Source organism: Vicia villosa, linkage group LG7 (assembly GCF_029867415.1).
Source record: "Vicia villosa cultivar HV-30 ecotype Madison, WI linkage group LG7, Vvil1.0, whole genome shotgun sequence".
NCBI classification, from domain to species: Eukaryota; Viridiplantae; Streptophyta; class Magnoliopsida; order Fabales; family Fabaceae; genus Vicia; species Vicia villosa.
Genome location: NC_081186.1, coordinates 1,236,339 through 1,308,427, shown reverse-complemented (window position 1 = coordinate 1,308,427; position 72,089 = coordinate 1,236,339). Strand labels below are relative to the sequence as shown.

At 35.4% G+C, this 72,089-nt stretch overlaps 2 protein-coding genes and 1 long non-coding RNA gene across 3 annotated transcripts; all 3 read right to left on the bottom strand.

Moving 5' to 3' along the window:
* Positions 1 to 27,173: 27,173 nt before the first annotated feature.
* Positions 27,174 to 37,366, bottom strand: LOC131616859 (uncharacterized). The gene is made up of 4 exons (XM_058888315.1): positions 37,150 to 37,366; positions 36,780 to 37,051; positions 28,577 to 28,705; positions 27,174 to 27,215 (listed from the first exon to the last, which is right to left on the bottom strand). The coding sequence occupies exons 1-4, from the start codon at positions 37,364 to 37,366 to the stop codon at positions 27,174 to 27,176; spliced, it is 660 nt and encodes a 219-aa protein (XP_058744298.1).
* Positions 37,367 to 50,441: 13,075 nt separating this feature from the next.
* On the bottom strand, positions 50,442 to 51,796 carry LOC131616858 (uncharacterized). The gene is made up of 6 exons (XM_058888314.1): positions 51,520 to 51,796; positions 51,256 to 51,399; positions 51,016 to 51,106; positions 50,793 to 50,931; positions 50,539 to 50,696; positions 50,442 to 50,448 (listed from the first exon to the last, which is right to left on the bottom strand). Exons 1-6 carry the CDS (start codon positions 51,794 to 51,796, stop codon positions 50,442 to 50,444), a joined length of 816 nt encoding a protein of 271 aa, XP_058744297.1.
* A 7,583-nt stretch (positions 51,797 to 59,379) lies between these two features.
* Positions 59,380 to 60,845, bottom strand: LOC131616878 (uncharacterized). The gene is made up of 3 exons (XR_009288292.1): positions 60,498 to 60,845; positions 60,351 to 60,419; positions 59,380 to 59,576 (listed from the first exon to the last, which is right to left on the bottom strand). It is a non-coding gene; the product is annotated as an uncharacterized LOC131616878 (long non-coding RNA).
* Between the last annotated feature and the right edge of the window lie 11,244 nt (positions 60,846 to 72,089).

Genomic DNA, 72,089 nt, shown 5'->3' with positions numbered 1-72,089 from the left:
ACCAGTGAAAGGTAATTGATTTCGAACAGGCAATCCAATTAGTTCAGAGAACTCTTCCAAAGTGGGTACTAACTGGTAATCAGGAAAGGTAAAGCAATGATGTTCAGGGTCAAAGAACTGGAACAGGACCCGTATCATGTCTTCTTCAAATTTTGAGGTAACCAAATGGAGTAGGTGACCATGCCTTTCGGTGAATTGAACATTCCTGGGGAATTCTGACACTAAGTCTTTTAGTTCAGATGGTACCGTTGAGATGTTGATTCGGATGTAATCTCGGGTGGCGGGAGCCATTACCTGCAAAAACAAAGGTAAACTCTTTGATCCTTGAAGTGTTTGGTGCAGAAATGATATGCTTATGATGCAAACATGTGGCACACAAAGATAAATCAAACAATAGCCTTAGGTTTAAAGGCTTGCATGGAGCTGATAGGTGATACCCTCCCCACTGAAGTTCAGTTGGTTAAAACCTGTCTTAGAATAGTATTCGGGTTCTATGATCCTTGGAAGTAACATCTCAATACGGCGCTCGAGCGGCCGATCAAAATATTCCTCGAGGATAACTAACTTCGATCAATTTCAAAGCTAGCCACTTAATAGGCCACAAGTCAAGTTCAACTAAAAAGGTTCTAAGAAAAATTAGTGTTTAATGACATTTCGGAAGCCTAATATACTCCTTGATCGTTTTCAAGGGACATCAGTATAAACCAAAGTATCGCACTAACGATGACTACCAGATCAACCGTATCGGTACATGCCGTACAGTTTCCTTGGTCTATTGTCATATACTTAAGGTATCTCGAGATTCGGATTAGAATCTTTCACACAAGCAAAATACCCAAACAAACCTTTGAAAAATAGAGCAATCAAGTCAAACAATTGAAAACATCGAAGTGATCTATTCTCTTAAGGTAACCCCTTTTGAAAACATTTTGTTTTTGAAAGTATCTCCCCAGCAGAGTCGCCAGTTCTGTGGACCTCCGTTTTTTCTCGGGCCATACCTCTGAGCGGGAGAGATACGTGAACTGACTCTTTTTTATCGCTTATTGCTTTCGCATTTTGAAAATTCCCAGAGTCGCCACCGACCTTTTATTTTATCCAATTAAGGAAAGGTTTATAAAAGAAACAGAAAAAAGACCTTTAAGAAATTCTGGGTAAGGGGGTAGGTTATACAAAGGGAAGGTGTTAGCACCCTTTGTATCCATGGTTATCCATGGGCTCTTAAGTTTGCTTAGCTTACTTGTTTTTCTATGACTTTTCAATTGCTTTAGAATGCTCATATGTGGTTTCAAATGCTTTTGTAAATTGAATTTTGTAATGATCCGTGTGTGGATGTATAAAAAATGCTTGTTTATCTTTCGAAAGATGTTTTGAAAAGAACGTTAACTTTGTAATAATCCGTGTTTGGATGTATACAAAATATTGTCTTTTTGGAAAGTTTTGTTTTGAAAAACAGCAGTGTATGAGAATTTTGTTTGTTTTGATTGGAGCAAGCAAACTAGGAGGTCTACCCTGAGTTGTAAGGTCTTTATCCTATTTCCTTTAAAAATCTATCCTTTCACCGGATATAAACAAAAGGTTCGATTTTGTATTCGAAACAGTAGAATTTTGACTTTGATTTTGAAAAGAATGAGAAGGGATTTACCTTAAGAGGTGCAAGTGTGATTGTGATTGGATTCAAATATTTTATCTTTGAGGTTAGTGATCTAACGGTTCAATTTTATCTTTGACATACACGCAGTTTATATTTGCTGGAAATTAAAATGCGGAAATGTAAAGTGCGGAAAGTAAATCTACGCTATTACATCGATTGTGCAGGAAATGTAAACTAGCCTATTTACATGAATTTGACATCCTATACATTTATCTAGGAATTTAAATTGCAAGAAAAATAAAAGGCATGTTTCTTTGATTTTTTTATGATTGATTTTAATTATAATTAATGCATGATGAATTAAATTAAAATGAAGAGAAAAGATGAAAATAGATTTAAACCTAGAAATTAAGTTTAAATTATGTACAAAATATTTGTCACTTAATTTTAAAACAAAACTAATTTTTTTTGGAATTTTTGAAATTGATTTGAAATTGATTTAAGCTAATTAAAACATAATTATGCAAATAATTATACAAATAATTAAAACTTAAAAAGAAAATTATTCAAAATATGTACAAAATTAGCTTATAATATATAAACAATATTTAACATAAAGAACAATTTTTTTTATGATTTTTTGATTGGTTAGAATAATTAAAAAGCAAATATATAAATATATACTAATTAATTATGCAAAATATTGAAATTTTGAAGAAAAATAAAATATTTTTATTTCAAAAAATAATATATTATTTTAGAAGTCTAAAAATATTTTTTTGTGTATTTTTTGATTTTTAAAACTATTTTTAATTAATTTTGTAAAGAAATTAAAATAGAAATACAATTTAAAAGGATACGATCAGGTGTGGTGGATAAGTGTGGTCTATGGTGTGGTTGCATGATCTGGTGCGTTTGATGGAGTGACTGGATTGATCGTGTGGTCACTGAAACGAGGCATATGGCAAAAGCGTGGACAGCGTAGCACAGGATCCAAAAAATTTGAAAAAGCTGGCGCGCGCGTTCTGACCAACCAGAGCTTGCCACGCTTCATCTTCTTCATTTGAAATTTCTGCAACCGTAGGTAAAGCCTTTACCAACGGTTTTTCCGTCACTAAAGCTCCTGCAAATTGAAAATCACAAGATATGCAATATAAATACCATATGAGACCATGGATCGACTGTAAATGATCCACTGAACACAACCATGGCCTTATTTTCTTTTGATTTTGCCTTAAAAGAAAAACCCCGTTTCGAGGTCATAAAACCCTAAAATGGCACATGTCTCAATCGTCCATGAAAACCCAATTCCAGCTCCAGAAACGACTAGAGCATCAAACCAAACACAAATATGCAATTACATCTTGTTATACATGCATGTATGATTATATTTTGGTGGGTTTCGATTTGAACAAACCGTGGGTTCTAGGCGTGTGTTCTTGAGGTTTCAATGCTTGCAATTGATCTGGACAGGTTCAGTGAAGTTCAAGGAACGTGTTTGAATACTTCGTTTGTGTTAAAACAAGCTGGAATTTAAAATTCGAATTTTAAATTTCCTTCAAAATTTCAAATTGATACAAGTGTGTTTACAAGCATAGAATGGTTCTCAATTTGTGTCTCCTTTGTTACTGAAGCTCTATAGCTCTTATATAGACATTGTAGTGCTTAAGAACTAAGCTAAAAGCATTAAGTGCTTTTGTTGAATTCTTGACTTTTTCAACACTTATGGCTTTGCATTCAAGCTACCATGGCTTGACTTTCAACCCTCCTTCTGCTGTACTTTGGCTTGGGGCAGAGTTTAATTGATTCCCTTGATGAGTCATGCTTAGAAATTAAGCCATCCATTATCCTTCCATTTTTACTTTTTATTTAATCTTAAAATAAGATAAAATCAAGCAAAAAATGAATAAAAATGGTGTGGGCCTTGTCTTGGTCGTGGGAGGCCCATAATATCATGGAAATGATGTTTGAACCATGAAAACTTGGCCCCATTTGGAAAAAATACATTTTTGAGCAATGTTGATTTCATGCATTTTCCCAAAATTCAGCCAACTTCAACAAGGTGTAAATCCCTCAATTTTTGTCATATGAAGGAGATCTTGCACTTTTTGGAAACCTAAAAGAGTCCTCTAACCAATGCCTTTGGTCTCATGTCAAAATGATTTTTGATGCTCCTTGTGTGTCCTTTTGAAAAAAGTGTCTTTTTGTTGACTTTGAAAATGACCTGTAATGTCTTTGATCATATTTTTCAAATGGTGAATGCAATGACCATGGGATCAATTGCATTTGAAATATAATTGAATTTCCTTCAAAATGAGCTTTGGTTTGAATTTTTTGGATGAAGGATGAGAGAGTTATGATCAGTCAAAGTTGAGTTGACTTTTCAGGCAAAAACCCTAATTTTGAATCTTAGGGTTTTGTTGATTTTTGATCTTTCCTTGATGAATTATGATCATCCAATGATCAAATGATGAATCCTTTGACAAAATATGGACTTTGACAAAAATTTTCATTTTTGACTGTCTGTTGACTTTTTTGGTCAAACGGGTCGTCTGTTGACTGTTTGAGCTGCTGACGGTGCGTCTGAGTGAATTGAAGTTTGAAAATTTGTATGATGGTACTTTGAGATATATGGATGTGCATGAAATCCATTTGAGCTCTCAAAAACTTGTTTCTCCTGTAAATACAAGAAAACCCTAGTCAGGGACTGTTTATGTAGGAGACAGTTAAGCGTACCTGATTTTTGTGCAGTGTTGAGTCTCTGCTAATCGCGTGATATTCAGAAGACTTCTAGAACAAAAATCTTGGAATTTTGAATTGTCAAAGATTGATTTGATTGATGGTACAAAACACTGAGAATTGTACTGCCAGCAGTTTGGCTGTCAAGTGACTGTCCAGGTATTGGTGTAGCAGTTAGAGTGAAAAATCAACAGTCAAAGTTAATTTTCTTTTTTTGTTGTTTTTGCTTTTGTTTTTTTTGTGAAAAATAAAAGTTTATTTACATGACTTGTTAGAAAAACACAGACATAATAAATAACTAATATTTACTGTATGCGGGCAAAATTACCGATAATAACCCTGAAAATCATTTAATGCACAGAAAAATGAATATTTGACTGGCAGAAAACACACAAAATATTATCCGAGTAATTAAGCAATATTATGACAAATAGTACAACATTTAATACTGACAGTACAAATATTACATACTATATTGAACAGTACGAATAAACGGTACATTTAAGAAATAAGAAATACGGCAAATTTTAAGAATGACGATTGATAACCCATGCTACAAATAGTAACATGTAGATGATTGGGAGCATAAGCATCCCAGGTCCACAGTGTTCCGGGCTATGTAGACAGAAGAAAGACATGATCACCGTAGCAATGGTGATGACCATAAGAAAACACGTTTCCCACCGCTTTGCCATTTTGTCGGGGAAGAAGAAAGGATGGATTATGAAGTGGAAATTTGAGAGATGAATTAGAATTTGATGTGAGATTTTATGGAAGAAAATGAGAGGTATTTATAGAATGGAAAGAAGGATAGAGACGTTGGGGAATGATGTGATTCCGTACAAAAGGAAAATTTGAGTGGAAGTAAGATTTGAAAGAAAGTGTATGATAGTGTTGGGAAAAAGAGAGATGTGGAGAATAAAGTTAGGATTTGATTTTTGAAAAAGAGATTTGAAAAGATTTTTGAAAATAATGGAATATAGTACTAAATTAGTGGGAAACAAAAGATAATAATAATCTACTTGTTACCAGTACAGTCTGAGTTTCCTGATTCTGCGCCTGCAAAAAGATTTAACTCTGTACCAATTGTGTCAGTACTATTTATCTGTAAATAAATAAATAGCATGTGTGAAGTAATAAACAGTATTTGGCGTTTGCGTAAGAATAAATTCAACTGCAAGCCAAAATACTGTAAGAAAAATTCTGAAAACTAAGTATTTCATATATCAGGATATTTGTTGAAATAAAAATCCATGATTATATGAGACTTTTAATTTTCAGATTGGAGTTTTCTTGAAAAAAGATGCGGGCAAATTTTGGGGTATAACAATAACGTTCCCCAGCGTTACATCTATCAGAGCATGACACCTGACGCTAACTAAATGAAGACTCGTGAGCTAATCCTCACCAAGTTGAAGCTGCTATCCTCAATCTGAAAAATATAATGTAAGAGTGAGTCTCATCGCAATTAACAAGTATTATTGCATCATAAATAATAACACATCATAGTATATTAATCACCCAATTGCATTATATTTAAAAAAATTCCACAAATACACGCAACCAACACATCATCAGTTCATAATACTGAAACACATTCAATCATGTTATGAAATCATGCATATGAATGAATTGACACTATGCATGTGGTACCAAACATCATCAAGGGGAATAACCCACCGACCGATCCAACATCATCAAGATACGACCCTGCCAGCATAAATTCCACACAATAGGAATTATGCCCTTCACTGAATCCACAACATCATTTGGATTCAACCCTCAACATATGATTATGAACGAATGCAACATACATAACATACTTATACCATCATCATCATCATCAAGTACGTTTAAATATATATTATCATCATTCAAATATCATCCAATCATCATCATCATACAATTCATAAATCATCACATGATTATTACTATAAACATAGCATGTAATTAACATATCTCATCACATATATGTATAATACATCATTCATCAAGAAATAAAATCATGTTTCAAAATAATTTGAATTACACCTCATTTCATCATTTATACTCATATTTTATCTCGTGAGGTTCATCGTACTCGAAACGGCACTAAAAACAGGCCAACGGTTCAAAAGATACGTCATTTTCAAGTTTGGACAATTTTCTACACAGCAAGGTCCGCTCAGCGGAACACTAGCGACGTTAGACAGAAGCAAACTTCCTTCATACCTCCTCTCACCAGATCACTAGCAACCTCGGACAGAAAATAACTAGGTTGGGTCCTCCGCTTAGCGGACCTGCGATTTTATCAATTCTCAAGTCTGCGACAGACCTTGCGATCTCACACATACTAGGTCCAAAATCGATTATAAACATCATTTACAGACAGTTATCTTAGAATAAGAAATGTTCTGATCAATATTCTTAGTTTTGATGATAACATTATGTATGAATTTTGTATAAGACAATGTGGTACTCTAATCATTTACATTTTCCATTTCAGGAAAAGTATAAAAGCGTATGCACAAATCAGCATTCAAAAGCATTGACCCAGAAGTTCTGGATGGTTTCATCAGAACATGGTCTGGAAGACATCAGAAGATGGACCTGCAGATTCAGAACATGATCTGGAAAGTGTGGTGGTCGTTTTCTTTACCTCCCCGTTTCACTTGGGAGGACGGCACGCTAAACCCTTCACGCGAAATTTGGAAGGAGAATGCGCCCGTGGTGGGATGAATTTTGTTTGAGTTCTTCCTACGATATCACACGAACTTTCTTATTTGTCCTACGAGTAGGAAAGGGGAAAAAAAGATCTCAACTAAACCCTAGGAGTTTGCTAAGTGTGGGGATTTACACCTAGACTAGAAATTCTGGAGTCCGGGAGGTCGGTTATACATAGGGAAGTGTTTAAACACCCTACATATCTGTAGTACTCTACAGGAACCTTCTCTGTGTCATTGTGTTTGTGTTTATTGCTAATGATTGGGAAAGTTTCTCCTTTGTATTAGGAGAGAGAATTGAATTGATTTTAAAAGACAGACAGACAGACAAACTGACTATTTTTGGTATTTTATTAGCTCGCTGAGATTCCTTGTGAACCTCATGCCTACATATCCCTAGTGGAAGTCAGAGCTTAATGTAGTTCGGGGAACTAACTAGGGAAATTAAATATTTTTGGTGCCTTGCTTGAAGCTCAAGGTTGAAGCTTGGAATTAAATCTCTGTTTACAGTAAAGAGACATGAAATTATCTCTACAGAGAGGTATTTGTACTATTCTACCACAAACATTTAAAGGAGTGACAGAATAACTGAATTCATTTCATTCAAGAGGGGGACCTTACTTGTGTATGTGCAAGTATACCAGTCAAATGCCTCTTAAATGAAAGAAAGATGCTCATCCAAATTAGGGAAAGTTACCACATGTCTGGGTTTTACTGCCAGCTCATGCCTTTCAAAATCCTAAATGGGAGACTTGATTAAAATTGAAATTGAATGTTTGTTTGTTTGAATGTGGTAGAGTAGTAAAAATATCTCTCTATAGAGATAAGCTATGTCTATCTACTGTATAAAAGATTTGACTTTAGCTGGCTTGTATGAGGCCCAAGCTTGAGGCTTTTTGATTGATTAATTAATTATTGACTCTGGGAGATAACTCCATTGGGGATTAATTACAGGGTATTTTTGTGTTCTGTACAAAGCCCAGAATTGAGGCTGACTCTACTTAGGGAGACTCTATTTATGTGCCTTGTACAAAGCCCAAGGTTGTGGCTAACTTTAGCTAGGGAAAAACACTATTTTCTGCCTTGTACAAAGCCCAAGGTTGTGGCGGACTCTTAAATGAATTAAGTATGGATAACTATATGGGGAAAGACCCTAAGTGTTAGGAATCTTTGACACATGAAAGATATGGTTTATCTGCCTTGTACAAAGCCCAAGGTTGTGGCTACTGAGTGATGAAGAATTCACTGGGGAGACTCTATTATCTGCGTTGTACAATGCCCAAGGTTGAGGCTGACTCTTAACAGGGGAGTTTTATTGTTTGGGTGCCTTGTATGAAGCCCAAGGTTGAGGCTAACTGTTTTTTTGTTGATTTTGACTCTACTGGAGAAAAAAAAGACTATTTTTCTTTGGAAACTAACCCTTTCCAGGGATTTTGACTCAGCTGGTGAATTTGTCTGTTAAAAGACTGATTTTATCATGTTTTTTGGAGGCTGACCCTTTCCAGGGGTTTTGACTCTTTTGGGGAAATTATCTCCTAAGAGAATGAAATTATTTATTAATTAATTTTGGAGGCTAACCCTTTCCAGGGGTTTTTGAAAGAATGATTTGGGTAGCACTCCATTAAAGGATGAAAAGATTGGCAGAAAGATTATCTAGTGAGACTTCTTGTTTAAAGCCCAAGATGAAGGCTGACTCAATGCTGAGGATGACCAAAACATAGATCCTAGACTCTACTAAGGAGGATTGATGAAGATAAGGGTGACAGAGACTGTCCATGTCTCTCATTCCAAAAATGTACTCAATGTGAAATTGAGACAAACTTAGCTTGTTTTAAGTCTGGTTTAAATTGGAAGAAACTCACCAGGGTAGGCTAAAAGGTGACTAAAGACCTGTTCCTATGTTTATAAGAAACCTGATGGGTCCTTGTATACAAGCTCAAGAGGAAGCTGGAAATGCTTTTAAGAAGCCTGTGGGTCCTTGTACAAAGCCCAAGAGGAGGCTAATCGAGGGTCCTTGTTATAGCACAAGAGAAAGCTATGTAGTTTTGAACTTATTTTGGCTCTAAGCAAATGGGTAAGAGGTTTCACCGGGAATAATTCCTCTTTGGGTGGATGTGTCCTATTATTTGGATTCTAAGGTTTTTGCCAAGATGTTTCACCGGGAATAATTCATCTTGGGGGTTTGAACTACAGATCTCTAATTAGGAAAGAGCCTTCACCGGGAATACATTCTCAATCCTAGGTCATATTCCTATAATATTTATATATAGTTTAACTGTCCTAGGGTTTACACTCAAACGCAGTTCTAAACTAATATATGTACAGTTTATATTTGACAGTAATTTAAATAAAGACTGTAAATTGAAAGCTTGTAAAGCCTAACCTGGATGGAGTGGAGGCCATTGAAGAAGTATGTACAGAGCCTCAACAGTAATTTTGTTGTTTTGATGATAACAGTTGAATATATATGATAAACAGTTAATGGTTTTTTTGAAAACAGAAGAAGTGAAGATGGACAAAGGTCACATAGGTATCTGAAGAGTTTCACCGGGAATAATGCCCTTCAAATACCAGAAGAATGTTTTGAAAACAGAAAGAAGATTTTGAAAATACAGTTTTGAAAACAAGCTAAGAAGAGAAGGTTTTTGGGACTTACACTCTATTAGAGGCCCAGTACTTTACAGTACTGGTGATGACAAAGATTTGAAAATGATTTAGAATGATATGAGGTTTTGTTGTTTGAAAACCTTAATCATCTGGTTTAATCTGAGATTTTAAAACAGTTTTGAAAATTGACAAAAGTCAACTTAATTAAAGTAAAAACAAAGATTTTTACTTAATTAAGACCTAAACAATTAGGGTTTTATCATAAGATTTATTTACAAAATGATTAGGTTAAAACAAAGTGAATATATGTATTTAAAGTATTTTAGAAAACACTTAAAGATACTATTTTAAACCTAATAAAAATACATGAAATAAATAATATTTTTATGATTTTTTTTATTATTCATAAAATAGGTATATTAAATAACAAGTGTGTGAAAAATGAAGTGAAAATGATTTAATTTGATAGGTTAAATAATTGTGTGAAGTTGTGAAGAAAATAAGTGTGAAAAGTGATAAAAAATATGGTTTTGTCTTCACCAAGACTTGAACTCACGCCCTTTAGATCACACACCCAAAACCAAACCACTGGGCCAGCGCGCGCATGGTGTTAGAGACATGACTCCAATGCAACATATATGTTATTCAAGTGTATAGAACAAAAAAAGAAATAAAATCAAAAGGTCTGGGGCGAGGGGGATTCGAACCCCAGACCTTGGGCACGCGCAACACACAAACACTCTTTACCACTGGGCTATCACATTTTAGTCGTTAATGAGACAAGTATCATTCAAAATAAAATAAACTTTGGCCCCAGATTCAAATTTTGCGCGCCATGGCCATAGTCATCTTCTTCCTCGAGCTCAAGGATTTTCAAAATCCTAACTCTCTCATTTCTCAACTAAATGATATGATGTAAACATCAATCTTGCTTGTTTTTGGATGGGGAACATGATCATGGGTTCAGAATTCATTTATTCTAAGTGTAGCTAACTAATTTCAGTAAAAACACGAAGAACACATAAACCCTAAATTTAAAATTAAATGACAAACAAGATGAATAAATGCAAGATGATAGAGGGTTTTTAATCCTCTGATGATGCTGAACAAGATAGAATCGAGCTATTTCACAAAGAGTACTTAAATTAAAGAGAGGGAATTCAGGAACTTACCTCTGAAAATGGAGGTCGTGAGGATGATTGAGAGCACCTGGGCTTGAATGGATGATCCCAATAGCTTCCCTGAGACTCAATGATGCTAACTGGATACTTATTGGAGCCTGAATCCTTCTGAATTGTTCTATGGACCTCCCTCGATTTCAGCTTCAAGTGAACATGGAGGGTGTTGATTCCTGAGTTACAGATGAGCTGCAGCCATCTGGTTAGCTTCACTACCTCCTGTGGAACGTGTATGGATGCTTAGATTGATTGGAAACCTTCTGAATTGCACTATGGACCTCCAACTGCAACTGCTCCAAAGTGAGAGCAACAATGATGTTTCTCCACTTACAGAAGTGATCCAGGTGCTTGGATCACCTCAAATGACCTCCCTTGAGATGTTAGAATGCTCACTTCTCAAAGATAAGCTCTGGTTTGAAGAAAACGATTCTTCTTGCCAAAGAACTTTGAAAAACAATGAACAAGAGGAGAGAAAGAGAAAGCAAGAAATATGGTTGCTTTGGTGTGTTTTCTGAATGAGAATGAGGCCTCTATTTATAGGCAATTGGTTCAGAGCAATTGATCATAGTAAGCTTGCTTAGTGTAGTGAGTTTGGTTTCTTAGCCATGAAGAAATTCAAAGAATCTCCAAAATGCAATGATGCATTTTCGAGCCAGCTCTCCCAACCATTGATCTTGCAGGATCTTAGGGAACATTTCTGATATGTAGCAAGTTCTTATTGGCTTAGGAGAAGATTCCAATTGGTGAATCATTGCTTATCATAAATTCTCAAAAGTAATGATTACATAATCACATGTTCTTGCTTTTGGGAATCTTCTTCAATCTTCATGCCATGGTGAAAATGAATGCATGGTATTGTTTCAGACATGTTATGGGTCGTGTAGCATCCATCCATGAAGCAAAATGCACAAAATTGCAAAGTTCCAATTTGCACATGACCTATAATTTTACTTCATGAGGCCAACTTTGAACAAGCATAACTCCTAGCTCAAATTGAATTTTGAGAAGGTTGAACACAATTTGGAAAGCCCTAAACATCTACTTCAAATCATTAGTTTATGTCTTCCTCAGAATCATTTGGGAAATTTGTGAAAAATGAGCCCAAAGTTGGATGAAAACTAGGTTAAAATACTTAGAAAAATTTCTAAGTGTTCATGACCTAAACTTCAAAATTTCCAAAACTTCATAAATGGTTGATCTTTTGAAAAAAGTTCCTTTGTAAGATGTTGTTTTATTTTGCAAGATCTACAACTTTCATGTTGGAAGTTTTTTGAGTTGTGTAGGTGAAATTTTGAGATCTCACCATGCCTTCAAAAACCCTAATTCCCGACTTTTCGCTCCTTGATGAATTTCTTTGAATTTCTTTGGCCAAATGACTTTGACATCCATATATTGATGATATTGATCTTTGAAAGTCATTTTTTGACCAAAAACCTTAAAAGTCAAAGATGGTCCTTCACAGTTGACTTTTTCCTGACAAAGTGAATTTTTGGGCTTTTGTGTAGAAATAAGATCTTCTCCTCAAATGGATGATATAAATGGATTATATGGAGGTAGTAGAGATCCTTGAATCATGTCTTGAGTTTTGGATTCATGCCCTGATTAAAAGTCAACCATCTTGGTGAATTAGGTCAAAACCCTAATTTGTCGACCATGTGAAAATAATGACTGTAGACTTTGAATTGAAGTGTGATGTCCAGTAGATCTTGTCATATGAGGTATTTGAAGATGATTGATGTCTTTGAATGACCCTCTGAGGCCTCTTAGGGTTTCCCAAATGTGATCCCTGATTTTAGTCCTTGATAGGCTCAAAACCCTAGTCTGGTGACCTGAGTAAACCTGTACTCAGATGACTGGATGTCTAATCAATCATAGATGAGAAAAATGAAGTCCTTGAGCCCCATGATTGTATTAGAGACTAATCCTTGTATTGATTGATCCTTTGCCTGAGCTTTCTTGTCTTTGAGCATCCTTGATTAGGTACTAGATGGAGAAATGACTGCTCTGGGTACTTGTCTTGACCTGATGAAAAATCCTGAAGATATGTCATCTCAGGGGGGTCAAAAATTAGGGTATGACAGAAAGCATCAAAAGATGGCAGTCAGAAGCGAAGCTCTGAAGCTCTGATGGTATCACGCTCAAAGCACTTCCATAGTCTGAGTGGCTGAAGTTGCATCTGCACCAAAAGTTGAAGACTCTGATATTCAAACGTCTTTCTACAAAGTCTGAGTCCAGAAGCAAGTACAAGATGAAAAGCCTATAACGTCAAATCTCTGACTGACAAAAGGAACGTTAGAAGCTACAAAAGGCAAATTCAGTAAAAGCAGCAAAAGCATGGCTTGAGGTAGTTGACAAAAGTGTGAAACATTAAATGCTGCGTTGTACTATTCATGCAAAGCATTAAATGCTCCCAACGGTCACATTCCCTCAGCGCCTATATATAGAAGTTCAAATTCAGAAGCAGTACACAACTCTTGTGCAAAAGAACCAAAACGCTGTCAAACTGAAATTGTAAAAAGTAAAGAAGAACTTCATCTTCAACCTCACAACTTTGTAATATTTTAGTGAGTGTTAAGAACTAGAACTTAAGAGAAACATCACTTGGTGATTACAACTTTTATAGAAGCAATCTAAACTCTTGTAGTATTTATTTTGCATTGATTATAAAGGAATTCCTAGAGTGATCAAGTTGTGATCTGTAGACTCTAGAAGACTTAGAGAGAATTCTAAGTGGAGAACCATTGTAATCAAGATTGATTAGTGGATTAAATCCTCAGTTGAGGTAAATCACTCTAAATGGGTGGACTGGAGTAGTTTGGTTAACAAAGAACTAGGATAAAAATTATTGTGTGCAATATTTTTATCTGCCAAGTTTTAAGTTACACTTATTCAATCCCCCCCCCCCTTTCTAAGTGTTTTCTATTCTTCAATTGGCATCAGAGCGCCGGTTCTAGGTGCAAGCACTTAACCGTGATAGATAAAGATTCAGGGAGAAAAACACAAAATGGTTGAAACAACAACTACTTCAATTCCTATTGATCAAAACAACAATGGTAACAATGGAAGCAATAGCTTCAATGGTTACAATAGACCACTTGTCTTTGATGATGAAAACATTTTTGTATTGGAAAGATAGACTCGAAACTAACTTTCTTTGTCAATGAGTCAAGCTCACAAGGCAAGCCATGAGTCAAGCTCACAAGGCAAGCCATGAGTGATGACCAAAAGAAAATGTTCAAGAATCATCACAAGTCAAGAACTATTCTGCTGAATGCTATCTCTCATGTGGAGTATGAGAAGATAACCAACAGAGAAATAGCTCATGACATATTTGAATCCCTAAAGATGAATCATGAGGGAAATGCTCAAGTAAAGGAGACAAAGGCTCTGGCTCTCATCCAGAAATATGAAGCGTTCAAGATGGAAGAAGATGAGAACATTGATGTTTTCAAGATTCCAGACTCTGACTGCTGGACTGAGAGTGCTTGACAAAGGTTACACCAGAGTTGATCATGTAAAGAAGATCATCATAAGCTTACCCAGAAGATGGGGACCCATGGTGACTACCTTCAAGATTGCCAAGAATCTGAATGAGGTGTCTCTTGAAGAGCTGATAAGTGCCTTGAGAACTCATGAGATCGAGCTGGACGCAAATGAACCTCGGAAGAAAGGTAAGTCTATTGCTTTGAAATCAAATAATAAAAAATGCACTAACGCTTTTCAGGCTGAAGAAGAAAGATCTGATGAGTCAGAATCTGAAGAAGAAGATGAACTGTCTCTCATTTCCAGAAGAGTGAATCAACTCTGGAAAAGTAAGCAGAGAAGATTCAAGAGCTTCAAAAGACCTGAAAAGGGAGAATCTTCTGATAACAGAAGATCTAGCAAGAAGAAAGTTGTCTTCTACGAATGCAAGGAACCTGGACACTACAAGAATGAATGTCCAAAGCTTTAGAGGGAAAAACCAAAGAAAATATTTGAAAAGAAGAAAGGTCTTATGGCTACCCGGGATGACTCAGATTCTTCTGATCAAGAGTCAGACTCTGGAGACGAGCAGGCCAACTTAGCTTTGATGGCAACTATTGATGGAGACTCAGAATCTACATCAGACTCAGATTCTGAAGAGTTATTCTCTGAACTTTCTATAGAAGAGCTTGTTTCTAGTCTCTCAGAACTTCTGGAAATCAAGAGTTAACTTAGTATCAAATACAAAAATCTGAGAAAGCTCTTTGCATCTGAAACTAAGAGACTTGAAATAGGAAATTCTGAATTGAAAGAAATTTTTTTAAAATTAACCAAAGATGTTGAAACATCTTTAGATTCAGAAAAGTATATTCCAAGCACACACAATATTCCGAAAGAATATGACTTGAGTTTCAGAAAGTTTCTATCTAGAGGTGTAGGCAGAAGCCAGCTAGCCTCTATGATATATGGTGTGAGTGGAAACAAGAGAATAGGCATATGCTTTGAGGGAGAAGTCCCGTATAAAGTAGATCATATTGATGAAATGATCATAAAGTATAAACCTCTGCATGAGCAGTTTACATATGGTCATTCTCATGATATAAAGCACACATCTCACTCTAAGAGTTTCCACATTTCACACAGAAAGAAAAATACTGTTGCTTATTCTGGTATACCTTATGTGAAATCTCAATTCAAACAGAACGTGAGAAAAACTAACCCCAAAGGACCCAAAAGAATGTGGGTACCTAAGGATAAAATTATTCCTGTTGCAGATCTCCTTAACAGCTCAAAAGGAAAACATGTCATGGTACCGGGACTTTGGATGCTCACGTCACATGACGGGAAGAAAGTCTATGTTCCAAGATCTGGTACTGACATCTGCTGGAGAAGTGAAGTTTGGAGGGAATCAGAAGGGCAAAATCATTAGCTCAGGAACCATATGCATTGCTCAGAAGTGTTTCCTTCTTGGATATTCTGAATGCTCTAAAGGCTACAGAGTATACAATACTGAAACGCTAATAGTTGAGGAATCAATCAACATCAGATTTGATGATAAGCTTGGCAATGAAAAGCCAAAGCAGAATGAGAATTTTGCAGATATAGATCTTTCTGATCCAGATCAAGAGGAAACCAAAAGAAAGGATGATGCAGAAGATCAAGTTGCAGCTTCTTTAGAGAATCTCAAAATATCTGAAGAGCCAACACCCAGAAGATCTTCTAAAGTCAACTCTTCTCATCCAGAAGATATGATCATTGGAAAGAAAGATGATCTCATCAGAACAAGAGCATTCCTTAAGAACAATGCAGAATGTCAATTTGGTTTAGTATCTTTGATCGAGCCAACTTCTGTTGATCAAGCTCTGGAAGATGCTGACTTGATAATTGCCATGCAAGAAGAGTTAAATCAGTTTACAAGGAATGATGTTTGGGATCTGGTTCCAATACCTAAAGGCTTTAACATTATTGGAACAAAATGGATTTTCAGAAACAAACTTAATGAGAAAATAGAAGTGGTAATAAACAAAGCCAGACTGGTTGCTCAGGGCTATAGTCAGCAGGAAGGCATTGACTATACCGAAAACTTTGCACCATGGGCCAGATTAGAATCTATTCACTTATTAATATCATTTGCCACTCAGAATAACATCACTCTGTATCAGATGGATGTTAAGAGTGCCTTTTTAAATGGTTATATAGATGAAGAAGTTTATGTCCATCAACCTCCTGGTTTTGAAGACTCTAAGTCTCCAGAACATGTTTTTAAACTCAAGAAATCATTATACGGATTGAAGCAAGCTCCTAGAGCTTGGTATGAAAGATTAAGTTCTTTCCTTCTGAATAATGGTTTCACTAGAGGAAAAGTGGATACAACTCTCTTATGTAAAACCTTTAAAAAGGATATTTTAATTTGTCAAATTTATGTTGATGATATCATATTTGGAACATCTAATGCTATGCTTGGAAAGGATTTTGCTAAGTCTATGCAGGCAGAATTTGAAATGAGCATGATGGAAGAACTCAAGTATTTCTTGGAAATTCAGATCAATCAAACTTCTGAAGGAACTTATGTTCATCAGACCAAGTATGTCAAAGAGCTTCTGAAGAAGTTCAGATTATCTGAAAGCAAATAAGCAAAGACCCCAATGCATCCTACGTGTGTATTAGGTAAGGATGAGGTAAGCAAGAAGGTAGATCAGAAAATCCACAGAGGTATGATAGGATCTCTTCTATATCTTACTGCTTCTAGACCTGATATTTTATTCAGTGTATGCCTGTGTGCTAGATTCCAATCAGATCCTAGAGAATCTCACTTAACTTCTGTTAAGAGAATTCTAAGGTATCTGAAAGGTACTACTAATGTTGGTTTAGTCTTCAGAAAATCTGAAGAATACAACTTAGTAGGATATTGTGATGCTGATTACGCTGGAGATAGAGTTGAAAGGAAAAGTACTTCTGGAAGCTGTCAGTTTCTGGGAAGTCACCTGATCTCCTGGTATAGCAAGAAGCAAGCCACAATTGCCCTCTCTACAACAGAAGCAGAATATGTTGTTGCTGCTGGATGTAGTACACATATGCTCTGGATGAAAAGTCAGCTAGAAGACTATCAGATATATGAGAGTAACATTCCTATATTCTGTGATAATACTTCTTCTATCTGTTTATCTAAGAATCCCATTTTATATTATAAGGCTAAACATATAGAGATTAAACATCACTTTATTATGGACTATGTTCACAAGGGTGTTCTTTCTTTAAACTTTGTTGATACAGACCATCAATGGGCTGATATCTTTACAAAACCCCTTGCTGAAGATAGGTTTAAGTTTATTCTGAAGAACATCAGTATGGATTTATGCCCAGAATGAGGTTATGAGAAGATCTGAATATGGATTAGTTTGAAAACATTTATGCATTTATTTGTCTTATCAGATGTTTTGTCTGTGTATGGTCATTTAGATACTCTGATTCTGTTATTCCTAACGTTTCATATATCTAAGTATGATACAGAACTTCTGTTAGAGCAAAACAGCTGTCACCAGCTATTCCAGATGATGACCACGTGTTCATTCTGAAGGGACAAACATGCGTGCAGTTGATGAGATGCCGCCCTAGGTAACTATTCAAATCATTTCAAATTTCACGCTATCTCTCCTAACGTCATTTAGCATAATGTGATTGATTCTCTGCATTCTGTAACTGCTCACATTCAGAATTTCATTGCATTTTGTTTTCAAGTCCGTGTCTATATAAACCCATATCATAACCATTTCTTCTCTTTTCACGCATTCATCATCTATTGTTATATGCATTTCTGTCTTCTTTTCTCTCTCTTCAAAAACCCTAAAAGCAAGAAAACCAACAATCTTGAGCGTTTGTCAATGGCTTCTTCATCTAAGCAACAAGTTGGTTCGTCTTCTGAAGAGCACGACATCTAAGCAACAAGAATGGTCGATTTTGATAACCTAGAAGAGCACGACATTCATCTGAAGGATAACATGATTTTTCAGGGTTGGGAAGCATTCTTTTACAGGTTGTGTGGACCGGTTTACCCAGATTTGGTCAAAGAATTCTGGGTTCATGCAACGATTATGCCAAAAGCAATTCTTTCTTTTGTTCATGGTGAAGAGTTCTTCATCACTGAGAATCTCTTAAGAAGATTGTTTGGTTTGGAAACTGTTGAAAGTGCTTCTGGAGCAATTATAGGAAGAATAGATTGGAATGCTGTGTATACAGAAATCTTCAAGTATGGAAAAGAGTCTACAGATATCAAGGAATTGAAGGATCCTTACAGAATCTGGGCTAAGATCCTTCTGGGTTGCATCTATCATAGAAAGGCAATTGTTTCTCCCAACTATGTTAACAAGGACCAACAATACATTATGTATTGTATTGGTAAACAAGAGAAGGTGGATCTTCCTTTCATCATTTTTAATCACATCTGGAATCATGTGAAGGACTCTAGAGAACAATTTAGATTGAAGAATCCCAAGTACAAGAGAAACATCATTCCCTTTGGAAGAATAATTACAGATCTTCTGATTCAAACTGGATTGGTTGGTGATCTAGAGAAAGTTGGAATTATCAAGGATATATTTGCAACGAGTGGAAGCACTATTAATGCTAACACTCTGAAGAAGATGATCTTAATCGAGACCATTGGTGCTCCTCCCAGAGTGGACCATGAGATTCTGACCATAAAAGCTCCTGCTCTGGCTGACTTTGGATTGTTTTTCAAAAATGAACATCCTGACGTTGTTGTCCGCTATATAGCTATGTGTAAGAAAGAAGGCTCTGTGTATGATCCTGTGTGGATAAGCAGACAGAAGGCTCTTACTATTGTTGTACCCTAAATTTTGCCCCAAATTTTTATTTGCATCGTTTACATTTAGTATTATTATTTTATCTAAAAAATTCAAAAAAATTATATGTAGTACTCATTTGCATCATTCTCATTCAAAAATTAAAAAAATATATATACATTCATTACATGCATTGTTATAGCTAATATGATATTTTGCACATCCATATTTCTTTTCCTGATTTAAATTTTTATCCTAATTCAATTTAAATTTTAGATTGAATTTTGATTATAACTTAAAATCAATTATTATTATTTTTGTTTTGCTATTTTTGCTGTCTTATATTTAATAGGTGCATCATAAGTCCATATACAAGAAGGCCCATATCATTTTGCTCTAAAGTCCAAAGATTTAAAAGGTCTACTTGACATAAAAGGTTGCAGGCCCATTTGATTGTTTGAGTTCAAAGCCATATTTTCTTTGATGAGGTGTGTGGGGACCTACACAACAATGCATTTTCACGTTTCCAGCTTCCAATTTACACAAAACAAAACTTTCACATAAGACAAAAACTACAAAAACAATATCTTCATCCACCTCACCATCTTTCACGTGAATCTGCCACAAATTCAAACAAACTTTGCACAGCTCATCCTTTTTTCCAAGAAATATATCACGCAAATTTCCTCCATTCCACCTCTCACGCGGATTCCTCTCTGATTTCCCTCCAAATCACAACAAACTCTCTGCTCATTCTTATCCAATTCTTCACTCAAATCTCCCTTTTTCCCTCAATCTCCATTTGCTATATAATCACACTCTCATATCAGAATTAAGGAGGAAGAGAAAGCTACCATTACTCTGCAGAAATATCATCACAAACTTCCTCCACAAAAGTTTCATTAGAACCAAATCACACACACTTCATTCAATTTATGAATGAATCTGCTCTGAACTTTCACTGAAGCTATATTACAGAAATTCGGAGGAAGAAAAAGGCAAAGAAACGCTGCCAAAATCAACTCAGAAATCTTCCTCCACGATTTTATTTCACCATAAACACTCCTTCTCAATAAAACAAATCTCAGAAGCTGCAAATCCATTTGTTAATAGCTCCATACACAAAACCTTCCTTATATCCACACTAATCCTTCAAACTTCACTTTCATACACAAACTACAAAAATTCTCCGCAAAACTATATATCAATCTTCATCACCGAATCACCAAATCAACAACACACCAACTCTGATTCGTTAGCTTCACATCGCAACAACAATGACCGATCCATAATCTATCATCAATTCCATTCAAATCTGCAGATCCATCGCCACAAGCTTCCATCATTTACGAACAAAAAAAACAGCAACAACGCAGCTCACAACGTTTCACCGAACCTGCAAACACGCACGGCATCACAACATTCCAACAACAACAACGCACCAATGCATCAGATCGGTTGTTCTATTTTGGATTGATAGCTTGTTTGATTTCATTATGTGTTTGAATGCTGTGAATTTGATCTGTGTTTGAATTTCTGATTGAGTGTGGGTTATGAAATCGTTTGATTGAGTAGAAACAGAGATGTTGAGAGGTTTTTATTTGTTTATTTGTGAGAGAGAATTGTAAACAGAGTAATAGAGAGTGTGGTCTGAGAGAGAAAACAGAGTAAGTGAGAGGGGGCCATCGGCGGCTCTTTGTGTTGGTAGGGTTGTTGTAAGTGATGAACTATTGCTTATGTGTGTGGGCCGGATTGTTAACATATTCAGTAAGCCCAATTTCGTTTTCTCACTTACACCACACAGTTTCAGATAGTGACCTCCTCTCCTGTGGTTATTATGTCTTGTGTTGGGCCTGTTTCTTTAGTTTAGGAAGCCCATCCCCTGCCTGTTATTAACACCCCATGTTTTTATTGTTTCTAGCCCATTTTTACTTGTTTGTTCAGTTTTATATAATTTCCTTTGAATATTTGTTTTTAATATAAAAAAATACAAAAATATATGTTAGTTTAATTTCTCATTATATTAAAAACACCAAAAAATATGTGTTATGTTTAACTTTTGTTTTTATTATTAAAAAACTCAAAAAATATGTTTGTTTTATTTTAATTTTCTTTTAGAATTTAATATGCTTATTTTTATATTTTCTTTAGTTAATTTTGATTAATATTTGTTAGTATATTTTTGTCATTTACTCATGCATCATTATATATATATATATATATATATATATATATATATATATATATATATATATATATATATATATATATATATATATATATATATATATATATATATATATCCGTTGCTAATGTTTTCTTGACTTTTGTGAGGTACTACTATCATTGAGCCATTGGGCTTTATTGTGGACATTTATAATTCATTTTAATTTTTGTATATATTATCCTTTTATTTTCCGCTTTATCTTTTGATTGGATTGTAATAATTCGTAGTTTATTTTCATCCCCATTCGTTTAACTTTGTAATCCCCATATCCGAAGCCTTGTAATAATTTTACCGCTTTCCTTTACCGCTTTACTTTATTATTGCTTGCTTGCTTTTAACTGTTTTTCAAAATAAAAGAATATTAGGACCTTAGCCGTTTTCTACCATAAGTCGAGTGCCTCGCGCATCGCCATCGACCTATTTTTCAAAACTCTTTTCTAAATAAAACCTTGACTTTTGTCATGTGATCTTCTTTAAACTTCTTTTGTATGCTAGCACTCTTTTCCTTTAAAACTGTTTTCAATAAAACCCTTTTTTCAAAACTTTTGAGCAGAACTACAAATGCTCTGACTTCTCCATTGCACTGAGGAGGTATGTAGGCACAAGACTTTACGTCTTGCCGAGCAAACTTTTGTAAATAATCTTTTCTTTTCTCTTTTCTTTCTTTATAGCAAACAAAATCGCTTTAACTTTCAAACACAGATTTTCACAAGGTTCCTGTGGAGTACCACAGATGTGAGGGGTGCTAGCACCTTCCCCTTGCATAACCAACCCCCGTATCCAGATTTCTCTTCGTGGTTTTTTCGAGTTTTTTCCCTTTCCTCTTTTGGAATCAAAAAAGTTCGGTGGCAACTCCTGCTTTTTAAACGAGTTAAGTTAACAAATGGCTTAAGCTCAAATTTTCCGCCGCTACAACTATATCTGATCAAGTACCAGAAAAAGAAGAAGAGAAAAAGAAGAAGAGAAAAAGAAGAAGAAAAGAAAGCAATACCAACAAGAAGGAAAGAAGGAAAAGAAAGAGAAGAACATTCAGATGGAAGTTCAAGAAGAAAATAAGGCAAAGAAAGTGCAAACAAAAGTTCAAGAAGAAAATCAAGAAAATAAAGAAGAAAAGAAGGAAGAGAAGAAAAAGGAAGAAGAGAAGAAGGAAGAAAAGAAGAAGGAAAAGAAGAGGAAGACTGTAATACCCCGACTCTCCGACACCGGTAATTGTCATTAATTGATAAAATGATAATTAAAGGATACACTAGTCTTGTTCCAATTGGATGAGTAGTAATATACATATATACTAAGTGTGACCCTAAGAAAGTAAGTGGATTAGTTAGAATCCAACTAAGTGGCCTTTTGGTAATTACCACTTAGTTGGAGGGCATTATGGATTTTAAATAATATTTGCATGGACTTAAGGCATGGTTAGTAGAGATATCTTTTCCAAATCAGATTCTTGGTAAGAGAGGAAGGTGAGAGAGACATAAGCAAGGGAGAGAAACTCACATTCATCACCATCTTCTCCATTTTCGCAACTCTTGATATAGCTCCACTAAATCAGGTATAACTCTCTGCTCGTAACTCCGATCATAACGATTCTGGTCTCGTTAGAAAGCTAACAAAATTCTCTTCGATTTACACATATGGTTCGCGTTCATAGCTTCTGTTTTGAAGGAGAAAAGCAAGCTTGAAGTTGGGACATGCATGCTGATTGTGTGTTAAAGATTGGTTACGGGTTTGATCATGTTAGAGGTGAAGTTTTGGCATCAATGGAAGTCCAATGGCTGCATGATCATCATCTCAACCTCCTTTTAGCAAGGTGAGTCCTTAGTTAGAAACTTGGGGGAAAATTTGTGGGAAATTGCATGTTGGGGTTTTGGGTGTGAGTGATAAATCCATGAATCAATAGTGATGACTATGATTAATTGCTATTTGGTGAATTCTATGTAATGCATGTTTGATTTAATACTTAGATTATGTTCATGAGGTTAATGTGTACCTTGGATCATGGCTGCATGTTAGAATTCGTTTAGGATTAAATTGTGATGCTTGGGATTGATTAGGAGTGCATGGGACTGATTTAGAACCCTTAAAAATGCAGAAAATTGATTCTGCTTCAGGGTAATCGGTTACTGGCATTTGGGTAACCGGTTACTCTATAGAAAATTGCTTTACTGGGCATTTTGCATGCCAGTAACCGGTTACTGGACTCTGGGTAACCGGTTACCCAGGGCAAAAGTGCAAAAATCAGCAAACTTTAGAAATCCGTAACTTTTGCGTCGTAAGTCCGTTTCGCGCAAACTTTATATCGTTGGAAAGCTAGCGACGTGTACTTTCTAATTAAATTGGTCCCCAAACCAGAATATTAACTTATCACGAGAATTTATGTCTTTCTGATTGTTATTAATTATTACATCATGCATTAAGTAGAATGTTTATTTCTATTACGAATATTATATCCATGTTTGAGATGATATGCAACTATGTGATGTGCATGAAATCTTGTTGACACCATCGTTCTGGTTAAATGATCAGCATTGATTGTATTGTGTGATTGACGCTTGTTATGCGTGTGGTATGCTAGAATCGAAGTGGGCCAATACCAGGTGGTAAGGCACCATTGTGTATGGACTAGTTTCCAAAGATACCATTGCGATGTACCTGCGGGGTCTTTCAGGGCGTTTCCCAAAGGCGTGATACATTGGCGTTCTTGGTATGATTTACACACCTGAGCTATCATTGCGATGTACCTGCAGGGTCTTTCAGGGTGTTTCCCAAAGGCGTGATACATCGGCGTGCTTGGTATCGTGGAGTTGTGATGCCAATTAGGTGATATCACTTGGATTACTCACCTATAGTGGTGCCACGTAGGCTACACAACTAGGCTCCTAACCGGATGGGCTTGTACAGTCAATTAGGCGTATTCGCACTTGTGGATACCATATTGCGTATGGATGATGATGAGGCCGTGACGCCATGTAGGTAACGTCACCGCTATAACTCGTCACGGATGGAATGCCACATATGATCTATCTGTTTCATCTAGCGATGGGTCCTGTGCGAGTCTTCTTGACGACAGGTACTTGGTTACTCACCGAGGGTGTGTGTGCAGCCTTGGTAGTTGGTTGTTACCGCTTCTGGATTCCCCGTACACGGGTATGGGTTTTGGCATACGTGTTCGTATACTTGTGATATGATGAGTCCTATGGTGGAAGATTCCTTGTTTTCTCCGTACTTGTACCGGATGTGAGGATAAACCCCGAATCAATGGTGGATTCGGTTTTGATGCATGTACCTTGTAGATCCGAGTGGACCCATAGGATAGGAGGACTCACTGAGATTTAGTAATCTCACCCCAATCAACTTATATTTTTCTGGTGCAGTTTAGTAGCGTTTGGTCAATAACAGGTTTGGATTGAAGACTTGGAGGTGGTGATGGCTCGGAGACCTCGTCAGATCTCATTTTCTGCTGTGCAGATCCATTGAAGACACATGTTAAGTTATTCCTAGTAGAATTTCATGTTGTACTCAATATGGATCCTTCTATAGCTATAGCTTTTGTATGTACTCAATATCAATTTTTAACGTTTCATGCATAATATACTAGTCAGTTATGTATGGGGTGTTACAAAGACTGTTGGAGATGGACCTGCCAAGCCTCAAAAGAAGAAAAAATCATCAGGTATTTCTATCTCTGAGCCTGTTTCTGCTCCTGTTTTAATTTTGAAACATGTACCAACAGAAGCTCCACCAGTAAAATCACCAGAAAAAACCCCAGAAAATCCTCCTCCAACCACCAAAATTTCTAACCCTCCATCTTCTTCTTCACCCAAGTCTAAAGGCAAACAGCCTATTCTTGATTCTGAACCTGCTCATGCTTCTGAACCAATTCTTGAACCAACACCTTTAAACACCGTCATTCCTCCTCACACCATAATCTCCACCTCTTAACCTCCTCCACATTCTAACTACGAACTTGTTATGGACATTCCAGTGTTCTTTAACCTCCCCTCACCAGAATCATCCTTTTCTGACTCTTTCATTTGTCTCATGAACACCTTTAAATCCCCAAACACTACCTCTGACCCCATTGTCATAGTCTTAGAGTCTGACAATGAAGCTGAATCCTCTCTTCAACCATCCTCTTCAAACACGTCTTTTGTGCTTGATAGAGAACCTCAACCTTATGCCCTCTTCAACCCAGAAAACCCAATTTCCATCCTCAACCCAAAATCTCCAATCACCCCTCTCAGAACAAACCCTCCAAAACCTTCTGTTGATGCACGTTTTGAATCATTAAATCACAAGGTCAGAACAGGGTTAGAAGTTCTGAAGGTTGCTCATGACTCCAAGCTGGATCATGTAGTTGCTGGAAAGTTGTTGAAAGCTTTTGGTGAGGAAGTGCAAGCTGAGTTTTTGGAAGAGAAGCCTTTCGTTGATGAAATGGAAGCAGATAATTCCTTGGCTCTGGTTGTCTGGAAGCCATAACCATATAAAGTTCTGACTGGATATTTTCAACTTTTGTTCACCTGGTTCTGGGAGAACCCTCTAGAAGAGAATCCTGACATGATGTATCCAGAGATTGAGTATCCTCCAGAAGTAGAGATTCCTGTTGTTCAAGAGCACCCTACTGAATAAATTCCTGTTGAGGAAAATCTGGAAGATGCTTAAATGGTCGAAGTTGATGCTGATCATCCTGTCCTAGAAGATAACTCTGTTGCTTCTTCTGCTGGTTCTTCATCTTCTGTTCTGATGAACACTCTGAAGGAACTCCAACAGAATCAAGCTACATTGGTTAGTCGAATGGACAAGCAAGATGACACCAATGCTGAATTCAGAACTTGGATGAAAAGATATGAAGAATCTTCAAAGAAGCAAGCAGAAGACAGCGCTGAGATTAAGAACTTTCTAGTAGCTTTAGCCTCTAAGCTTACCTAGTCATAGTCTGTCTTGTGTTTTAGTTTTTTTTATTGTTTCTTGCATCTGTTTTGAACTGCATCTGCTTTGTATTCTCTTCTGATTAAATCAATGAAATATCCTTTCTTTCTTCACTCTGTGTGTCTTTCATCTGAATCTTTTATACTTTTTGATGTTATGACAAAAAAGGGGGAGAAGCGTGTTAACTAAATTGATTTATATATCAGTTTCTAGACTTAAGTCTCAACATTCCTAACAAATATTGCAAGTGTTCTGTCTTTGATAGTTTTGCAGGAATGTGATATTCTGGACAAGCTTAATATGGGGAGAGGCAAATATTAGAGAAAAGCATCTAAAGAAAAGCTCTTAAAGAATTGAAGCAAGCTTAGTGCTCTGATACAAGAAGCTAAAGCTCTGATACAAGAAGTCTCAAGCTCTGGTAGCTCTGATACAAGAAAGCATTCTTGGTACTATGATAAAGCCAAGTGATCTCAAAGAGAAATTCAAAGCTCTGAAGTTGTCCAATGGAAGCTCTTAAGTGAAGCTCTGAATTATCTGAAGATTTAAAGCTCAACATGAAAGTCTCATCTGAAATGGAAAATACTCAGGGAAGTCTTTTATTTATAAATTCTTCTAGTATTAATTTCAAAGGGAGACTGTTAATCTCAGGGGGAGACATATTCACACACTCTGATTTATATGCTTTAATGCTATATCTGTGTATTGTCTTTTTCATCTGATATTCTGGATACAAATTCATATCAATTCTGTATGTTTTTGTCATCATCAAAAAGGGGGAGATTGTTAGAACAAGAAATGTTCTGATCAATATTCTTAGTTTTGATGATAACATTATGTATGAAATTTGTATAAAACAATGTGGTACTCTAATCCTTTACGTTTTCCATTGCAGGAAAAGTATAAAAGAGTATGCACAAATCAGCGTTCAGATGCACTGACCTAGAAGTTCTTACTGGTATAAAGTGTGCAGACTTTGTCAACCTGTCCACAACAACCCATATAGCCTCACAATTCTTAACAGCTCTCGGCAAACCGGAAACCAAATCCATTGATATGCTATCCCACTCCCACTCAGGAATAAATATCGGTTTCATATACCCATATGGCTTCTAATGCTCAGTTTTTTACTTCTGACACGTCAAACAAGAATACACAAACTCCGCAATTTCTTTCTTCATTCCAGACCACCAAAATAGTTTTTTCAAATCATGATACATCTTGGTAGCACCAGGATGAATACTTAATCCACTACGATGTCCTTCTTCAAGAATACTCTTTCGAAGTGTAACAACATCAAGAACACAAACTCGATCACCAAACCTCAATATACCATTCTCGTCGATTCTGAATTTACCTCCTTTACCTTGGTTAATCAAAGTCATCTTATCAATCAACTCAACGTCAATTTTCTGACCTTCTCTAATCTCTTCAAGAATACCGCTAGTCAGCTTTAACATACCCAATTTAACACTATTAGGAGTATCTTCACACACCAAGCTCAAGTCTCTAAATTGTTCAATCAAATCCAATTCCTTCACCATTAGCATAAACATGTGCAAAGAATTCCTAATCAGCGCATCAACAACAACATTTGCCTTACCAGGATGATAATTCAAACCAAAATCATAATCCTTAAGAAATTCCAACCAAAATTCTCACTTCGACAATTTGGCAAAAAGTTTCTTCTCTCTTAACAGCTCTAACACAGTTCTGAGATGTCTCGCATGTTCTTCCTCATTCTTAGAATATATCAGGATATCATCTATAAATACCACCACGAACTTATCGAGATAAGGATGGAATATCCTATTCATATACTCCATAAAAACACCAGGTGCATTAGTAACTCCAAACAGCATTACCGAATACTCGTAATGTCCATACCTCGTTCTAAAAGCAGTCTTCTGAATATCGTCATCTTTCACACGAATTTGGTGATACCCAGACCTCAGATCAATCTTACTAAATACAGACGCTCCAGCCAACTGATCCATCAAATCATCAATCCTCGGTAGTGGATACCGATTATTGATAGTAACCTTGTTTAATTGTCTGTAATCCACACACAGCCTCATCGAACCCTCTTTTTTCTTTACTAGCAACACAGGCGCACCCCACGGAGAAACACTCGGACGAATGAATTTCTTCTCAAGTAATTCTTCCAACTGTTTCTTCAGTTCAACTAATTCGGACGGCGACATATGATACGATGCCATCGACACAGGACTAGTTCCAGGAATCAAATTAATAGCAAATTCCACTTCTCTTTCTGGTGGCAATTTGTTCACATCTTCCGGAAAAACTTCTGGAAAATCACATACCACTGGTAGTTCGCTACTTACCACTTTATCTTTCAAATCCATCAACGTAAACAACATAAATACAGTTGCACCGTCTCCGATAGCTTCATTCACCTGTCTAGCTGTCACGTTCAGATCATCAGCACTAACATCTTCAGGAAACAACACCGTCTTCGAAAAATAGTTGATATGAACACAATTAAACTCTAACCAGTTCATTCCCAGGATTATATCAAGTTGTTTCAACGGAAGGCACACTAAGTCCATCCCAAATTCTCTACCAAAAATATCAATCGGGCAATTCAAGCAGGCAGATGAAGTAGTTACTGAACCCGACGCGAGAGTGTCAATAACCATACTTCCATTAATATAAAATATTTCTAAATTCAACCTCTTAGCACAATCCAAAGAAATAAAAGAATGTGTTTCTCCAGTATCAATAATTGCAATTAAAGGTGTGTCATGGATTAAACACATACCTTTAATCAATCGATCTTCCGGAGTAGTCTCTGACCCAGACAAGGCAAAGACCTTCCCACCAGATTGATTCTTCTTTGGCTTAGGACACTGTGTGCTAATGTGACCTTCTTCACCACAGTTGTAGCAAGTCACAACCTTCTTCTTACAATCAGCAGCAACATGGCCCACTGTATCACACTTGAAACACTTCTTCTGATCAAGCTTGCAGTCATTCTTACGATGTCCAATTTCCCCACAGTTGTAGCACCTGACAAAAGCACTAGAGTCTCCCCCAATAGGCTTCTTCCAATCACCAGCTTTAGGATTTCCTCTACCATATGGCTTACCTCTATCCATAGGCTTCTTATCTTTCTGGTCAACCAACTCGCGAGAGTGAGATGACTTCAGCTTAAGGTTATCCTCTTCGAAGATCCTGCTACAGTCCACCAAATCGACAAATCTTCGAATCCTCTGATACCTGATACCTTACTTGATCTCATCTTGAAGGACATTCTCAAATTTGATACAATTTGTGAATTCACTAACTTCATCATTGTTGTAGTGAACGTAGTACTTCGCCAACTCGACAAACTTTGAAGCATACTCTGGTACTGTCATATTACCTAGAGTCAGCTCCAAAAATTCGATCTCTTTCCTGCCCCGAACATCTTCAGGAAAGTACCTTATCAAGAATTATCTCTTGAACACAACCCAAGTAATTACTACACCAGCAGCTTCAAGTTCATCTCTACTAGCCATCCACCAGTCATCAGCTTCTTCAGACAAGATATGTGTACCATACCTCACCTTCAGATCTTCAACACAATCAATGACTCTGAAAAATCCTCTCGGTCTCCTTTAACTACTTTTGAGCACCTTCGGGATCATGCGTGCCCTTGAACAACGGAGGATTGTTCCTCTGAAAATTCCCCAATTGCCTGTCAGCACCAATCCCAGCTCCATTTTCATTCCCTCCAAGCACACCAGCAATCATGCCCAGAGCCTCAGCGATAGCATCGTCGTTTCTTCCACCTCTTCCAGCCATTGCTCTGCTTAAATCACAAATAATTTAGCCAGAAAAAGTACCGACAATGTTTAACCCGCACTAGTCGCATACGCAAGGAAGACTGACACAAGACTCTAATCACAACGACCGACTATGCTCTGATACCACTATTGTAACACCCTTCTAAACCCCTGCGGCAATTAATAATTAAATCAGAGTACATGCAACCAAGGGTGCCACAATTGATAATAAAATAAACAATTATCTGTCACTGTCATGCATTTACTAGGGAATAGTCCTTCATAATTCATCAACCTCATGTTTACACAGCGGAATAAATCATCAAAATAGTATTTCATCATTAAATACCACCAATCCTCAAAATTAATTCAAAACAATCAGAGTTATTAAATTAATTTCAAAACATAACGTTCCCCAGTGTTACATCTATCAGAGCATGACACCTGACGCTAACTAAACGAAGATTCATGAGCTAATCCTCACCAACTCGAAGCCGTTATCCTCAATCTGAAAAATATAGTGTAAGGGTGAGTCTCATCGCAATTAACAAGTATTATTGCATCATAAATAATAACACATCATAGTATATTAATCACCCAATTGCATTATATTTCAGACAATTCCACAAATACACGCAACCAACACATCATCAGTTCATAACACTGAAACACATTCAATCATGTTGTGAAATCATGCATATGAATGAATTGACACTATGCATGTGGTACCAAACATCATCAAGGGGAATAACCTACCGACCGATCCAACATCATCAAGATATGGCCCTGCCAGCACAAATTCCACACAATGGGAATTATTCCCTTCACTGAATCCACAACATCATTTGGATTCAGCCCTTAACATATGATTATGAATGAATGCAACATATATAACATACTTATACCATCATCATCATCATCATCATCATCATCAAGTACGTTTAAATATATATTAGCATCATTCAAATATCATCCAATCATCATCATCATACAATTCATAAATCATCACACGATTAATACTACAAACATAGCATGTAATTAACATATCTCATCACATATATGTATAATACATCATTCATCAAAAATAAAATCATGTTTCAAAATAATTTGATTACACCTCATTTCATCATTTATACTCATAGGTTATCTCGTGAGGTTCATCGTACTCGAAACGGCACTAAAAACAGGCCAACGGTTCAAAAGATACGTCATTTTCAAGTTTGGACAATTTTCTGTACAGCAAGGTCCGCTCAACGGACCACTAACGACATTAGACAGAAGCGAACTTCCTTTAGACCTCCGCTCAGCGGACCACTAGCGACCTCGGACAGAAACTAACTAGGTTGGGTCCTCCGCTTAGCGGACCCCCCTCCACTTAGCGAACCTGCGATTTTACCAATTCTCAGGTCTGCGACAGACCCTGCGATCTCACACATACTATGTCCAAAATCGATTATAAACATCATTTACAGACAGTTGATCATCAATTGCATCATTATTCATCATCACACATCAAAACAACACATTATTAACCAATAATCTATGCAATTTCATCAATTATAACCTCCCTAAACCTAACATATAATCCAATTGATCTAGACAATATCCCTAATCAATGTTACCATCCAAAACACGATAAGAAATACTAACCAGAGAGTCCCCCCTTACCTTAGAAAAATTCTTGATTTTGGTCTCTCCCTCTTCCGTTCCTCTTTACGTTCTTCGTGTTCCAAACCTTCAGCTCTTTTTCTTTTTCACGTTCTAACTCTTTCTTTCCCAATTCCTTATTATTTTATGAAAAATAATATTTTAATTAGTAATGGGCTTACTAACATAACACCTCCTTCTTACTAATACCACATTCGGCCCAATGCCATAATCCATCATCTTCCAATTATTTTCATAAAATTCATAATAATTCTAATTATTAATTCAATTTCCAAATTAAATTAAAATTAAAATATACGGGTGTTACAGAATACACTTCAGCCCCTTAGTCTTTTGAACCTGCAGCTCAACGTGAAGCAACTCCCTTCAATACCTACATCATAATTCAACCAAAATCGTACCTGCAAGAAGAACCGAATCGGCATAAAACCAAATCGGAAAGAAAATTCTAACAGAAACTCACCACCAGATAAATTCTAGAAGGAAGAAATTAATAACAGAAATTAGAAGAGGAAAAATTCTGAGGAAAAAAGGGCATAACAGAAAAGGGGATTCAGCGATGAAGTTCACAGAAAAAAACTCAGAAAAATTGCAGGGGAATCCATAAAGAAAAAAACTGATAACAGAAAAAGGAGATGTAACTAACCTCATATTCTTCATCGTCATCAATCACCACTCAACAACCTTGAATCTTCACCACAAAACCTCTCTCTCGATTCATCACCACCAAATCCTCTCTTCACACCTCTAAGAAAGATTAGCAGAACCTCCTTCACAATTCTTCATCAATCATCGCTGAATTTCCACCTTCAATCCTCGACAATTCTTTAACAAGATTCAAGAATTTAACAGAAGATAGGAGATCAGAAAATGCATCACAAGAAGGATTCATAGCAGAAAAGGAAAAAAAACAGGTTCAGGAAATCTTCACGAGAGAAATTGGGATGAAAAGAATCTGTAACAGAAAACGAAAAGAATTCAGAAATCGAAAACAGAACATGTAATCGAAAATATAACAAACTTCTTCAAACTCTGTCCTTCGATCTTCATCACAACATCTTCAACAGCTTCGATCTTCATCTTCATTCATTCAATCAAGAGAACTAAATCGTCACCAACTTCAAATCCTCTTCAATCCTCTGAACCGAGCCACACAAAAAACTCTGTTCATAAAAATTCTTCGTGATTCAATTCAACAAACGCATAACATCTTCACCGCATCTCCAATCATCATCTAAGAAACTCAGAAAAAAGCTTCAATCCATATCTTGAATCATCATCATCTTCGCCAACATTTCGAGAATCAAATTTACAATTCATTTTCATCTTCATATGCGCAATAACAACAATCCGACATCATCATATCCGATTCATTATTCAGAACGACTTCACATCTTCACCTGTATCAATAACAACATCAAAAACGTTCTCAGAGGCAATCGAGAATAATAAGGAGAAGTTTGCAGAAAAAGAAATTATCAATCTAAGAAGATCATTGAGAGACGAATAGAGAAAGTAGATTGGTGATGAAAGAGAGAGCGAACCGGAGAGACGAAGATCGCCTGTTTTTTTGGTTCATGATGACAGAATGAAGCTCCGATTGGAAAAGAGATGGCAAGTCGCCGCCGCGCCAATTGTCGAAGAAGGCGAGGACTACGTCGTCACAGTGGGTTAAGAGAGAGACAAGCGTTGTTCCGGCCACGAGGAAGAAGGAGAGGATGAGCGTGAAGTCCAAAGGTCACATGTCTCTTTAACCTAATTCCTATTTCAATTCAAATTTGCATTAATTTTAAGTTTAATCATAATAATTGAGTCATTAAGGGGAATAATTTGTTTGTTAATATGGATTAAATTCAATTAAATCTGATGCAAATTGAATCAATAATTGGTAAACTATGATGGATCAATTCAATAGTCATGGGCCTCACACGAAAATTAGAGTCCACACCCATAATGAGCCCATGCTGCATCTTTTTTGGCAGAAAACTATGAACAAAAATTTGTTGGGCTCAATCTTCTGGGCTGCAACCCCCCATTTCCTAGACTGCGCCACAATTTCTAGTATACCCCCAGGATTAGGTAGTTTTCTTGTTTAATTTTGTTTCCTTCACAATTTTGATTGGTAATTCGTATTTTGTTTCATATAAAAAATGTGAAAAAATATATTTTAAATACTTTAGGGTGTTTAGATAATTTTATATTTTTTGTAGAATTTTAGAGATTGTTTTAGTATTTTAATCTAGACTTTTTCTCAAGTATGTTCGCAATTGTTTCGGTTTGGATACCTTGTACGATTGAATTTGATTGAGCGGCTTGTAAACTGATTTTTGTCAACCTTTTTTGTGTGTATTCAGTAGAGATACATATGTTTCCATATATTGAAAACCAAGTTCTGATTTTATTTTTTTGGTAGGGTTTTAAGATAGTTTCTTTAGCACTCGATGCTTGTACATTCATAGACGATGTTTGCTTGTTTTTACTCATAAGTGAGGATGCTTTGGTGCAATATTTTTGAAACCTTTTTAGGACATTATAGGGGATGTTTAGAGGTCTTATGACCTGATTTGTGATTTTTTAATTCATTCCTTTTTACTTTGCTTGAATTTTTCATTTCACATGTAAACGCCTTTGTTTTTTGTTAACGATTGTATCATAACTTGTGCGATTGATTTGTGATTTTGTGTAAAACTCTTGACATGATTCCATGATAGTCTAGACACCTTTTAGAGGTTATTAACCACTGACTTCTATCATTTGTTCATTTTTTTCTAACTTCATTCACAATTTGAATTTGTTTAGCTAGTTTGACCTAGTTTTGTCTAGTTTTCGTTAGAACTTTGTGTTGCTTCAATCTAATTGATTCATAAGGATTAAAATAGGATATTAGAACTATAAATGCATTTTTATGCTACTGACCCTATCTTAGTTCATGTCTTCATATGCTTTTTGTCTTGACTAATTGATATATGTTTGCTAATGGTTAAGTAACGATCCATGCACTACTTTGGCAATTTCTTGTGAATATTTTTGTGAGATGCCATGATGCTTTGTGTTTGATTTAGGACACTCATTTCATTGATTTTCTACTTCCCTAGGGCTTTATTATCTCATTCTCATGCTTTTCCTCTTCTTACATACTTTGATAGTGGTTGGTTTAAGGGGCGACGATTGTTCGTTCTTCCTCCACCTTTTGTGGATTGTTTTCCTTTGGGATTCATTGTGATTAGTCTCTTTTAGGAGTAGACTTGGTTAGGAACTTCATTAAGTCACCTACAATGGGCTTCACTTTCTTTTACCTTTGCTTATCTTTTACTATATGCTTATCATGTTCCCTTAGGGTGGTGACTTCAATCTTCATTAAGATTAGTCACATAGAACAACTTAGGTTGATTTCTATGCATGTTAACATAGGTAGAGATTCCCTTATCCTTGACCTTAGGGCCATTAGTATGATAATACTAGGATATTTAGAGATGTAGGTTCCCTTTTGCACAAAGACAAAAATCAATAAAACACAATAAAATACTTAATAAAGGTTGGAACTAATAAAAAGGGAATGGAAGCTCTCGTCTCCCTTGCTTTAGGGAATCACTTGAGTGGAAGTTCCCAACCCTAAAAAACACCAACCAAGAGTTGCTCGAGTCTCGCTTGCTTAAGGGAGTCACTCGAAACGCTCGATATACTTTTCTTTTTGCTTTTAAGAGCAGGTTACTTCCACTTGATTCCTAGCATAAGTCTCCAAAGGTCGAGCAGCGGAGTGTGATGTAACTTTTCACTAAAAAATACCAACAAATCCTAAAAAACATAGAAAATATTGAGCATAACTATGGCGCTCTGATTCTTCTTAAGAGGATACGTAGGCATAGAGGCAACTCTAGCGAGCACAATAATTATTAAAAAACTTTAAGTTTAATCATGCATTGCATTAGTAATAGATACACCCTTTAGATAGAAACAAACATAGGTGGATACCGTCGAGTACGACGGGCGTGAGGGGTGCTAGCACCTTCCCCTTGCTTAACCGACGCCCGTACCCTGTTCTCTGGTTGAAAGACCTTATTCTTATTCTGAGTTAGGTTTTCTGGTATTTCTTTCCCTCGATGGGATAAATATATTAGTGGCGACTCTGATCCATTTTTCGCGGTAGCGACACCTTCCCCTACTACAAACCCCACCGCCTCTTTAATACTAGATTCTTGGTTTCCTACAACATTGGAAAAGAGCCCCCCATTTTCCACTGCATTAACCACTGGATTCTCACTAGGTACCGTTGACATTTCTCCAACCCTGACCCCGTAGACAAAAATTGTCACTTAACAATTCTCTGTAGGTAAGCAATTGGCAACAAAATTATGGATGTATATCAAAGTTTTATAACCATAAGTAAATGTGTTTAACTTTAAATGGGAAACTAATCAGAAACCCGTGCTGCCGCACGGGTACTTGATATTTGTTTATTATGTAAATAACTATATAAATTTATGTATTTGATATTCTTCAAATAATAATCATATGATAATAGAACTAAAATTAGTTTTATAATAATGTGAATATACATGAAAGAGTCTTAATGTCGTAACATATTTCTTGTCTCAAAAGAAGACGTAAAATACAAGATTTGTTACAAAGGATTATAACATTTCATAGACTTGCAACATGAATCTTCAAAATGTAGTGGATGCTTGAACCTGAAAAAACGCACAAAATTTAAATAGACATTAAAAACGTAAAGTATAAAAATGCATTATAAGTTATCTATCATGGAATGATGAAATAGTTTAAGCAAAAGATACCTTTCACAAGTTTTTGAACACAACGTTAGTGGTGTTACACATTGGTTCTCTATCTTTATCATGAATAAGAATCTTTAATCCCTTTTTTGATTTAACTCTTGAGATAGCCACATATAATTGACCATGAATAAAAACTTCTTTTGGAAAATACAAACCAACATTGTCAAGAGATTGCCCTTGAGACTTGTTAATTGTCATGGCAAAGGAAAGCATAATGGGGAATTGGCGTCTAACCAATTTAAATGGCCATGATGACTGTGAGGGGGACGAAGACATCCTAGGAATATAAATGATGTTACCAATATTTTTTTTCCAAAATTGATCTTAGCTTCAATCACATGAGAAGCAAGTCTGGTTACAGTGAGTCGTGTACCATTGCCAAAGCCTTCAGACTGATCTAGATTGCGCATTAACATTATCGTGACACCAACTTTCAACCTGATTGAATGATTAGGCAATCCAAAAGTTTTAAGAGCATTTAGGAACTCGGGTGAAACATACTCATATGCATCAAAGTTAGTAGCATCACATTTATCTATAGAATCACTACTAAAGTATTCTTTGTCTTCTCCTACAACAATTGCAAAATTTAAATAATTAATGAATAATTACTATCACTAAGTATTTCCTATTAACGTAATAAAGTAGGAATAAGGGCAAGTTAGTTACCTGGAAGAAGGTTTGTTATATATTGGTTGATATCATCTACTACTTCAATTGTTGAAGCTAAGATTGCACGACTTTGGAGATAGTTGGAATCAAGATAGTTATGAATGAGATCAGCGTAGGTATCCCCAACAATTGCCTTAATGGGATCAGAAAAGTTTGAAATTAAAAACTCATATAGAATACAAATATCAGCATAACCATCATTCGGCTCACACATGGTCCCATCCCCAATATTTAATATCCACTCTGAAATCTCCTAATGTCATTAGTAGTAGAAGTAGTTGCACCGGATTGTAAGCGCATGTTCTTTGTAAGCTTCAAGACCTTACAGTGATCCCAAATATAAGAAGAATTGATTGCTGCATGGATAATATCAGATCTAGTACCTCTTGGTATAATGGGGATAATTTGTCTGAAGTCCCTACCAAACACAACCACCTTACTCCCAAATATTTTATGAAATGCATGTGGCATTCCACTCATAATATCTTTCAAGGATATATCAAGCGACTCAAAGCAAAATTTGTTAGCCATGGGAGCTTCATCCCGTATAATAAGATCTGTCATCTTTAGAAGCTCAGCAAGATCATTTTTTTTGTTAATGTTGCAAATAGAAGTTTCTAAAGTAGGGACAGGAATCTTAAACCTAGAATGAAATGTTCTTCCACCTGGTAACAACAAACTTGCAATCCCACTTGAGGCACCAGGAAAGACAATTTTTTTGTTAGACCTAAGTGCGGCTGATAAAGTGTTCTACATAAAGGTCTTACCAGTTCCACTGTAGCCATATAAAAAACACCCCACCTCGTTGCTTTTCTACAACATCCATAATTTCCTCAAAATGGTTCTTTGCTCATCTACAAATTAGAGAAGTTTGAAAAACAACATTAAAACAATGTCAATGCACATATTATTTTAAACTATTGTTATAGTACATTATTATTACCTGTAAGAAAAGAGTACAAATTAGCAAAAAATTGTTGTTGTTCAAGAACATCGTATTGACGCTCATCATAAAGAAGCATATTTCCTATAAAGGAAACAATAAAATCTTTTGGACATGGCATTGGCTTGAAATCTTTCAAACTTTTATTATTATTTTGTAACAGTGTTTCAACTTTCAATAGTGATTAACGTAAGTTTCTTTAGCTCCCTATCTGTTAGTGTCAAACCTACGATCAAAAAGTAGTAATAAAAATGTAGTTATTCTCAAACCTATATTTAAAAAAGTGTAGCATAAATATAATTACTTATTTATTTACACAAAAACTATAGAAGTCAGATCCTTCAAAATGGCCGTATCATGTCTTGCTCTATTGTATCGGCAGAATTTCACCCATAATTACTGGCCATAAATCTACTTTTCGATTTACTATATAACAGCCAACTTGAACACATCATGGTTTATTTAATACATTATAATAGGTACCTATGTAATTGAAGTTGCATTGAAATGGCACCTAAGTGATATGCAGTAACATATGGCATTCATTTATGGTTTTCTCATAGTACAGTTATCATTTATATGCATTATATTCAAAGTAATCCTTTACAATTTTTTATGGTACGGTTTTGTTTATGGCTGAATGCAAGTTTAATGCAATGGTTTTTCTACTAAATGGAACTTCATGAGTAAACTCTTTATTATATGGCCAGGTTAGCTTTCATAGGTAGTAATATAATTGAAAAAAATTGCACCACAAAATTGTTATCAATTTTTATGAAATTAATAGAACAACAACGTCAACATAAATGAACGGTCAAATTTCGCATGCTGGAAACAGAATTCGTACAAGAAGTAAAGATGAAATACCTTGATCTCCTGCCAATAATCGTTGATCATTGGACAGTTGGTCGCCTAAATTCCCTGAATGAAATTATGTTATTAACAGTACAATAATTGCAACTGATCAGTTTTGTTATGCTGTCTTATAGTCTACTATACTTTATTTATCATTGTAATCTAAGACCATGTACCTATTTTGTGAGGTTGAATCGCCTGTGCACTTATCAGTGGTTGTTTGTTGTTTATACGTTTGGGTAGTAAACTTTCTGCTCAAGTTGATAGCCAGGCTGGGAACTCCCAGTTGCTTCCTAGGCCTGCCCCTACCTGGTTTGGTGACTCCCGGACATCTGCATTTTCAAAACAAAGAAAATGGAAGTTACTTGTGCTCAAAACCATAGTATTGTTATGTTCAGACATGTTCATTAGCTGTTATAAAAACCTTTGTAAACTGGATATATAAATTGTGTTAACATCTCTAGTAAACATAAAGAATGATCAAAGATTTAGAAATTGGATTTCTTATACTGTGGTTGAGTTACGGCATCCAACAAATGGCTTGTCTTGTTGGGGTGTGTTGCAGCTGAAGTTGGTTGTTCATTCACATATAGTCCTACTATGTGAGGTAGTGCGGAGTTGATTCCAGAACTGTCGCGTTGAACTGTGACAGCTTAAGCTCTTGGGTAAAAACAATAAAATAAGAAAATTTCTTCACCCACCTCCTAACCTTCTTGGCCACCTCTGGTGAATTTACCACAATACCCCTAGTTTTGGAAGTTCATTTCCGAAAACGTACTTTTTTTGGAAAAAAATGTGTTTTCGGAAATGTATATCTGAAAAAGTGTTTTTTTTAATATAAAATATTGATTTCGGAGATGCATCTCCGAAATAAAGTTATTTTTTAAAAAATGTGGTGTTTTCGGAAGTTCATCTCCAAATTCACCCCCTTCGAGGAATTCGGAAATGTACTTCCGAAATATTGTCTGGACAGAAGAAAGATGAAAAACAAGAATGATTCGCTTTATTTAATCGGGTGAAGATTACATCGATCACATTACATAAGATTAAAGTTACATATTGTTAAACACGGGTAGGTGGGGATGAGTCAACATTTTGATAACATCGTCCGCCGATCTTTGAAGTTTCGCGTCCAACTCGATCGGGCCCTTCGAAGAAAATCGGTCGAACATTGTCCACATAACCGCTAAATCTTCGTCGTTCTTGATCTCAAAAGGTGTGAATTCAATGCCTCCCTCGTCGTTAAGAGATGGCGAGCGGTACTCGAGCTTGACAACCTTTCGATTTTCGGGATATTGCAATAGCGTTTAGAACGACAAGAGCTCTCTAATCGGTATTAATATACCTGTAGAGTGGTTGGAGGAGGCGGCGTTGGTGCTGAACTGTAAGGTAGGTGGAATTCCTTTCAAATACTTAGGGATTCCAGTCGGTGGGAATCATCGAAGAGAGGGTTCATGGAAATCGGTGATTGATACTGTGAGAAGGAGATTATCAACTTGGAATAATAAACACCTCTCAATTGGTGGTCGTATCATTCTGCTAAAGTCAGTCCTAAGTGCGCTTCCTGTGTATTATTTATCGTTTTTTAAGGCTCCTTCATGTATTATTTTGAAATTGGAATCGATGTTTAAAATTTTTTTATGGGGAGGAGATTTGGAGCGTAGGAAAATACATTGGATCCAGTGGGATAAGATTTGCAGAAATAAGGCAGAAGGTGGTGTAGGCATTAAGAACCTAAAGGCGTTTAACCTGAGTTTGGTAGGGAAGTGGAAATGGAGATTAATTACTGAGAAAAACAGGTTATGGGTTAGAATCTTGGAGAGCAAGTATGGGGTAAGCAGTTCTGGAGGAAGCAAGATAGATAAGTATAGTTCTCTATGGTGGCGAGATTTACAGTCGATTGATAAGGATGAAGGGAGTTTTAGGGAAAAGTGGTTTGATGACAATCTAAGTAAGGACGTTGGTAACGGTATTGAAACATCCTTTTGGGAGGATCCTTGGTTGGAAGGGAGGAGTTTAAAGGAAAGCTATCCTGAATTATATAGTGTGGCAGCGGAGAAAGAAATATCAGTAGGAGAAGCTATTAGGAGAGAGAGTAGCGGATCGGTTTGGATTGGAAACTGGGAAAGCAATTTGAATGAGGAAAATGTCAAGAGTGTAGAGGAAATCAAAGAAAGGATACAAACAGTTACTGTGAAGGATAATGTGAAAGATAAGTGGAGGTGGTGCAAGAATGTTTATTCGGTTAAGGAAGCATACTCGGTGATCATGAAGGGGATGACGTCTCAAATAGGGGAAAATAAGGAATTGGCGGAGGTTTGGAGTAAAATTGTCCCGTTTAAAGTATCGGTATTGGCTTGGAGAATTTGGCAGAATAGGATTCCAAGCAGAGATAATTTAGTTAGAAGGGGTCTCCTAATAGAACCTCAAAATTCATGTCCTTTTGGCTGTGGAAAAGAGGAAAATGTCGCTCACATTTTCTTCGAATGTCCTTCAGCTTGGCTGGCATGGAGCGAGGTCCTAGGCTGGCTCCGTATTTCATATGTTTCACATAATGATGTAATGTATAGTTTTAAGCATTTTGCAGGAATTGGCAGCGGAGGGAGAGTCTTCAGGGAGAGATTCGTAGTGATATGGTATGCATGCATTTGGACCATATGGAGAAGGAGGAATGAAAAGGTATTCAGGCCGTTGGTATGTCGGAATTCCAGCTACATAGAGGAAATTCAGGCTCTGTCATGGAGGTGGCTAAAGTCAAAGTTGAAAGGATTTAGTTATGACTTAACTCAATGGATAACACACCCAAAGGAGTGTGTTGGATGGATTAACAATTAGTTATATGGCTGTGGCAGATCTGTGTATATTTGGAGAAGAGGAATTATCTTGAACAGGCTTTGCAGAGTAGATAGGCTATGTGGAATTAGCTTTGGTGTAGGATGAGCTTTGGTGTAGGATGTTTTTGTGCTGTGTGCTTTGAGGTTATCCTGACTGCGATACTGGGTGGATTGGTAGTGAGTAGGGTGGGCTCTGAAGAATTGGTTCGGCAAAGGGCTGGTGGAAGGACATTAGGAAGGGTGATGGTAGAGTGTGGTTCTGGTTTGGTTAGGGGGAGTTGAGTTATAGAGATTTAGTTTGTATTTGTTATGGTATTTTGTTTCTCCTGTACTGGTGTTGAATCTACACTATTATAACTCAACATTGGGGGTAAATTGCTTAGATTAGCAGTATTGTAGCAGTGGTGTTCCTGTGCAAGTGGAGTGTAGAAGTGTTTTGTTGTTGTGGAATTTAGTCCGTAGAAAGTGTTGGCAGTTGGCAGAAGAAAGGCTAGAAGTGAGTGTTGGCAGTTAATGTTTTAGAGGTAGTTTCGTGGTATATCGGTCTCTCGGTAATTTTGGGAGGCGGTTCGAGCAGGTTTGGTTGGAATTGTGTGACTGCATGAGCATTGGCAAGGGAGGGTGGAAGTATATAAGGTTAAGACAGCAACTTTCTGTTTTCACATTAGTAGTTGTGGTGTTACTGTAATTTTGTAGGAGTATTGGCATGGGAGGGTGGAGGTATATAATGTTAAGTCAACAATTTTCTGTTTACACATTAGTAGTTTTGGGGTTATTATAATTTTGTAATTGGTCTTGGTGTGTCTTTTGTATGTTGTATTTCTAATCTAGCTGCAACACTGCTTGTGTATGCAGTTACTCAATAATAATATTTTTCCTTTGGCTTTGCAAAAAAAAAAAAGAACGACGTTATCAACTCCGCAAACGGCGTGTCGCGCGAGAAGCGAAATTGGAACGGCATCGGGTAGCCGGTGATGAAGTAGACGAATGCTAGGTGGGGGTAGGTTTGTGTCATTTGTGTTTCTAGGTGTGAAGAGGATGAAGAAGAGTGTGTTGTATTTATAGACTTATTGGAACAATGATGACCCAACAAACCTTATCCTGCCTCAGGGGACTTTTCGGAAATGAACTTCTGAAAATTGGAGGCGGACTAGCATATTTCGGAAGTTCATTTCCGAATTATGCAGAAACAGAACAAAATTTTGCATTTTGTTGATTGCTTAGTGTGTTGTGTAAATTGAACAAATGGAATACACAATAATCATAAATTAGACAAAGATGACATAAAACATACTTATATTATATATGTATTGAATCGGTCCGATTTTACATGATAAACAACAACACATACAAAAATGGTCATTACAAACAAAAAACAATCCGGAAAAAACTAAAATTCACCGAACCAATCGGTGGATCTTAAGTCCAAAATAGGTACGTTCTTCGACCGCTCTCTATTTTGCTCGCGCTCTTGGCTCATCATTTCTTCAAACTCCGCCATTCTTGAAACGAAAGGATCCGGCCAAGTCTCCGCCTCATTTGAACGATGTGCCGTCCATTGACAAGAAGTAGCCGGTATAGGACACCCCGGTTTCAAAAACACTTGAACGAAGTGCCGCGATCGTAGATACCCGATGCATATGATCCGGCCCGACGCGTCCAATGGCGATCGACTATGAAGTGGAAAGAAAGTCTCACTTAGTCCAAAACTCGTCAAATCGACGCATACAATATCATATGCACTTGCTATTAGATGACCCATATCGAGGAATGACATCCACTTCGAAACCGGAGCGATACCGGTAAGTGATGGAACAAGTGAATCATGAATTTTCGCAAAGTTTTCTTGATTTTCATATAGTCGGCCGTAGATATCCCGATACGAAGTCAACTCCGCAATAAGTTCCCGTCGGACTAAAGTGTGATTATTTTCCCCTTTGCCGAGCAAACCCGCAACGGCCCGATATCCACAATTGCCGTCGCCTCCAACATCAACGATGTTATCGATATATTTGTGCATAAAAAGTGGCATCTCATCAATGTAGACAATGGGTGATTTTTTTATCGGCGGTGTGCGAGGTAGCTTCGAAATACGGGCACCTTTGTTACCACTACACTTGGACTTCGGTGTCGGTGAATCCGGGAATGATGCATCAACATGTTCAAAGTAGGAAGGAGATCGTTTTGTTGACGTGTCATCTTGTGTAATTTTGGACTTTTTCGGTGCACCTTTCGTCTTAACCGGTTGAGATGGCGGTTTCAAATCGGTGGTCTCCGGAAATGCGATTTTTCGTAATTGTTCTTTTATATGCATTTTCGTTGTGTCATCCGCTTTAGCAAACTTCTCCATTATCACTTCCAACTCGTCGGAGATGGTGATTTTGGAGTCATTTTCTTTCGGCGGGTCAAAATCATCAAAACGAAGCTTCTTCCAATGGTCGGCTACCTCATCCATGCGTATTGGTGAATTCAACATCTTCTTTTTTGCAAGTATACAAGCACATGGAAGGCCGTATGTCTTTCTAATGGTGCACCCACATAATGAACTATCCGGCCCCGTGGTCTCCGACCGCTTAGCTTCATGAAACAAAAAATTCAAACCCGTTCGGGATATGTTGTAAATCAATTGGGAGAATAGAATTTGGCCCTTATACCGGTGTTCCATAACCGTCTTGCTCCGACCGAACGATGTTTGAATTTCATTGTGTTGATTTTGGAGCATTTGGTTGACGGTGTCCCATCCCCGACACAAATCTCCCTTTCTATCACCCAACCACCTCTTGAAGACCGCATGTGCGGATTCAACTCGGTTAGTCGTGGTGCAACCAAGATGTCTAACTCGATTTGTCCAAGCGCACACGACTTTTTCTCTAACTTTGTCAAGAATGGTGGATTCGACGTAATGACAAAATGTCTTAATGGAACCACACAAAGACCTAAAGTGTACCAATTTCTCGGTATACACCTCTTCGGAGTATGCATCCAAAATTTCCCTCCATGCCACCATTATCCTATCAACCACAACACCGGCTTTGATAACTTTACCATTTTCATCCGGCCTATCTTTTGTCCCAACCGCGGGTTTCAACTTTCTTCTCACGTTGCAAGTTATGTGATAACGGCAAAGTAACGCGGTAGATGTCGGGAAGACGGTATCGACCGCATTCATCAAAGCATTGTCCCGGTCGGTGACAATGACGTTTGGCATAACCTCTTGATCAACTAACAAAGACTTGCAAATTCCCAAGGCCCATGTAAAGTTGTCTTCTTTTTCACACTCCAAAAAAGCAAACCCGACCGAATAAGTCTTGTCCGTCGAGGTCACACCGACTATCTCTAGAAGAGGAAGCCTATATTTGTTTGTCTTGTACGTCGAATCCATGACTAGAACGGTTGGAAATGTGTTGAATAATTTGATATTTTCGGGATGAGTCCAAAAAATATCACGCACCGTAACTTTGTCCTCAGAGGTTCGGAAGATTGAAACATATTTGTTATCGCCTAGTAGTTTCAAAAGTTGTTGCATTTCCGACCGAGGGCCCATATTCAAAACTTTGAGATTGTGTCGTTCATTGTAAACTTGTTTGATATTTGAAACGCTATCCGTTTTCTTACGCTTCAAATCGGCAAGTATGTTGCGATGCGCCACTTTGACTATCGTTAAGTCCGATATCACATTCCTCTCTTCGCAGGACAAACGACACGCCATTGGATGTCCGTGTAACTTGACATCCAAGGCATGATTATGAATTCCACAAATTACGGTTAACCGCCACAAATCATCAACCCTCCAAGTAGCACGCAACTTAAAAGGACACTCGCACTTTCTCGATCCCGTGTCGTCGTGTTTTAGCACCCGATTTGATTGTACATAACTCCCACCTCGTTCGCAATTCAAAACAACGAAAGCTTTCCGCCTACTATTTTCGTTGTCCGACCTTAAAATAACAATTCCAAATCCAAGTTTACTAGCTTCGTTCCAAACCCACTCAATCAATTGTTCGCGACTACCGAAGCTCCGATCATTTGTAAATTCTTGCCGAACATCAACCGCATTGATCATAGGATTAACGTCGATAACCGGATCGTTATTAACGCTAACAACTACTGGAACTACTGCGTCATTGTCTTGCACAATGTTGTCCGGATGCACCATACCTAACAAATGAAAAAATTAGCAAACGTTGGCCAAAACAGTTTTTTTACTGCCAGGGCATATTTCGGAAGTTCATTTCCGAAATTTGTTAGGTAATATATTTCGGAAATGAACTTCCGAACCATATCATTTTCAGCATAAAATTCATCAATCAATGTAGTGAAATAGGGGAATAAATGAGTGATGTTTACCTGAAATTGTAGCTTTCTATGCTCCCTTTAACGTGATCAACAGTTTGAAACTTGATTTTAGGACGAAAAATGGATGGAGATTGATTGGGTTTTGAAGAGGGTTTGGGGAAGTTTTGGAGAAAAATGATTAAATAGTGAAGGAGGGGAATTTGTATATGCAGCAATATTTTCGGAAATGAACTTCCGAAAATATTCACGGTTTTGACTTTTTTTGACTTCGGAAATGTATCTCCGAAAACACCACTTTTTGGGTGTTTTCGGAGATGCATTTCCGAAGTAAAAAAAAATTCAAAAAAAAAATAACTTCGGAGATGCATCTCCGAAGCAGGGGCAGTTTTGGGTTTTCGCTGGGGGTGACCCCCATAGGGAGGTGGGTAAAGAAATTTTCTAAAATAATGGGTTTTCGTTGAACATTTATAAAGAGCACATGGGTAATAAATGACGCAATCAGCTCAGCAGTTATAAAAGCAAAAAGAAAATGTTTTGAGACTATGTACCTAGATTTATTCTTTGATTCGGTTGTCCCTTTCGGAGTGGCTGTCCCAATTTTATTTGTTAGGATAGGCAAGTTTCTCCTCAATTTAAAAGCTATATTTGGAACTCCTTGTTGGTGCACAATGAATAAAGATGATGACAAAGAATAACGACGCAAAGATTAATGAGAGAGAATGAATGTATATTCTACTACTTGTGTTGATAATAAATGATAGCTACTACAAGGCTATTTATACAAAAGAAAATTGCCACCTAAGCCCTAACAGACTAAACTTAGTGAACAAGTTTAAGGTACAAACAGTACAATACTACAAAGTACTAAAGTACCCTTACTAACTAAATAACTAAGCTAACAGGATCCAGAAGGTAGAACTTCTGGTCAACACTATCTTCTGAGTAACCATCAGAAGATCAGCCCACATCAGAACTTCTGATGCTCATCTTCTGAATATGAATTACTCTTCAATACCATCCCTTAATTCATATTCTTCAATCAAAGCTGACAACGCCAATTCCATTCCTTAAGAGCAGAAATTGATCCGTCTTGATTGCCTTCGTCAGAACATCTGCCAGCTGCTTCTGGGTGCTGCAATGCACAACCTCTAATGTTCCATTCTGGACTTGGCTTCTCAAGAAATGATACTTAGTCTCAATATGCTTGCTTCTTCCGTGTAACACGGGATTCTTGGCAAGATTGATTGCAGACTTGTTATCAATCATCAGCTTCAGAGGCTTCTTCACTCTAATCTTCAGATCTTCTAATAAGTTCGGAAGCCACACAGCTTGACATGCAGCTACAGCGCCTGCAATGTACTCAGCTTCACGGGTTGATAGAGCAACAACAACTTGCTTCTTGGAACTCCAAGAAATAGGACCTCTCATAAACATAAACAAATATCCAGAGGTACTCCTTCTATCAACTCTGATTCTTCCTTTCTCCCAGAAGGAAACAATATGCCACACTTCAGAGTTCCCTTGACATATCTCAAGACTCTGACAGCAGCTTGGTAATGGGACCACTTAGGTTTACTCATGAACCTACTAACCAATCCTACTGCATAGCATATATCAAGTCTGGTATTACACAAATACCTCAGAGAACCCACCAGCTATTTGAAGATCGTAGCATCAACATCTTCACCTTCAGAGTCAGAGTCCAACTTCTGATTCATTTCTGACGGTGTAATAGCGGCTTTGCAATTCTCCAGCTTGAATTTCTTCAAAAGTTTTAATTCATACTTCAGCTGATGCAGAATGATACCATCTTCTAAGTACAGAATCTCCATAGGATAAATTTTATCCCGAATTTCAAACCTCTCTACCAAAGCTTGATTATACTTGATAAACACCAAGTCTTGCAATCTTTGATGTTCCAATTTATTTCTCTTCTAGGAATGAATCTAAAGTACAATAATTTGAAGTATTAATTTAATAATACTTGCATGTAAGATACTTTAATATCCTAGTATAAAATTAATACTCACATGCTCAAAGATGCCTCAGTTACGCTCACATCCGGAAGCACTGCAACTCAAACTCAACATTTTAATAGCCAATAATTGCAAATGCAGAGTTTCGGCTCCATAAGACTTCCACCACTCAGCTGCAAGTAATTGTAAAAAATCATTCCATATACATAACACAAAGTATATCACATGTTAAACTTCAAAAAATCATTCCATCTTACCTGGAGCTAATGTCGACCTTTGTCTCATTGCCGCTTTTATACCAAAGAGACCTGTAGCGCCCTGGTATTGTGCCAATTGTACTAAAATCAAATCCTCCACTTCTTCACTTTCACTAAGTCTCTCAATGCACTTACGGAGGCCTCTCACTAATCTAGCACCGGTCTCAATTTCTGGTTTAGAATAATAATATTCAGGATTGAGATATTGACCTGCAGCATATAGCGGATGATGAAGTTGACACTCCCATCTTTTATCAATGATTTCAAAAACGGCTTTGTACTTGCTTGAATTTAAACTGAAATCTTTTTCAATCGATTCCTTTGCTACCCCCATTGCGGCATATATGTATCCCATTACGGGCTCGAGAATTACTACACGAGCCCGGCCCTAGAAGGGCTTCGGGCTACCCGGGCCCTAAATGGGCTTTTTAAATTTAAAAAATTAAAAAAAAAACTCCATAATATTTATTATAATTAAAATTAAAAATTATATTATTTTAAACATAAAACATTTTTCAGCACTATATTATCTCTTATAAATGTTATAATGTGCTTCTAAATACAATATATGCCTTAATTGTATAAAATAATACTTGAATGTTTAATTTAAGAGAAAACAAATATAATATGATAAAAGAATGTTAATTATATTAATGTATAATATTTAAAAGAGATAGACTGAATAAAATAAAAATAAAATTTAGTGAAATGAGAAAAAATATTTTGCTATTTTGGAGTAAGACAATATAAATATTTATATATATTTTTTAAAATGTATAGTTATGCGGGCCTGATGGGCTAATCACGGCCCATATGGGCTAGCCCTAATGGGTAGAGGGCTTTTTAGGGTTGGGCTAAAAAGGCACTGAAAAATATGGGCTCTAATTTTAAGGCCCAAGCCCTATGATTTTTCGGGCTGGGCGGGCCGGCCCATATGGGCTAGCCCATTTTGACAGCTCTAGTTCTAACCTATGTATATCAGCCGACAAAAGATAAAATCAAGCCAAGTTATTTAGCATTAATATTTGAAACATAAAAAACAACATGAACTATATATATATATATATATATATATATTGCAGTTAAGTTTAATGAAGGAACATGGAAAAAAACATTAAGAGGGGCCTAAATATTAAGTTTAGGAGTTAAAATACCGCTGAAATGACATACTCCATGCATCAACACACAAATTAACATACAAAATACATATTACTTGAATAATTTTCTTACAAAGGAGGTGTCAAATAATAAGTTGCATCCAAAAAGAAATGACATCTGAAAGAGGCCCATCAAATTACTCCTTCTTTACATGCTTAGTCTTCCTTCCAGGTTTGGCTTTAGTAGCCGATTGTTTAGGGGTAAGTTCTTCAGCCAGCATGAGTTTACTAACAATTGATTATGTAGCAACCCTCTTGGCAGGAGTCGAGCTAGAGCTCGCAGATGAGCTCCCTGAATAGTTTGCATCCAAGGATGGTTGTGCAGACTATTCTACTTCTTCAAATTGTGTTTCCTAGTAAAAAGATTGGAAAAAAATTAACATCCCTGGATAGTATGATAAAGAATGAAGTCATGTAATGTAGATAAATTTTGAAATGACTTACAGTTGCTTGGATTGAATGATCAATATCATTTTTGGTTTGATTTTCCACAACAGCGGCATTTAAAGTTAGTTGTACAAAAAAACATGCTTTTCTTAAAATAGATTTACATAATAAACATATACGGCGAACATTAAAGTTATATCAACGGGTGTAATACCTCATTAGGGCAGAGGTAGTTGTCAAACATGTTGAAAAGGTTGTCCTCGTTAAGTATTGCTACGACAGAGAATTGCTCGTAGAACTATTGATATTTGACACAGAAGACCAATTCTTTATTCAACAACACATCGAGGTGAACAAGCCAAATCTTAGGGTTGTCTTCTCCAGCTTATGGACCACAATACAAAATATATTAGCAATCAGATTTCAAGCAAACGAAAGTTGAAATAAGATTGTTGGAAGTTCTAACTAACCTTCTTCATAACTTGTCTTAACTCCTTAGCATTCAATTTCGTGTAAGGGATAACGTCTTTGTCCCAAAAAACAAAAGTACCTTTGTGGTTATCATACTCAAGCTCAAGTTCAATTTAGAATCTATAAGAAAATTAAATGTATAAAATTAGATAATCATGAAATAGTAGGCAGAATGTTATATAGTTGAACATTGAGTTAAGTTGGGCTCACTTGGTTGCGGGTTCGACATTGGTAATTCCGCATGGACATTCAAAATTTTCACCTTGTGACTTGTTAGAAGCTTTGCAGCCAGGGCATGACTCAAAATACCATCCAAACTTGGAAGCTCTGAAACGTTTGGTCGTGCCAATGGTGGTTGCAAAACAGTCCTATTTCATAGAAGAATATACATATAAGCATTGAGTATGACATGCCAGGTTAATTTGTATGGAAAAAACTCGCAACGAAATTGATATCAGTTGTACCTTTCGTCCTTCATAGATTGCACGGATACTTTTGACTTCATTGAGGCTGGTCCAACATTTGTTAGAAGTTTGAAGGGACGATTCACAAGTTAATGACAGCGAAAGCGCAGGTACATTGGACAATTCATTTTCTCCAAAGCTGAAAGGGCAATTATTAAAATAAATCTTGTATTGATAGGGTAATAATAGTAGTAATAATAATGAGTATGTTTACAGATCATACCTTTCTTTGAATTCATCAACCTGGGGATGGTCCAAGTTCAAGAGAAGTCTAGAGCCATTCCATGCATTTGAGAGACTTGGTGCTCCAGAAACTGTAGAATAAAGGACACAAGTTTATAATGAAACAGAACAGAGCATCTTCAAGTATAACAATGGCACTAACAAACATGTAGCAAGTACATAAACATGGAGCAAGTACATAAATGGAAACATCAAATAAGTTATGGACCAAGATAGCAACCTGTGTTTGTTTTGCACCATGCATGTGTCAAGACGGTAATAGTAGGACCAACCATCTTTCCAGGGGTATTGTAGTTCATAAACTGTTTGCAGTAATCATCCCATAACACATCCTGTAAAACCCCAATGACATCTGCAAAGGGTACTACATTGAGAGTTTCTCGAAAAGCAATATAGAAACATGTGGATTGCCATATCAGGAAGGCCTCTCCCTAGGTTTATTGCATATTTTACTCAAAACAACTTTAGTATAGTAGATAATTACCGTATAACATGTCAGGTTTGTAGCTTCCTTTGAGAAACTTTTCAATAGGGTGAAAGTTGTACTTATGAGTCGGTATTTCTGAAATCGCCATAATTGTCATAGTAGTCCCTCCATTGAATACAAGTTTGAGTGGGTTAGGACAAACTTTGAAAGGTCCATCATTCAGAATAGGCTCTCCATTATAAAGGGAATATGTTTCATGCTCTTTGACTTGTTCAATCCAATCTTTGAAATCTCGGCTCCAAGTCGTGATGTGGATCCGATCACCCTGTGGCATGTTTCAATTTCCAAATATCACAAAAGGCAAAAACTGTGGTAATGTTATAACTAATATTTACATATGGCTCAACAAATAAACCTAAAAAAAAACATAATTAAACTAAGAAAGAATGAAACAAAAACATTCTAACATAGTTCGTAGAATGATTCAAAATCAGGCAGAGTGGTTCTAGTCATTACATTGTTATATGTTTGAAACACCATATGAGGTCTATGTGAGTTGTGAAATTATAGAAACTTATGAACAAATGATTAAACACATCAATGGTAGGACTCTACATATCAGAATGGTAAAAAACTTGGTAATGTTAGAACTAATGTCGACATCTGCATGAACAAATAAACCTAAATAAAAACAGAATAAGACAAACAAATAATGAAACAAAACAGAACTACATAAGTCATAGAATGTAACAACAACAGGCAAAATGGTTTTACTCATTTGTTATATGTTTGAAACACCATATGAGGTCTATGTGAGTTGTAAAATTATAGAAACTTATGAACAAATAATTAAGCACATCAATGGCAGGACTCTACATATCAGAATGGTAAAAAACCTTGGTAATGTTAGAACTAATGTTGACATCTGCATGAACAAATAAACCTATATAAAAACAGAATAAGATAAACAAATAATGAAACAAAACAGAACTACATAAGCAATAGAATGTAACAACAACAGGAAAAATGGTTCTACTCATTTGTTATATGTTTGAAACACCATATGAGGTCTATGTGAGTTGTAAAATTATAGAAACTTATGAACAAATAATTAAACACATCAATGGCAGGACTCTACATATCATAATGGTAAAAAACCTTGGTAATGTTAGAACTAATGTTGACATCTGCATGAACAAATAAACCTAAATAAAAACAGAATAAGACAAACAAATAATGAAACAAAACAGAACTACATAAGTCATAGAATGTAACAACAATAGGAAAAATGGTTCTACTCATTTGTTATATGTTTGAAACACCATATGAGGTCTATGTGAGTTGTAAAATTATAGAAACGTATGAACAAATAATTAAACACATCAATGGTAGGACTCTACATATCGGAATGGTAAAAAACCTTGGTAATGTTAGAACTCATGTTGACATCTGGATGAACAAATAAACCTAAATAAAAACAGAATAAGACAAACAAATAATGAAACAAAACAAAACTACATAAGTCATAGAATGTAACAACAACAAGAAAAATGGTTCTACTCATTTGTTATATGTTTGAAACACCATATGAGGTCTATGTGAGTTTTAAAATTATAGAAACTTATGAACAAATAATTAAACACATCAATGGTAGACTCTTATATTTTTTTAAAAGTGCATCACGAATATTTTGTTTCCAAACTGAATCAGCACAAAGTTCATTTAAGAAATTAATATTTGAAAAAACCAAACCTTTCCATCTTGAATGATCATCTCAAGGTGTTGTTGTCATGTTTTTCCCTTAACAACCCACAAATCAACAACCCTTATCAGTATCTTCCAGACTTGGTTTCCCTGGACAAGATCCTTGATGAGTATTGGAGCCCTTTACATTGTTATTGGCCGAGTCTGAGAAACAAATGCAAGCTATATAAGTTGGTGCATCTCTAAAACACTCTTAAAAAGATAATCTTGAGAAATAGATATAGTTACAGCAAGTTATAAATAAAAGAAGGTCCTTTATAAATATAAACACAAACATTTAAAACAAATAATATTTGCGGATGAATAGCAACAAAATGATAGAACCAAGAAGATTTGCGGGTGAATAAGATAAAAGAATGGTTATTTCCGGCTGAATTTAAAGGAAAACGATTCATATATCACGGAATATGCAAAAAGGATTTGATGTAACCAAGAAATGCAGGAAAAACGGTTGTTTCATTCATTTCAAACCAGAGGAAGGATGCGTTGAAATAGGGAAGAGATAGAGAAGGATTCAAACAACACAGTATAGCAATTTCATGTAGAAGAAATTTGAATGGAAGGAGAGAAGTTTGAAATGAACCTGTAAAATGAAACTGTAGATAGAAAGGGAGAATATACAAGGTTGAGAATGGAGAGAGAAGTTGCAGAGTTGTTGAATATAGTTCAGTCTGAAAAATGAGTGTATTGGGAGGAGGGAAAAGTGAGCTTTTCTAATATGACCAATGAGGGTCGAGCAGATGTCATGTAAAAAAACTGTATAGTAGTAGATACATTGTTTCATTTAGTTAATTACAAAAATATTCATGTAGTAAGACTAAGGGTGGAAACAGGCCAGACCGATAACAGGGACCTACAGGCTAGCCTATATAGGCTCAGGTCAGACCATACATTATTTTTAAATAGAAAAGGCCTGGGCTTTTTTATAAGCCTATTTAGTTAAAAAGGCTAGGCCTCAGACCCTAAAAAAAGCCTTTTAAGTCTGTTAGGCCGACCTATTTAAATAAATATGAATACTTTTTTATTATCATTATATTATGTTTTGTACTTTGAATTAAAATACATTAATGAAACTTGGTTATCTTGAAGAACTTGTGAAAATAAGATGAAAACACCTTATGAAGATTGTTCTCATAAGTTCTTTTAGTTAGTCAGTCTATTTAAGCATTATTTTAATTGCTTATTTACATATGTCTAAAACAAATAGGCTTTTAAGTAGGCTAACAGGCTAACCAGCCCTTCGAAAAGGCCAGACTCAGGCCTAAAAAATAAGCCTACGACAGGCTACAGGTCAGGCTTAGGCTTCAGTTTTTTTGACAGGTCAGACTTAGGCTTGGCAAAGCCTAACTCGGCTCAGCCTATTTCCACCCTTAAGTAAGACCAACTAATTAATTTAGTATAGCATTGGTCCAACCTCTAAAGGGAATTATTGGTAATCCGTGGACAACATAGTATAAAAAAGGATTTAATTAGAAGGTTACTATTTTATCGTTTTTGCCAGTGGCGGAGCCAATGCCCGGCGAGGCTGGGCACCTGCCCGGGCTCTTCCGCGCGTAACCTCAAGTCTAACCTAAGTACATACTCGAATTCTTTCTTCGTAACAATTGCTTGGACTCTCTTCTGGATTCACACACAGTTTTGGTTCAGCCATGATTTCTACGAAGAGTTCGACGAAATGCCCCCACTGGTTTCTATTCTTCTACTTCTGTTTTGATATTCTTGTGATAGATTGTTAAATTGTTATACTAATGCAGCCCGTGAATTGGTTACTCTGTTACCATTATCGCTGTTTTGAAACTCGCATGCAAAGTGTTCGATGAAATGCATAGGTCAGTTTCTTGCTTCTTTCCCTTGAGTAGTGTAGTTGGTTAAGGCTCACAATATTAATTTGTTCTGTTTTTATAAGGTGCGGCTTAAGGATCATTTGTTTCTATCTCTTTTTACTAGAGTCAAATGCAGCCATTTATTTTCTCAAGTATGTGGATTATTTGACTATTATTCATGTCGCAAAATGATTAGTGAGTTAGTAAATATCTTCACTGGTTATATTCATGTCATGGCATCTTATATCTTATATACTTGTTATAACATATTACTTATACATGATTAATTAGGTGTAATCTTATGAATTAGTTTAGGATTATATATATGTATAATTAGTATTGAATCAGTGTAGTAAACTGTATAAGAGGCAGATGAATTAAGAAAAGCATTTGAAGAAGGATTGAAACCATCTCCATCCATAGCAAAAGGAATTATGAATTTTCTGATTCAAAACTCGCCATTGGCTGAAGTTGAAATCATAGATTGCTCAAAGGAAAAACGACAGTCAACTACTAGATAGATTGTTATGATTGGTTTATCGTTTTTGTTTGCTTCTCCGATTCTGTTTGCATCGGTTAGCAAAAAAATAGAAAGAACCAAGCCTAATTAACTGAGTTAAGTATTTGTTTAGGACTTGATGAGTAGCTACTTTATTCAATGCACAGATAATTTATTTGTGGTTCTGGTTTAATCATTGTTTTTTATTATTGAACAGAATTATGATTGTTTTCTTACTTCTATTTACTTAAGTAGATAGGAGGACATACTGGTCTCTAACTCCATCCAATATTCAATATTTCATTTGGATGGGATGGATTCTTTATTTAAGCATAAGCTTAGTGGCATTTTAGCTTGGTTTAATTTTTGTGTTGTTCTTCATCTACTTTACTAACATGATGCATCTCTAGAAGCAATTATGAGACGCCTAGGAAAGTTTGGTTATAATTGAATGTAACAATCAAATGAATTGATGATTCGCTCAGGAAGAGTTTAGAACTATGTTATTCTACCCCTAAAATTAATTAGTCTATAACGCGGTCTTTAAATTTTTGCCCAGGCTTCGTAGTTTTTCTAGCTTCGCCACTGGTTTTTGCTGTGTAAAATAAAATGAAGCAAAGGGTATTATAGGTAGAGTGGTCAATCCTTTAATAATGGTAAGACAGGGCCGGCCCAATAAATCAGGAGGCCCTGTTCTAATATTAAAAATAACTTAAATTAAAAAACAAAATTTTAATAATTAAAAATAACACATTAAAAATAAAATTATATATTAATTAAATAAATGAATAAAAACTCAAAATATTATGAAAGATGTAAAGAAAAATGTAACAAATTTTATTAGAGGCATAAATAAAATGTTAAACATCACGTGAACACCATCAATATGTGCCTATGGTTTTATAGCGTTAATATACAGGCCTGGCCTTCGTGTTCCGTCTCTCACTCTCTCATTTTATTTTTATTTTTCTTTATATATTTTCCTATTTAATAATAATAATAAATAAAATTGGGCCCCTTAAATTTTGGGGCCCTGTTCTATAGCACAGGTTGCACCTGTAGAAAGTTCATCTTATTGGGCCCCTTAAATTTTGCAAAGTTCATCTTATTTTTTCAAAAATAGTCGTCGAAGGTTGATGTTGAAGCATGCAATTTATATTCGGGAGAACTATTTGTCATTAATTAATATGGTAATTTATTTTTTTTATCTTCAAAAAAATAAAAAATGATTATATTATATAAATTATATTTTTTATAAAATTTATATTCATGACAAATATTTGTAGTAAAAAAATAAAATTAGTGGTTTTTTTAATAGCCAACATAAATATTAAAATAATAATAATAATACATTAACTATAGTTTTTTACACATTAAACTTTTAACGCATTAAATTTTTAACCCTTATATAAAAATAATTGTTTGCCACAATTCAATTAGTAAGTTTTAATTTTTATATTTTAATTAAAAATCAGAATCATTATATTGTTATAAAAATATATAGGGACAAATGAGAATAAAAAATTAATTAAAATTATTTCTTTTTAATATTGTCGAAGTAAAAATAAAAATAATTATAGTAAAATTAATATACTTTTTCACACTTCAATTATTTTTTTCATTAATGAGAAAAATTTAATATAATCTGAATATCTTCAAAACAAAATTACAAATGATTATCATGATAATATATATATATTTGCAAATTTGAATGATTTGTTAAACATTAATTTATTTGTATTTGTATAGACCTTCTATACCGATATTCTAAACTGATGAAATTTAATGATCTTTACAAATGTTTTGTTATAGTGATATATCAAGCAATATTAAGATTTAAAAAGAGCTATAAATATTGTCTATATTAAATGGAAATTCATTGTTTTGTATCTATATCAAGCAAAAAAGGTATTTAAAGGGGTTTAAAACCCCCACAATCTGCCTCTTTTTCTTTAATTTTGTCTTTGTCTGACGAGGCGAGACGTGTTGCATGCCACGTAAGCCTCCGTTAGAGCAATCTAACGGGAGGAATCAAAATTTATGACGGAAAATTTTATAAGGATCAAAATTCGACGAAATTTTTTGTAAGGACTAAAAGTGAAAAGTGTCATACTTATATGGACTAAAAACTTATTTAACCCTATAAATTATATATTAAAAAAACCATAATATAAAAATAAAATTATAATTTAAAATATTTTAAATTTAAATAAGACAAATTCGAACAATAAGTTACTATAAAATCTACCATAAAGTTAATAACAAATACTTACATAGTCACATTACTAAAAATGACTCAAAAAACAAAGATACTACTAATCATTTGTCAACCAAGTTAAAATGACAAAACAATTTAAATTACAACCAAGTCAAAAAAAAAAAGTACAACAATGCATTTAAACCATGAACTTGACTTTTCAAAACAACGACCTCTTGAGAGTCACTTGAAAGACTTTAGGGTTTCTTTGATAATGAAACCAAAGTCTTGGAAATGGTTCCTGGGTTTCATTGTGCTATGCTAGAGTGTAAAAAATTACACCGACACAACAAAAAAGATATCCTACATTATTTGAGATGTTTATAAACTATTTTTAACTTATAGAAATAACTAATACATAAACACATAATAGTACTAGACAATGCATGGTACTCAAGTATGCCACTGACAGTGAGTAAGTGATGCTTACTGTGTATCTTAATTTTACGGACAAAGGTACAAAACAAAAAATATATATCTAATAAATAATTTGGTATACTTTTATTCTTAAGTAATCAACATATTAAATTAAACAATACACCCTTGTTCTTTAGGGTGTATATTTATTCCTTCTTTTAAAAATATCTAAAGAAAACCAATCAAATTTCTCCATTTTTAGAGACAAGCTTGGGGATACAAAAACCATTCAATCAATGGTTGCGTAGTATTTCTTGCTACTTCGTTACTTTCGTGGTCACAAAAAAGCTCAAAATTTCTAAAGAAAACAGAAGTAGAAAAGTCACGCACTTTTATTTGTCTATGATCTTTGGAAAACTTTGGAGATGAATCCATATGCTTCTTTAGATTTAAGTCAAGGTACTAAAATACAAGATACAATCGCTTCTCACTTTGCACAACATCCTGCAACCTGCCGTCCACATTAGGGGTATTCGCGGTTCAAGAACTGAACTGAACCGAACTATATTAGTGGTTCAGTGTAGTTCTTAAAAAACTGCTTTAACAAAAAATGGATAATCTGTTAAACCAATTACAATTCAGTTTAGAACCAGTTCAGAACCGGTTCAGAGTTTTAAACTAGTTTAATTTATTTTAACCAATTTAAAACCAAATTTTTTGAAAGAATTGGATTATCTTTTAACCAAATTACAAACTGGTTTTCTCATATGTTATAAAACTAGTTTTTTGTGGTTTTTTTAATAAAATTGGATACAAATCTGGATTTTTTAATTAATTTGATTGGCTTAACAAATTAAAAAAAAATTTTAAGTGATTAAAAACTGGATTTTTTTGGGTTTAAAATAGCAATTTTTTAAAAAAAAATTGATTTGCTTAGCAAATTTTTAGGAAAATTAAGTGATTAAAAAAATTTAACTCTAAATTTAATTAAAATTATTATTTCTTAAACAATAATTAACTATAAAAAACAAATTTATTTTGAATATGTTTGTATATCAAATAATGATATGCTAATGCAGCTCAATTAAATTGTACAAGTATATTCACTTGAACTTTTAGCTAAACTAAATTATAAATGGCATAATGTTGAGTTATATATGCTAAAGTGAAACATCTTTATACATATGGGAGAACATAATAACAGATAAAAGTGTGTACTTTCTCCCATGTTACTTGACATATAGAGTGATGTATCCTCTAAATTTGATTTCAATAAGCAATAAGAAAACACCACAATAATAAGTGTTTTCCGGGACAGCCGCCAGAAGTAAACTAACACCAGCATTGACAATCTCGCACCTTCGAAGCTTAAAATACTATAATATTATCAGTGACTTGGGAGTAAACCAATCACCTGAAAAAGAACAGAATAGTTATATAAGCTGGTTTGAACATATTTATGAACTATGGTTTTAATAAGATAGCAAAACCGCGTTGTAGTGTTGGCTTTTGTTGATCACTATAATGTCGCGTTTTATTCATCCAAAAAGATAGAAATAGTTCAACAAGACACTGACACTCTCCTTATTATTATCACACAAACATTACAATAATAATTGCTTGCGTTTTAAAATTGATCTATTGATTCAGTAACTAGTGACATTATATATTTCCCTCTTAATCTCTGTAAGTTTCTTCTATCTAAGGGTAATTTTTGTAACAAACTCAAGATTTTCAGAAAAATCCTCATTTGGATTCATTACTTCCTCTTATTCACTAAAGCATTCTATTATCTATAACAAACACGAGATTCTCAGAAAAATCCTATTTTTTAATTAACATACAGCGAGACCAATAACAGCAAAAAAATCAACTAACTACTATCGCCTCAGTCGCAAATATGAGAGCAAAAACTACAACATAAATCTCATTCTTCTCGGTAAATTGCAGTATGCTAGTCACAAAACAACCATGACTTAAGCACCATTAAAACAATATGGTATCAGTGACAGAAGGTTGTTCGATAAGTACATATAGGTGGAGATTTTAAGTAGAAATTGAAGGTTATATATCCCATAACTCATGTTGGTACAAGTAAAAGTTAAAACTATAAGGTAAATGAACTCTTGTAGAATAGAGCAATTGATTGAAAGGTGATACTAGTCATGTAAAGTGTAAACATTCTTACCAAGTTTTCAATCATCAACAATTGACATAAAAGCCGAGCAACTGCCAGCATCCGGTGTAGAATGTAGTTCTACAAAAGAAAGAAAGAAAATTAATACGTATCAATAAAGTAATAAGACACTACTTTTTTCATTTTTTGAACTCATACCATCCTCAATTCGATCAATATCATCGAGATCCTCAATACTAAGAAAAGATGGAACTACTCCTTTTAGCCAATCTTCAGTAAAAATAAGTGCTTCCACACTAGCCGCTGTTAAAGAACTACAATATGCGTCAAGGATCCTTCCTCCATTACTAAAAGCAGATTCAGAGGCTACACTGGATATCGGTATGGCAAAAACCTCTCTTGCAATGCTTGCAAGTATTGGATATCTGCTTGAATTCACCTTCCACCACTCTAGCACATCAAAATTTGGTGGACGGTTTTATACTTCTTCTTGAATATATTTCTGTAATTCTGTCTCCGATGTGCTGCACTCATCTGACTGGTAGAATTCAGCACAATGGTATGTGTAGCGGTAAAAATGTGACTCGAGCGTTTTCGCGCGCTCGAAGTACAACAGAGTCGCCACCGAACTTTATTTATTCCAAAAGGAAAGGGAAAATATCGATAAAACCCACGAAGAGAAAAGAAATGGATAAGATGGTCATCGCAACCAAATTTAGGTTCGGGAGTCGGTTAAGCATGGGAAAGGTATTAGCACCCCTCACCTCCATCGTACTCGATGGGACCCATTTAGTTATTCATGTGATCAATTGTTAGCTTATTATCTATTTGCGTTATTTATTAGGTTGGAAAGAAGGAAGAAACAAATAAGATTTTTTATTATTGTGCTCGCCAAGACATTTGTATCTTGTGCCTACGTATTCCCTAGTGCAATGGGAAAGTCAGAGCGATCGTAGTTCGGGGTAAAACCGCGAAAATTTATTGGTTGATTTTAGCGAGAGGTACTTGATCGCATTCAAACAATACTATGCGCACATGGATAAGAGATTGTTTGCGTCACTACAAGAATGGATGACTAAATCGAGGTTAAAACAAGATTTTGGCCATCATCGCATTCGAGTGGAAAACATTCGATCTTCACATGTGGAAGTATAATTGCATTTGAATTTTGACTAAGTGTCTCATGTTATAAAAAAGGTTTTAAAATTAAAAGGTATGAATAAATTTGGAATTGTTTGTTAAGAGAAATCAAACATTTAAACAAAGGCTTAACGGCCATCACCTAAACGCTTGAAAGAGAAAATTGTACAAGTACGTACAACCCCCTCGTAGATGATGAAAAGAATTCTCGCTAAGGCGAGAGGGAGGTATTATTTAATCGAGTCCAAATATTTAAACAAAAGCTTAACGGCCATCGCTTAAAATACTTGAAAGAGAACTCGCTAAATCAAGTTTTATAAAGTCTTTTAACGGAGTCTACGCACTCAAACAATGGCTTAACGGCCATCGCCTAAACGCTTTGAAGAACAACTTGTACAAGTACGTACAAACCCTTCTTCCTTATCCATTATAGACTAAAATAATTTGATTGTTAAAAGAATGCATTTTTTGTAAAAGAGGATGAATTAAATCGAATTTTATGGAGCGTTTAACGGAATTCAAGTATTCGAATAAAAGCGTAACGGCCATCACCCAAATACTTTTAGGACAACTCGTACAAGTACGTACGAACCCTCCTTGATTCATCCATTAAAACTCGAAACTCGATTCAATTAGAAAGATATTTTTTTGAAATATTTTGATAAATCCTAAACATACACCCAAAGACATATATTATTTTTGTCTTTTCTAAGAAAATATTCTAAACAAAAAGAAATGACTTAATTAGTTTATTTAAATTAATAGAAAATAGAAAGAAGTGTATCAATGAAAAAAGGGTTTATAAATAAAAATGAGCTAGGCCCACTAGCAATCATGACCCAAACACACAAAAATCTAATTAACTTCTAGAAATCTTAATAATTAGAAAAAGAATAAGTAAATAAAAATAATAAAATAGAATAATAAAAAAAATATTAAAAGAAGTGAGAAGACATGAGCCGTAGCGCTCCTCACCTTAAATCTCTCATAAGTTGTTTTTTTTTTAATTAAATTTTGACTAAAAAAAGAGGTGAAGTCTAAGGTGAGGCAGCTGTTAAGTCCCTCACCGGTGTACCAATAAAATTTATCGTTGGATAAAATCAAGGGTTTAGATTCATTCAAATTAAATAAGAAAACATATACAACTCTCCACACACAATTTTTTTCCACACACCTTCCTACCTCGCCTCCATTGATGACGAACACTCACACCTTTGACGATAATTCTCACACCACCAATTGTAATCTCTATTACTCGTCAGATTAGAACTTATTCAACAGTGCTTTTCAAAAAAAAAATCCAATCAATCATCGATGAGATGTAGTTTTTACTTTCTACCTAACCTTTATCGGTTGTCACTACATCATAACAACAACTTCCATGACTCCTTAAGTCTTGATCTCTCATTTCATTTTATTGTCTTAAACTCAGATTTATAAATCAATAAGTCCTGATCTCTCATTTCATTTTATTGTCTTAAACTCAGATTTATAAATCAAAAGTGGTTTCCTTTTGTCATCTCTGAATTCAATTGCATTTTTATTCCTTCATTTTTTCTAAACCAGATTAAAATCATAACCTGCCAAATTCCACTGAAAACCAAAATACATTTCTATTCTTTCATTCTATGCTAATTACTGTCTCCATGTTTTAAATTTAGGTTTGATCTAATTATTCATACTTTAATTTAATGAAATTTTAACCTCCCATATCACATTTTTATAAGATTCTGGTTGTGTCATTTCTTTATAAAATCATATATCATACACTCAAACAAGTGTGGAGGAAGAGATGAACATACCAATTTGTGAGATTCGAAGAATATGGCAAACAAAAGAGGTGAAATAGTTGACCAAAGGTTCTAATCAAGCATTGAATTCAAAATTTAAAATCTAAGGTTCAATGTCGCCTATTGTGTGATAAAGAGAGTTTTAGGCCTGAACATATTTGAAAGAAAATGTTGTTTTTTTAATGAGTGATTGTCGATCATTGTGTCTTCCATTAACGTCCATGGTGGCTGAGAAAAAGGAAATGATTTATGAAAAATAAAATTATTGAGAGAGTTGTAATTGTGTGTGAGTGGTTTAAACATTCTCTTTTTAATTTGCATAGATCTAAACCTTTGATTTTATCTATCGGTAAAAAATTAAATAGTCCACCTATGAGGGACTTAATAGCTCCCTCACCTTAGATATCACCAAAAAAAGAAAACTAATAAAAAAAAGTGGAGAACAAATTTGGAGGTAGAACCGCCCCCCACCCATTAATTCTCTCCCTAATTAGTTTCTTTTATATTTTTGAATTAAATGAAATAAAAAAATGCTAGCTACAAAAGAGGGATGACATTGACCAAATATATCAATTATCAATCAACAACATTAAATGTAAAAATAAAATTAATTAAAAAGGAAGAAGAAAAAGGAATAAAACAACGCTCTCTCTCTCTCTCATTTATCTCTCTATTAATTGCCTTTTAATTATTCTAATTGGAAATCAATAAAAATAAATTAAAAGTAATCAATAAAAAAGAAATCTCTTTGTTTCAAAAACTGTACTCTCTCTCTCTCTCAATCTTTCGATCTCGTCGCTATAAAAAACAACAACAAAACGAAAACCTTCTCGACCTCACCTCTTTCTCGGTTTCTCACAGATTCAAACAAACATACAAGCAATAGTTAAATCCCTAACCCCATTGCAACCAAACCCCCAATTGCAAACCTAGAACCGTGATTAATTCTCATTAAGCTGCAGAGATTACAGTTACATAGGGCAATTTAGAGCAGAAATTAAAAGAAAAAAATGCAAACCAAAAGCGAATAAGGTATGTTGTCCTTCGACATTCTCCTTTGCTTTCGGTTGCTCTGCTCTTCGTCTCTCTTCCACTTCTGCCTTGTGTGTGGTACTCGGATTTGAGTGGTTGTTGCGAATCTGTGTGTTTTGTTGGAAAATTAGTGAAGGATTGGTTACTGCTGTGTGTGTTTTTGGTTGATGAATGGGAATGCTGCGGTTTCGGTGATGAGGTAAGGTTAAGGATGGAGGTTATCGTATCGTGATAAAAGTTATGGGTTATGTGTATCAGTGTATGTTGCTGTGACTAAAGGAGAGGTTCGGTGAGCAGAGGTTTTGAGGAGTAGTTGTTGGTGTGGTTGAAGTTCTGGGTTGGTTTGTGTAGTATCTCAGAAGAGTTTTGAAGAGTTTTGAAGGTGTGATTTTCGTTCCGTTTTTTCTCCCCTTTTGTGTGTGAAAGTGTGTGGTTTTACAGAGGAGGATTAGGGTTTTGAGAAGACAAGAATTGAGATAAGATCAAGGGAACATTTTCTGATCTTTGTACAAATTTGTTAGTGGAATTGGAATTTGCAAGGTAGTGGAGTAGTGGAATGGTGAGGAAGGACAATGAGGAGGAGAGTTTGTTTTGGAGTGAAGCAGAAAACGTGTACTATTTTTTTTGTCTTTTGTGAAAATTTGGATGAAAATGGGTAGTGGTGTGAAACGTGAATCTCTTTGGCAAAAGTGGTCCCTACAACTTCTCAAATGGACTCAAATCTTGGACTTTAAGATCAAAGTAGATGGACCAATCAAATGGGCTTTTTTTTGTTTGCACTTAAAAAATAAACATAGAGACAAAAACATAAAAATAATATGATAACAAAGAATTTATTAACTTTAACCTAAAATTCAACTTAATAAAAAAATGAATTAAAGATCAAAATCATAAAATCATGTAAGGTTAACAAAAATGCAATGATGTATGAAATGAATGTATATATTTATTTTGTTTTTTAATTTTTTTTTAAATGCAAATGATGCAAATAGATGTAAAAAGACTAGGTCAAAAATTGGGGTACGACAGTACGGATCATTAACTACACTAAAACCACTTGATAGATTTACTGAACTACCTAGACGAGACACCGCCCTGCCAGAGTATTCTTCAAAAATAGACTTCAAATGTGATTCCAATTTATTTTTCAAATATTCTGCATCACCACTATTATAAATCCTAGCTGCCATCCATACCACAAGTTTCATTTTACATCGAGGGTCTAGTACCATTGCAATCAACAACATGTTAAGGTGGTCAGGTTTTCCCCAATATTTATTGTACTTTGCCTTCATCTTTATAGCCATTGATCTTACCTTTTCATCTTTTGAATTACACATGTTCATAATGCTTCTTCCAACACCGAAAACATCAAGCATATACATGTTGCTTGTCACATAAGAAGATCCCGAAATGCGCTTTGTAGCTTCATGAAATATTTTCAGAAATGGAAGTATTAACTCAACATGGTCCCAATCTTCTGGTCTAGGCACTCCTTTGTCCTTACTTATTTCATTAAAATATTTTCGATCTCTGAATTCTAATTATGTAAAAGACTTTTTATGTTTTAATGCACCCTTCAACATTAGATATGTTGAGTTCCACCGAGTCTCACAATCTCTCCCAACATAATCTTTATATCCAATTGTTTCATGATCAATACATTTCTTAAATCTCCTAAACCTCGAAGGAATAAGCCTCACATATCTCACCGCTGCACGAATTCTTACAACAGATTCATCAACTTCTTTCAGCCCATCCTTCAGAATAAGGTTTAGTATGTGGGCACAACACCGTGTATAAAGGTATTCTCCATTCAAAACTAGGCCATTATGAGAGATAAGCCATATTTTGAGATGTTGAATTCCAACATCATTTGAGGATGCATTGTCCACTGTCACACTAAGCACGTAATTTAATTCCCAACCATTTAAGCACTTCTTAACTGTTTTGGCCATAATCTCTCTTGTGTAGTTTGTGACTTGAGTAAAATTAAAAATCTTCTTTTATAGCTTTCACGTATTATCAATGTAATGCCTTGTGAAACACATGTAATTACAGTCTTGGGAGGTAGATGTCCATGTGTCTGTAGTGATACAAACTCTACGACAATTTTGTGACAAAATAGTCTTCATCTTTGCTTTCTCCACATCCCAATTCTTCAAAACATCGCGTGCCAACGTATTGCATGATGGAAACTTAAATTTTGGTTGTAAGACATAAATGAACCTATGTAAATATGGATGCTCTACCTTTTGAAACGGAAGTTTCATGGCTACAAACATTTTTGTCAAGTCCATTTGACTTACTTCTTGGTCAAATTTGGGAACCGAGAGGGATGAATTAACAACCGCTTCCCTATTTTCCATTGAGCTTGAAGAAGGTTCATGCCTCGTCCCATTCACCGTATTATCTGGATTATCACTACATCTTCTCAAATGAGCTAGCATCGCACTTGTTCCACCATTATACTTGATCAAGGAGCCACAATGCTTGCATTTTGCTAACTTTGACATTTCTGTGTTCGACGGCATTGGACTAAAATGATTCCATGCTTCAGATCGATTTTTACGCTTTTGAGGCAACAAACCAACATTATTAGAAATTGGATGTGCAGAACCAATATGTTATTCTGTCTCGAAGTCCGAAACGCTGTCATGGCTATCCATATTGAAGTGGCTACAATTTGGCTGAAAAGTTTCAAGCACCAGTCAAATCTATAAGGAAAAGCTAGATGCAAAAGTAACATATTGCAACCATAGTCTACAAATTGGAACTGCCTGATCCTAACAATTTAAAAGATAAAAGACTTTAGAGAATTGGGATATTTGAAATTTGAGTTAAAGATAAGCAAACAAATCAAACAGCAATGTCAAAGTATAAACATACGCAATGAGCTAAAATTTCAGTCTTAAGTTACTCTAAACATTCATTAACATTCAAATTGCAGCTTATCAGACACTTAATGTCTAGCTTATCAGACACAAATTGCAGCATTTGAAAAACTATTGTGAAAAATTCTAGCTTTGTTAGATTCCACATTTAATGTCTAAAATATGCAAAATATATCATAAAAAATATATAACACTGGCTGCTAGTTATTAAGAAACAGTTTTAGCTAAATAAAAATATACAATGCTTTGTTTCTATTTGTCGGATACGGTTCCAAATGAATTTTACTTGCATGTTTCTATTGTGTACATATATGTGCATATTAAAAAGGATATCATTATATGATTAAATTTCATGATGGAAGAGCTTTTGCTTAACAGTTACTAAATTTAGTGTGTCATTATAAAATTATGTTATTTGGTGATTGAAATTATGGACTGTACAAGAAACAGGCAGAGGCAATTCTGTATGAAAAGAAGTCATCCATTGCAGAAGACTGAATGGGCAGACAAAGAAAGCATTAGGATTGCACCGAGGCATTCCAGTCAGGCTGGTCACTCAACTAGTAATAAGCCAGTGATCTACCTCCTTAGGACCTAAAGACAATACACTAACTCAACTCAGACCTGTGACCACTACCATCCTCACTATCACAAGACGCTAACATTGATTATTTCAATTCAAAGTGAAATTGAGAGCATAGATAGCAAGTTTACCTCAAAAAGAGTCGAGAGAAGAGTTTGCACGAAGAAGATCGGAGTAGAGAAGGTGAAATCTGGTGAAATCGTTGAAATCGAAATTGAGAGTAGAATAATCGTAGTCCTGTAGCTACTGTAGCAACCACCACAGCCTCCGCAATCAAAGTCACTCGTCGACGTAGAAACCACCACCAAAGAACCTCTCAGAAAAGCTTGAATCCCTTGCCACTGTAAAATCCAAAATGCACTCAAATCAGAAAATGAATCATAAATCATAAAAAAAAATCGAACCTGAAGGTAATTGATTCGAAAATCATAAACAAAAATAGGGTTCCCATTTCACATTTTGGGGAAGAAAAACGTGTAAAAAATTTGAAAATGTTATTGTAATTAAAATATTTATTAGATTTGTTAAATTTATTGAATTTGTTAAATAATACTAATTACATTTTTGATAAAATTGTGAAAACAATTCATAACAGTTTAAATTGATTTTTAAATTCAATTAGATTAATTGAATTGGTTAAAATAAACAATTCAGTTCATTAACCATTTAAATGGTTTAAGTTTTTTATGGTTCAATTCAATTCAGATAATATATTTGGTTCAGTTAATCAAAATTTTGAACACCCCTAGTCCATATAACCATCAACCATAACTCAGTAAGCAAATAGTTAAAGAAGTAGAATAACATTAGGACACCAATGTATGAACTACGAACTAAATGAAACAACATATCCAACAAGACTTAAATTAACAACAGGTTTTCCAGTGCCACCCAATCCTAATTTTAACAGTATAAATGGAATTAGACTATCACATTGGCCACAAGACAGGGACAGAATTTTGAAGAGCACAACTCACACGATAATGTAGGTAGCATTGCAGCAGCACATATATGCAGCACTGAGGTGACCAGGATAATACAAATACATATTCAATTCGTAAAGCCATAAACTATCAACAACATCATCATACACTAGTTTGGCGATTCCAGAATAATCACACAACTAGACAGCATTGCTCATGTGCAGCATCAGATTGACCCAGAAAATACAGTTACATATTCAATTCCTAAATGCATGAACTATCACTGATATCATCATACACTAGTTTAGCCATGCCAGAATAACCACATGCATTGACAACATTGTTCAACTCAGCATCAGTTTGGCCAGGAAAATACAAAGACTATTCAATTCACCAAAGCATGAATTATCACCAAAATCTCAACATAATCACACGGCCATATATGACTGTAATCAAACCAGTTTTTCTTATGTTATCATAACTTAAACACCAAACAATGGAGTTTTGTGCAGATCTATAACTCAAACACCAATGTACCAAAAACAGCACAAGAGAAACAAGCACCGAGACTCAAAACCTCACATTAAACACCAATCATCCTAATTTCAAACATAATATCATTATTTAATGCATCAATTACAACATCAACATCCAACACATTACTAATTAGAATACCTAACAATGTTCTGGTGCTGCATTTCTTTCAAAAGAGAAAACTCTCTTATGGCAGTGCTAGGAACCCCCTCATCTTCCTGTTCGAGTCGAATCTTCTTCAAAGCAATTATAAGGAACTCTGTCATATATGACTGAATGTAACGCATGGAAATCGAAATTTTCAGATTATAAGAAATCACTTTGAATCACCTACTTTTTTGAAATAAAGGAAAAAGGATTCACCTGTGAGACATTAAATTGCATAAGTAATCTAAGGAGGCTTCTTATTTACAGTATAGCATACCAAATACCAAGTGTACAATCAACAATTCCTTCACAGCCTGCATCAAGTGTACATACTGATTCATCATCATCCTTTGCATATGAATAACAATCTTTGCATTTTGATGGCAAATTCTTGAAACCAATTGAGGTAGCACGGTCAACCAATGGTATGGGGGTAAATCCTTCAAACATCCTCTCATAACACTCAGTGCCAACCATAGCAGAATACAAAACAATAATTACTCTAAACGTAAACGGCAACGAACAAAAAGAATTTCTATGTTTAATAAAATATTAAAAGATATGTATGTATTGAAGACCTGGAATCCTGTGATTATTTGGGCTAACATGATCACCTTATCTTGTCCTACAAGCACTTTCGTTAGCATCCTTTCTTCTCATATGTTCCATATATCTATCTGCTTCCGCTGAAGTGCGCCAACCAGTGGGCCCAGACTTCCTGCGGGATATTGTACATTGAGTTTAGCACACAACATGAAGGAAGCAGACATGGCATGATTAATGGTAACAGAAAAAACATGTTATGTCCTTAGTTCTTATACCATCCATTTATCAAGATCTATATCAAAAACCTCTGTGGCAGTTCCTGAAGAGGTACTGAAACTACTGTTAGAAACAGAGGATGATCCACAAGAAATTGAAAGAGATAGGCTCGCGACATCGTATGGTCTTGCCTGAAGGATAGAAAAACACTTAGAAAGGGGGGGTTTGAATAAGTGTAGTATCAAAAACTTATAAAATAAAAACAACTTGCACAATTATTTTTATCCTGGTTCGTTGTTAACTAAACTACTCCAGTCCACCCTTATCAGGTGATTTACCTCAACTGAGGATTTAATCCACTAATCACACGAGATTACAATGGTTTTCCACTTAGACACTGCTAAGTCTTCTAGAGTCTTCTGATCACAACCTGATCACTCTAGGAACAATCTGCTTAGATACCCTCTAAGACTTTTCTAGAGTATTCTGATCTAACTGATCACTTTAGTCCTTTACAACTTAATGTAAACAAATTCTAAGAGTATTACAATGCTTCTTAAAAGCGATAATCACAACTGTGGTATTTCTCTTACAGTTTAAAGCTTACTCTCACTATATTATTACAACAACAATAAGTGAGGTTGAAGATGAAGTTTGAGAGCTTTCAAAATGAACAGCGTTTCAGCAAAGTTTTTGTTAAGAGTTGTATGCAGTTTCGTTAACCTTTGCTTCTCTTCAGAACTTCATTTTATAGGCGCATGAGAAGATGACCGTTGGGAGCATTTAATGCTTTGCGTATTCCGTACAGCATTGCATTTAATGTTTCACACTTTTGTCAACTACCTCGAGCCTTGCTTTTGCTGTGACTACTGGCGTTGCCGTTAATAGCTTCTAACGTTCCTTTTGTCAGTCAGCGTAGCCTGCCATCTTGTACTTGATTCTGATTGATCTTTTGTAGACACAACGTTTGAATATCATCAGAGTACAAACAGCTTGGTGCATAAGCATCTTCTGATCTTCTGACCCTGAAGTGATTCTGAGCGTGATACCATTACTTCAGTGCTTCTGCTTCTGAACTCCATTCCTTCTGATGCTTCAATAGACCATGTTCTGATTCTGCTTGACCATCTTCTGATGTCTTGCCAGACCATGTTCTGATGTTGCATGTTGAACCTTCAGAGTCAAAGCTTCTGAGCGCTAATTTGTGCATACTCTTTATATATTTCCTGAAAAGGAAATTGCATTGGATTAGAGTACTACATTATCTTAAGCAAAATTCATATACATTGTTATCATCAAAACTAAGATAATTTGATCAGAACAATTCTTGTTCTAACAATCTCCCCCTTTTTGATGATGACAAAAACATATATAAATGATATGAATTTGCAATCAGAATAACAGACGGCAAAAGACAATTACACATTTATAGCAACAGCATATAAACATAATGTGTGAATGTGTCTCCCCCTGAGATTAACAATTCTCCCCCTGTGATAAATAATCTCCCCCTGAAATAAATACTGGAAGAAATTTTGCATAAAGAACTTCCCTGAGTATCTTCTATTTCAGTTGAGACGATCACACATGCTTAGATCTTCAGAATATTCACAGCTTCTGCTTCTTGCTTCCAGAGGACAGCTTTAGAGCTTGAATTTCTTCTTGAATCATTTCATGCTAGATTGTATTAGAAAATTGTTGAATGTACCAGAGCATCATCAGAGTATCTTCTACATTCTGAAATGTTACAGAACAAACTATACGACAAAAGTCAGAGCATGAATGAATCAGAGCATAACACATATATATATATATATCAGAGCATAAAATATGTATCAGAACATACAGAATGCATCAGATCATATATATAGTAAAGCTTAAACAAATATATCAGAGCATATAAGGACAGAGAAAAAGTTAGTGCATATTCCATCATTAGAATATCATAACATCCTTCCTTCTTGCTTCTGATTCTAAAGCTTCAT

Excerpts from the sequence above, each read along its gene's own strand:
- LOC131616858 (XM_058888314.1), bottom strand. The coding sequence starts at position 51,796 with ATGCCACAGGGTGATCGGATCCACATCACGACTTGGAGCCGAGATTTC. Across the intron at positions 51,107-51,255 it reads ATGGTGCAAAACAAACACAG|TTTCTGGAGCACCAAGTCTC; the intron begins GTTGCTATCTTG and ends TTTATTCTACAG. Across the intron at positions 50,697-50,792 it reads CAATCTATGAAGGACGAAAG|GACTGTTTTGCAACCACCAT; the intron begins GTACAACTGATA and ends TCTATGAAATAG.
- LOC131616859 (XM_058888315.1), bottom strand. The coding sequence starts at position 37,366 with ATGTGTGAGCCGAATGATGGTTATGCTGATATTTGTATTCTATATGAG. Across the intron at positions 37,052-37,149 it reads TATAACAAACCTTCTTCCAG|GAGAAGACAAAGAATACTTT; the intron begins GTAACTAACTTG and ends CAATTGTTGTAG. Across the intron at positions 27,216-28,576 it reads TGGATTTGAAAGATAAAGTG|GTTGACAAAGTCTGCACACT; the intron begins GTAAGTAGCGAA and ends TGTTGTGGACAG.